Source organism: Taudactylus pleione, unplaced genomic scaffold (genome assembly GCF_031769625.1).
Source record: "Taudactylus pleione unplaced genomic scaffold, aTauple2 ptg000440l, whole genome shotgun sequence".
Lineage (NCBI taxonomy): Eukaryota > Metazoa > Chordata > Amphibia > Anura > Myobatrachidae > Taudactylus > Taudactylus pleione.
This window is the reverse complement of record NW_028284842.1, coordinates 492,692-564,780: the sequence shown is the minus strand read 5'-3', so window position 1 is coordinate 564,780 and position 72,089 is coordinate 492,692.

Below are 72,089 nucleotides of genomic sequence, written 5' to 3'. Positions count from 1 at the left end.
CACTGACATTGAGTCTATACTCCCTAATATAGTACCCTGCTCACTGATATTGTATCTATACTCCCTGACATAGTACCTTGACTCACTGATATTGTGTCTATACTCCCTGATACAGTACCTTGACTCACTGATATAGTATCTTTACTCCCTGATATAGTACCCTGACTCACTGATATTGTATCTATTCTCCCTGTTATAGTACCCTGCTCACTGATATTGTATCTATACTCCCTGTTATAGTACCCTGCTCATTGATATTGTATCTATACTCCCTGGTACAGTACCCTGACTCACTGATATTGTATCTATACTCCCTGATATAGTACCCTGACTCACTGATATTGTATCTATACTCCCTGATACAGTACCCTGACTCACTGATATTGTATCTATACTCCCTGATACAGTACCCTGCTCACTGATATTTTATCTATACTCACTGATATGGTGTCTATACTCCCTGATATAGTACCCTGACTCACTGATATTGTGTCTATACTCCCTGATATAGTACCCTGCTCACTGATATTGTATCTATACTCCCTGACATAGTACCTTGACTCACTGATATTGTGTCTATACTCCCTGATACAGTACCCTGCTCACTGATATTGTATCTATACTCCCTGATATCGTACCCTGCTCTCTGATATTGTATCTATACTCCATGATATAGTACCCTGACTCACTGATATTGTATCTATACTCCCTGATATAGTACCCTGCTCACTGGTATTGTATCTATACTCCCTGATATAGTACCCAGACTCACTGATATTGTATCTATACTCCCTGATACAGTACCCTGCTCACTGATATTGTATCTATACTCACTGATATGGTGTCTATACTCCCTGATATAGTACCCTGCTCACTGATATTGTATGTATACTCCCTGATACAGTACCCTGACTCACTAATATTGTATCTATACTCCCTGATACAGTACCCTGCTCACTGACATTGAGTCTATACTCCCTAATATAGTACCCTGCTCACTGATATTGTATCTATACTCCCTGACATAGTACCTTGACTCACTGATATTGTGTCTATACTCCCTGATACAGTACCTTGACTCACTGATATTGTGTCTATACTCCCTGACAAAGTACCCTGCTCACTGATATTGTATCTATACTCACTGATATGGTGTCTATACTCCCTGATACAGTACCCTGTCTCACTGGAATTGTATCTATACTCCCTGATACAGTACCCTGACTCACTGATATTGTATCTATACTCCCTGATACAGTAACCTGACTCAATGATATTGTATCTATACTCCCTGGTACAGTACCCTGCTCACTGATATTGTATCTGTAATCCCTGATACAGTAACCTGACTCAATGATATTGTATCTATACTCCCTGGTACAGTACCCTGACTCACTGATATTGTATCTATTTCTCCCTGATATAGTACCCTGCTCACTGATATTGTGTCTATACTCACTGATACAGTACCCTGACTCACTGATATTGTGTCTATACTCCCTGATACAGTACCTTGACTCACTGATATTGTATCTATGCTCCCTGATATTGTATCTATACTCCCTGATACTGTACCCTGACTCACTGATATTGTATCTATGCTCCCTGATATAGTACCCTGACTCACTGATATTGTATCTATACTCCTTGATACAGTACCCTGACTCACTGATATTTTATCTATACTCCTTGATACAGTACCCTGACTCACTGATATTGATTCTATACTCCCTGATACAGTACCCTGACTCACTGATATTGTATCTATGCTCCCTGATATAGTACCCTGACTCACTAATATTGTTTCTATAGTCCTTGATACAGTACCCTGACTCACTGATATTGTATCTATACTCCCTGATACAGTACCCTGACTCACTGATACTGTATCTATACTCCCTGATACAGTACCCTGACTCACTGATATTGTATCTATGCTCCCTGATATAGTACCCTGACTCACTAATATTGTTTCTATAGTCCTTGATACAGTACCCTGACTCACTGATATTGTATCTATGCTCCCTGATATAGTACCCTGACTCACTAATATTGTATCTATACTCCCTGATACAGTACACTGACTCACTGATATTATATCTATACTCCCTGATATAGTACCCTGACTCACTAATATTGTATCTATACTCCCTGACACTGTAGCCTGACTCCCTGATATTGTGTCTGTACTCCCTGATATTGTATCTATAATCCCTGATATTGTATCTATAATCCCTGATATTGTATCTATAATCCCTGATATTGTATCTATACTCCCTGATATAGTACCCTGACTCACTGATATTGTATCTATGCTCCCTGATATAGTACCCTGACTCACTAATATTGTTTCTATAGTCCTTGATACAGTACCCTGACTCACTGATATTGTATCTATACTCCCTGATACAGTACCCTGACTCACTGATATTGTATCTATGCTCCCTGATATAGTACCCTGACTCACTAATATTGTATCTATACTCCCTGATACAGTACCCTGACTCACTGATATTGTATCTATACTCCCTGATATAATACCTTGACTCACTAATATTGTATCTATACTCCCTGATACTGTAGCCTGACTCCCTGATATTGTGTCTGTACTCCCTGATATTGTATCTATAATCCCTGATATTGTATCTATAATCCCTGATACAGTAACCTGACTCACTGATATTGTATCTATACTCCCTGATACAGTACCCTGACTCGCTAATATTGTATCTATAATCCCTGATATAGTCCCCTGACTCACTGATATTGTATCTATACTCCCTGCCATAGTACCCTGACTCACTGATATTGTATCTATACTCCCTGATACAGTACCCTGACTCACTAATATTGTATCTATAATCCCTGATACAGTACCCTGACTCACTGATATTGTGTCTATACTCCCTGATACTGTAACCTGACTCACTGATATTGTTTGTATACTCCCTGATACAGTACCCTGACTCACTAATATTGTATCTATACTCCCTGATACAGTACCCTGCTCACTGACATTGAGTCTATACTCCCTAATATAGTACCCTGCTCACTGATATTGTATCTATACTCCCTGATACAGTACCTTGACTCACTGATATTGTATCTATACTCCCTGATACAGTACCCTGACTCACTGATATTGTGTCTATACTCCGTGATACTGTAACCTGACTCACTGATATTGTATCTATACTCCCTGACATAGTACCCTGACTCACTAATATTGTATCTATACTCCCTAATATAGTACCCTGCTCACTGATATTGTATCTATACTCCCTGACATAGTACCTTGACTCACTGATATTGTGTCTATACTCCCTGATACAGTACCTTGACTCACTCATATAGTATCTTTACTCCCTGATATAGTACCCTGACTCTCTGATATTGTATCTATACTCCCTGATACAGTACCCTGACTCACTGATATTGTATCTATACTCCCTGATACAGTACCCTGACTCACTAATATTGTATCTATACTCCCTGATATAGTAACCTGACTCAATGATATTGTATCTATACTCCCTGGTACAGTACCCTGCTCACTGATATTGTATCTGTAATCCCTGATACAGTACCCTGACTCACTGATATTGTATCTATTTCTCCCTGATACAATAACATGACTCACTGATATTGTATCTATAATCCCTGATACAATAACCTGACTCACTGATATTGTATCTATACTCACTGATACAGTACCCTGCTCACTGATATTGTATCTATACTCCCTGATACAGTACCCTGACTCACTGATATTGTGTCTATACTCACTGATACAGTACCCTGACTCACTGATATTGTATCTATACACCCTGATACAGTACCTTGACTCACTGTTATTGTATCTATGCTCCCTGATATTGTATCTATACTCCCAGATACTGTACACTGACTCACTGATATTGTATCTATGCTCCCTGATATAGTACCCTGACTCACTGATATTGTATCTATACTCCTTGATACAGTACCCTGACTCACTGATATTGTATCCATACTCCTTGATACAGTACCCTGACTCACTGATATTGATTCTATACTCCCTGATACAGTACCCTGACTCACTGATATTGTATCTATGCTCCCTGATATAGTACCCTGACTCACTGATATTGTTTCTATAGTCCTTGATACAGTACCCTGACTCACTGATATTGTATCTATACTCCCTGATACAGTACCCTGACTCACTGATATTGTATCTATGCTCCCTGATATAGTACCCTGACTCACTAATATTGTATCTATACTCCCTGATACAGTACCCTGACTCACTGATATTGTATCTATACTCCCTGATATAATACCTTGACTCACTAATATTGTATCTATACTCCCTGATACTGTAGCCTGACTCCCTGATATTGTGTCTGTACTCCCTGATATTGTATCTATAATCCCTGATATTGTATCTATAATCCCTGATACAGTACCCTGATTCATTTTTATTGTTTCTATACTCCCTGATATGGTTCACTGCTCACTGATATTGTATATATACTCCCTGATACAGTACCCTGCTCACTGATATTGTATCTATACTCCCTGATATAGTACCCTGACTCACTGATATTGTATCTATAATCCTTGATATAGTACCCTGACTCACTGATATTGTATCTATACTCCCTGGTACAGTACCCGGACTCACTGATATTGTATCTATACTCCCTGATATAGTACCCTGACTCACTGATATTGTATCTATACTCCCTGATACAGTACCCTGACTCGCTAATATTGTATCTATAATCCCTGATATAGTCCCCTGACTCACTGATATTGTATCTATACTCCCTGACATAGTACCCTGACTCACTGATATTGTATCTATACTCCCTGATACAGTACCCTGACTCACTAATATTGTATCTATAATCCCTGATACAGTACCCTGACTCACTGATATTGTGTCTATACTCACTGATACAGTACCCTGACTCACTGATATTGTATCTATACTCCCTGATACAGTACCCTGACTCACTAATATTGTATCTATACTCCCTGACATAGTACCCTGACTCACTAATATTGTAACTATAATCCCTGATATAGTACCCTGACTCAATGATATTGTGTCTATACTCACTGATACAGTACCCAGACTCACTGATATTGTATCTATACTCCCTGATATAGTACCCTGACTCACTGATATTGTATCTATACTCCCTGATACAGTAGCCTGGCTCACTGATATTGTATCTATGCTCCCTGATATTGTATCTATACTCCCTGATACTGTACCCTGACTCACTGATATTGTATCTATGCTCCCTGATATAGTACCCTGACTCACTGATATTGTATCTATACTCCTTGATACAGTACCCTGACTCACTGATATTGTATCTATACTCCTTGATACAGTACCCTGACTCACTGATATTGATTCTATACTCCCTGATACAGTACCCTGACTCACTGATATTGTATCTATGCTCCCTGATATAGTACCCTGACTCACTAATATTGTTTCTATAGTCCTTGATACAGTACCCTGACTCACTGATACCGTATCTATACTCGCTGATACAGTACCCTGACTCACTGATATTGTATCTATGCTCCCTGATACAGTACCCTGACTCACTGATATTGTATCTATGCTCCCTGATACAGTACCCTGACTCACTGATATTGTATCTATGCTCCCTGATATAGTACCCTGACTCACTAATATTGTTTCTATAGTCCTTGATACAGTACCCTGACTCACTGATACTGTATCTATACTCCCTGATACAGTACCCTGACTCACTGATATTGTATCTATGCTCCCTGATACAGTACCCTGACTCACTGATATTGTATCTATACTCCTTGATATAATACCTTGACTCACTGATATTGTATCTATGCTCCCTGATACTGTAGCCTGACTCCCTGATATTGTGTCTGTACTCCCTGATATTGTATCTATAATCCCTGATATTGTATCTATAATCCCTGATACAGTACCCTGATTCATTTTTATTGTATCTATACTCCCTGATATAGTACCCTGACTCAATGATTTTGTATCTATACTCCCTGATATAGTACCCTGCTCACTGATATTGTATCTATACTCCCTGACATAGTACCTTGACTCACTGATATTGTGTCTATACTCCCTGATAAAGTACCCTGCTCACTGATATTGTATCTATACTCACTGATATGGTGTCTATACTCCCTGATACAGTACCCTGTCTCACTGGAATTGTATCTATACTCCCTGATACAGTACCCTGACTCACTGATATTGTATCTGTAATCCCTGATACAGTAACCTGACTCAATGATATTGTATCTATACTCCCTGGTACAGTACCCTGACTCACTGATATTGTATCTATTTCTCCCTGATATAGTACCCTGCTCACTGATATTGTGTCTATACTCACTGATACAGTACCCTGACTCACTGATATTGTGTCTATACTCCCTGATACAGTACCTTGACTCACTGATATTGTATCTATGCTCCCTGATATTGTATCTATACTCCCTGATACTGTACCCTGACTCACTGATATTGTATCTATGCTCCCTGATATAGTACCCTGACTCACTGATATTGTATCTATACTCCTTGATACAGTACCCTGACTCACTGCTATTGTATCTATACTCCTTGATACAGTACCCTGACTCACTGATATTGATTCTATACTCCCTGATACAGTACCCTGACTCACTGATATTGTATCTATGCTCCCTGATATAGTACCCTGACTCACTAATATTGTTTCTATAGTCCTTGATACAGTACCCTGACTCACTGATATTGTATCTATACTCCCTGATACAGTACCCTGACTCACTGATACTGTATCTATACTCCCTGATACAGTACCCTGACTCACTGATATTGTATCTATGCTCCCTGATATAGTACCCTGACTCACTAATATTGTTTCTATAGTCCTTGATACAGTACCCTGACTCACTGATATTGTATCTATGCTCCCTGATATAGTACCCTGACTCACTAATATTGTATCTATACTCCCTGATACAGTACCCTGACTCACTGATATTATATCTATACTCCCTGATATAGTACCCTGACTCACTAATATTGTATCTATACTCCCTGACACTGTAGCCTGACTCCCTGATATTGTGTCTGTACTCCCTGATATTGTATCTATAATCCCTGATATTGTATCTATAATCCCTGATATTGTATCTATAATCCCTGATATTGTATCTATACTCCCTGATATAGTACCCTGACTCACTGATATTGTATCTATGCTCCCTGATATAGTACCCTGACTCACTAATATTGTTTCTATAGTCCTTGATACAGTACCCTGACTCACTGATATTGTATCTATACTCCCTGATACAGTACCCTGACTCACTGATATTGTATCTATGCTCCCTGATATAGTACCCTGACTCACTAATATTGTATCTATACTCCCTGATACAGTACCCTGACTCACTGATATTGTATCTATACTCCCTGATATAATACCTTGACTCACTAATATTGTATCTATACTCCCTGATACTGTAGCCTGACTCCCTGATATTGTGTCTGTACTCCCTGATATTGTATCTATAATCCCTGATATTGTATCTATAATTCCTGATACAGTAACCTGACTCACTGATATTGTATCTATACTCCCTGATACAGTACCCTGACTCGCTAATATTGTATCTATAATCCCTGATATAGTCCCCTGACTCACTGATATTGTATCTATACTCCCTGACATAGTACCCTGACTCACTGATATTGTATCTATACTCCCTGATACAGTACCCTGACTCACTAATATTGTATCTATAATCCCTGATACAGTACCCTGACTCACTGATATTGTGTCTATACTCCCTGATACTGTAACCTGACTCACTGATATTGTATGTATACTCCCTGATACAGTACCCTGACTCACTAATATTGTATCTATACTCCCTGATACAGTACCCTGCTCACTGACATTGAGTCTATACTCCCTAATATAGTACCCTGCTCACTGATATTGTATCTATACTCCCTGATACAGTACCTTGACTCACTGATATTGTATCTATACTCCCTGATACAGTACCCTGACTCACTGATATTGTGTCTATACTCCGTGATACTGTAACCTGACTCACTGATATTGTATCTATACTCCCTGACATAGTACCCTGACTCACTAATATTGTATCTATACTCCCTAATATAGTACCCTGCTCACTGATATTGTATCTATACTCCCTGACATAGTACCTTGACTCACTGATATTGTGTCTATACTCCCTGATACAGTACCTTGACTCACTGATATAGTATCTTTACTCCCTGATATAGTACCCTGACTCTCTGATATTGTATCTATACTCCCTGATACAGTACCCTGACTCACTGATATTGTATCTATACTCCCTGATACAGTACCCTGACTCACTAATATTGTATCTATACTCCCTGATATAGTAACCTGACTCAATGATATTGTATCTATACTCCCTGGTACAGTACCCTGCTCACTGATATTGTATCTTTAATCCCTGATACAGTACCCTGACTCACTGATATTGTATCTATTTCTCCCTGATACAATAACATGACTCACTGATATTGTATCTATAATCCCTGATACAATAACCTGACTCACTGATATTGTATCTATACTCACTGATACAGTACCCTGCTCACTGATATTGTATCTATACTCCCTGATACAGTACCCTGACTCACTGATATTGTGTCTATACTCACTGACACAGTACCCTGACTCACTGATATTGTATCTATACACCCTGGTACAGTAGCCTGACTCACTGATATTGTGTCTATACTCCCTGATACAGTACCTTGACTCACTGTTATTGTATCTATGCTCCCTGATATTGTATCTATACTCCCAGATACTGTACACTGACTCACTGATATTGTATCTATGCTCCCTGATATAGTACCCTGACTCACTGATATTGTATCTATACTCCTTGATACAGTACCCTGACTCACTGATATTGTATCCATACTCCTTGATACAGTACCCTGACTCACTGATATTGATTCTATACTCCCTGATACAGTACCCTGACTCACTGATATTGTATCTATGCTCCCTGATATAGTACCCTGACTCACTAATATTGTTTCTATAGTCCTTGATACAGTACCCTTACTCACTGATATTGTATCTATACTCCCTGATACAGTACCCTGACTCACTGATATTGTATCTATGCTCCCTGATATAGTACCCTGACTCACTAATATTGTATCTATACTCCCTGATACAGTACCCTGACTCACTGATATTGTATCTATACTCCCTGATATAATACCTTGACTCACTAATATTGTATCTATACTCCCTGATACTGTAGCCTGACTCCCTGATATTGTGTCTGTACTCCCTGATATTGTATCTATAATCCCTGATATTGTATCTATAATCCCTGATACAGTACCCTGATTCATTTTTATTGTTTCTATACTCCCTGATATGGTTCACTGCTCACTGATATTGTATATATACTCCCTGTTACAGTACCCTGCTCACTGATATTGTATCTATACTCCCTGATATAGTACCCTGACTCACTGATATTGTATCTATAATCCTTGATATAGTACCCTGACTCACTGATATTGTATCTATACTCCCTGGTACAGTACCCGGACTCACTGATATTGTATCTATACTCCCTGATATAGTACCCTGACTCACTGATATTGTATCTATACTCCCTGATACAGTACCCTGACTCGCTAATATTGTATCTATAATCCCTGATATAGTCCCCTGACTCACTGATATTGTATCTATACTCCCTGACATAGTACCCTGACTCACTGATATTGTATCTATACTCCCTGATACAGTACCCTGACTCACTAATATTGTATCTATAATCCCTGATACAGTACCCTGACTCACTGATATTGTGTCTATACTCACTGATACAGTACCCTGACTCACTGATATTGTATCTATACTCCCTGATACAGTACCCTGACTCACTAATATTGTATCTATACTCCCTGACATAGTACCCTGACTCACTAATATTGTAACTATAATCCCTGATATAGTACCCTGACTCAATGATATTGTGTCTATACTCACTGATACAGTACCCAGACTCACTGATATTGTATCTATACTCCCTGATATAGTACCCTGACTCACTGATATTGTATCTATACTCCCTGATACAGTAGCCTGGCTCACTGATATTGTATCTATGCTCCCTGATATTGTATCTATACTCCCTGATACTGTACCCTGACTCACTGATATTGTATCTATGCTCCCTGATATAGTACCCTGACTCACTGATATTGTATCTATACTCCTTGATACAGTACCCTGACTCACTGATATTGTATCTATACTCCTTGATACAGTACCCTGACTCACTGATATTGATTCTATACTCCCTGATACAGTACCCTGACTCACTGATATTGTATCTATGCTCCCTGATATAGTACCCTGACTCACTAATATTGTTTCTATAGTCCTTGATACAGTACCCTGACTCACTGATACCGTATCTATACTCGCTGATACAGTACCCTGACTCACTGATATTGTATCTATGCTCCCTGATACAGTACCCTGACTCACTGATATTGTATCTATACTCCTTGATATAATACCTTGACTCACTGATATTGTATCTATACTCCTTGATACAGTACCCTGACTCACTGATATTGTATCTATACTCCTTGATACAGTACCCTGACTCACTGATATTGATTCTATACTCCCTGATACAGTACCCTGACTCACTGATATTGTATCTATGCTCCCTGATATAGTACCCTGACTCACTAATATTGTTTCTATAGTCCTTGATACAGTACCCTGACTCACTGATACTGTATCTATACTCCCTGATACAGTCCCCTGACTCACTGATATTGTATCTATGCTCCCTGATACAGTACCCTGACTCACTGATATTGTATCTATACTCCTTGATATAATACCTTGACTCACTGATATTGTATCTATGCTCCCTGATACTGTAGCCTGACTCCCTGATATTGTGTCTGTACTCCCTGATATTGTATCTATAATCCCTGATATTGTATCTATAATCCCTGATACAGTACCCTGATTCATTTTTATTGTATCTATACTCCCTGATATAGTACCCTGACTCAATGATTTTGTATCTATACTCCCTGATACAGTACCCTGACTCACTGATTTTGTATCTATACTCCCTGATACAGTACCCTGACTCACTGATATTGTGTCTATACTCCCTGATACTGTAACCTGACTCACTGATATTGTATCTATACTCCCTGATACAGTACCCTGACTCACTGATATTGTATCTATACTCCCTGATACAGTACCCTGACTCACTAATATTGTATCTATACTCCCTGATACAGTACCCTGACTCACAGATATTGTATCTATACTCCCTGATATAGTACCCTGACTCACTGATATTGTATCTATACTCCCTGATACAGTACCCTGACTCACTGATATTGTATCTATACTCCCTGATACAGTACCCTGACTCACAGATATTGTATCTATACTCCCTGATATAGTACCCTGACTCACAGATATTGTATCTATACTCCCTGATACAGTACCCTGACTCACTGATATTGTATCTATACTCCCTGATATAGTACCCTGACTCACTGATATTGTATCTATACTCCCTGATATAGTACCCTGACTCACTAATATTGTATCTATACTCCCTGATACAGTACCCTGACTCACTGATATTGTATCTATACTCCCTGATATAGTACCCTGCTCACTGATATTGTATCTATACTCCCTGATACAGTACCCTGACTCACTGATATTGTATCTATACTCCCTGATATAGTACCCTGACTCACAGATATTGTATCTATACTCCCTGTTATAGTACCCTGACTCACTGATATTGTATCTATACTCCCTGATATAGTACCCTGACTCACAGATATTGTATCTATACTCCCTGATACAGTACCCTGACTCACTGATATTGATTCTATACTCCCTGATATAGTACCCTGACTCACAGATATTGTATCTATACTCCCTGTTATAGTACCCTGACTCACTTATATTGTTTCTATACTCCCTGATACAGTACCCTGACTCACTGATATTGTATCTATAATCCCTGATATAGTACCCTGACTCACTGATATTGTATCTATACTCCCTGATATAGTACCCTGACTCACTGATATTGTATCTATACTCCCTGATACAGTACCCTGACTCACTGATACTGTATCTATACTCCCTGATACAGTACCCTGACTCACTGATATTGTATCTATGCTCCCTGATATAGTACCTTGACTCACTAATATTGTATCTATACTCCCTGATACTGTAGCCTGACTCACTAATATTGTTTCTATAGTCCTTGATACAGTACCCTGACTCACTGATATTGTATCTATACTCCTTGATATAATACCTTGACTCACTAATATTGTATCTATACTCCCTGATATTGTATCTATAATCCCTGATACAGTACCCTGATTCATTTTTATTGTTTCTATACTCACTGATATGGTTCACTGCTCACTGATATTGTATATATACTCCCTGATATAGTCCCCTGACTCACTGATATTGTATCTATACTCCCTGATATAGTACCCTGACTCACTAATATTGTATCTATACTCCCTGATACTGTACCCTGACTCACTGATATTGTGTCTATACTCCCTGATATAGTACCCTGACTCACTGATATTGTATCTATACTCCCTGATATAGTACCCTGACTCACAGATATTGTATCTATACTCCCTGATATAGTACCCTGACTCACTAATATTGTATCTATACTCCCTGACATAGTACCCTGACTCACTAATATTGTATCTATAATCCCTGATGTAGTACCCTGACTCACTAATATTGTATCTTTACTCCCTGATATAGTACCCTGACTCACTGATATTGTATCTATACTCCCTGATATAGTACCCTGACTCACTGATATTGTATCTATACTCCCTGATACAGTACCCTGACTCAGTGATATTGTATCTATACTCCCTGATACAGTACCCTGACTCACTGATTTTGTATCTATACTCCCTGATACAGTACCCTGACTCACTGATATTGTATCTATACTCCCTGATACTGTAACCTGACTCACTGATATTGTATCTATACTCCCTGATACTGTAACCTGACTCACTGATATTGTATCTATACTCCCTGATACAGTACCCTGACTCACTGATATTATATCTATACTCCCTGATATAGTACCCTGACTCACTGATATTGTATCTATACTCCCTGATACTGTAACCTGACTCACTGATATTGTATCTATACTCCCTGATACAGTACCCTGACTCACTGATATTGTATCTATACTCCCTGATACAGTACCCTGACTCACTGATATTGTATCTATACTCCCTGATATAGTACCCTGCTCACTGATATTGTATCTATACTCCCTGATATAGTACCCTGACTCACTAATATTTTATCTATACTCCCTGATACAGTACCCTGACTCACTGATATTGTATCTATACTCCCTGATACAGTACCCTGACTCACTGATATTGTATCTATACTCCCTGATATAGTACCCTGACTCACTAATATTGTATCTATACTCCCTGATACAGTACCCTGACTCACTGATATTGTATCTATACTCCCTGATATAGTACCCTGACTCACTGATATTGTATCTATACTCCCTGATATAGTACCCTGCTCACTGATATTGTATCTATACTCCCTGATATAGTACCCAGACTCACTGATATTGTATCTATACTCCCTGATACAGTACCCTGACTCACTAATATTGTATCTATACTCCCTGATACAGTACCCTGCTCACTGACATTGAGTCTATACTCCCTAATATAGTACCCTGCTCACTGATATTGTATCTATACTCCCTGACATAGTACCTTGACTCACTGATATTGTGTCTATACTCCCTGATACAGTACCTTGACTCACTGATATAGTATCTTTACTCCCTGATATAGTACCCTGACTCACTGATATTGTATCTATTCTCCCTGTTATAGTACCCTGCTCACTGATATTGTATCTATACTCCCTGTTATAGTACCCTGCTCATTGATATTGTATCTATACTCCCTGGTACAGTACCCTGACTCACTGATATTGTATCTATACTCCCTGATATAGTACCCTGACTCACTGATATTGTATCTATACTCCCTGATACAGTACCCTGACTCACTGATATTGTATCTATACTCCCTGATACAGTACCCTGCTCACTGATATTTTATCTATACTCACTGATATGGTGTCTATACTCCCTGATATAGTACCCTGACTCACTGATATTGTGTCTATACTCCCTGATATAGTACCCTGCTCACTGATATTGTATCTATACTCCCTGACATAGTACCTTGACTCACTGATATTGTGTCTATACTCCCTGATACAGTACCCTGCTCACTGATATTGTATCTATACTCCCTGATATCGTACCCTGCTCTCTGATATTGTATCTATACTCCATGATATAGTACCCTGACTCACTGATATTGTATCTATACTCCCTGATATAGTACCCTGCTCACTGGTATTGTATCTATACTCCCTGATATAGTACCCAGACTCACTGATATTGTATCTATACTCCCTGATACAGTACCCTGCTCACTGATATTGTATCTATACTCACTGATATGGTGTCTATACTCCCTGATATAGTACCCTGCTCACTGATATTGTATGTATACTCCCTGATACAGTACCCTGACTCACTAATATTGTATCTATACTCCCTGATACAGTACCCTGCTCACTGACATTGAGTCTATACTCCCTAATATAGTACCCTGCTCACTGATATTGTATCTATACTCCCTGACATAGTACCTTGACTCACTGATATTGTGTCTATACTCCCTGATACAGTACCTTGACTCACTGATATTGTGTCTATACTCCCTGATAAAGTACCCTGCTCACTGATATTGTATCTATACTCACTGATATGGTGTCTATACTCCCTGATACAGTACCCTGTCTCACTGGAATTGTATCTATACTCCCTGATACAGTACCCTGACTCACTGATATTGTATCTATACTCCCTGATACAGTAACCTGACTCAATGATATTGTATCTATACTCCCTGGTACAGTACCCTGCTCACTGATATTGTATCTGTAATCCCTGATACAGTAACCTGACTCAATGATATTGTATCTATACTCCCTGGTACAGTACCCTGACTCACTGATATTGTATCTATTTCTCCCTGATATAGTACCCTGCTCACTGATATTGTGTCTATACTCACTGATACAGTACCCTGACTCACTGATATTGTGTCTATACTCCCTGATACAGTACCTTGACTCACTGATATTGTATCTATGCTCCCTGATATTGTATCTATACTCCCTGATACTGTACCCTGACTCACTGATATTGTATCTATGCTCCCTGATATAGTACCCTGACTCACTGATATTGTATCTATACTCCTTGATACAGTACCCTGACTCACTGATATTGTATCTATACTCCTTGATACAGTACCCTGACTCACTGATATTGATTCTATACTCCCTGATACAGTACCCTGACTCACTGATATTGTATCTATGCTCCCTGATATAGTACCCTGACTCACTAATATTGTTTCTATAGTCCTTGATACAGTACCCTGACTCACTGATATTGTATCTATACTCCCTGATACAGTACCCTGACTCACTGATACTGTATCTATACTCCCTGATACAGTACCCTGACTCACTGATATTGTATCTATGCTCCCTGATATAGTACCCTGACTCACTAATATTGTTTCTATAGTCCTTGATACAGTACCCTGACTCACTGATATTGTATCTATGCTCCCTGATATAGTACCCTGACTCACTAATATTGTATCTATACTCCCTGATACAGTACCCTGACTCACTGATATTATATCTATACTCCCTGATATAGTACCCTGACTCACTAATATTGTATCTATACTCCCTGACACTGTAGCCTGACTCCCTGATATTGTGTCTGTACTCCCTGATATTGTATCTATAATCCCTGATATTGTATCTATAATCCCTGATATTGTATCTATACTCCCTGATATAGTACCCTGACTCACTGATATTGTATCTATGCTCCCTGATATAGTACCCTGACTCACTAATATTGTTTCTATAGTCCTTGATACAGTACCCTGACTCACTGATATTGTATCTATACTCCCTGATACAGTACCCTGACTCACTGATATTGTATCTATGCTCCCTGATATAGTACCCTGACTCACTAATATTGTATCTATACTCCCTGATACAGTACCCTGACTCACTGATATTGTATCTATACTCCCTGATATAATACCTTGACTCACTAATATTGTATCTATACTCCCTGATACTGTAGCCTGACTCCCTGATATTGTGTCTGTACTCCCTGATATTGTATCTATAATCCCTGATATTGTATCTATAATCCCTGATACAGTAACCTGACTCACTGATATTGTATCTATACTCCCTGATACAGTACCCTGACTCGCTAATATTGTATCTATAATCCCTGATATAGTCCCCTGACTCACTGATATTGTATCTATACTCCCTGACATAGTACCCTGACTCACTGATATTGTATCTATACTCCCTGATACAGTACCCTGACTCACTGATATTGTATCTATAATCCCTGATACAGTACCCTGACTCACTGATATTGTATCTATACTCCCTGATACAGTACCCTGACTCACCGATATTGTATCTATAATCCCTGATACAGTACCCTGACTCACTGATATTGTGTCTATACTCCCTGATACTGTAACCTGACTCACTGATATTGTATGTATACTCCCTGATACAGTACCCTGACTCACTAATATTGTATCTATACTCCCTGATACAGTACCCTGCTCACTGACATTGAGTCTATACTCCCTAATATAGTACCCTGCTCACTGATATTGTATCTATACTCCCTGATACAGTACCTTGACTCACTGATATTGTATCTATACTCCCTGATACAGTACCCTGACTCACTGATATTGTGTCTATACTCCGTGATACTGTAACCTGACTCACTAATATTGTATCTATACTCCCTAATATAGTACCCTGCTCACTGATATTGTATCTATACTCCCTGACATAGTACCTTGACTCACTGATATTGTGTCTATACTCCCTGATACAGTACCTTGACTCACTGATATAGTATCTTTACTCCCTGATATAGTACCCTGCTCACTGATATTGTATCTATACTCCCTGATACAGTACCCTGACTCACTGATATTGTGTCTATACTCACTGATACAGTACCCTGACTCACTGATATTGTATCTATACACCCTGGTACAGTAGCCTGACTCACTGATATTGTGTCTATACTCCCTGATACAGTACCTTGACTCACTGTTATTGTATCTATGCTCCCTGATATTGTATCTATACTCCCAGATACTGTACACTGACTCACTGATATTGTATCTATGCTCCCTGATATAGTACCCTGACTCACTGATATTGTATCTATACTCCTTGATACAGTACCCTGACTCACTGATATTGTATCCATACTCCTTGATACAGTACCCTGACTCACTGATATTGATTCTATACTCCCTGATACAGTACCCTGACTCACTGATATTGTATCTATGCTCCCTGATATAGTACCCTGACTCACTAATATTGTTTCTATAGTCCTTGATACAGTACCCTGACTCACTGATATTGTATCTATACTCCCTGATACAGTACCCTGACTCACTGATATTGTAACTATGCTCCCTGATATAGTACCCTGACTCACTAATATTGTATCTATACTCCCTGATACAGTACCCTGACTCACTGATATTGTATCTATACTCCCTGATATAATACCTTGACTCACTAATATTGTATCTATACTCCCTGATACTGTAGCCTGACTCCCTGATATTGTGTCTGTACTCCCTGATATTGTATCTATAATCCCTGATATTGTATCTATAATCCCTGATACAGTACCCTGATTCATTTTTATTGTTTCTATACTCCCTGATATGGTTCACTGCTCACTGATATTGTATATATACTCCCTGATACAGTACCCTGCTCACTGATATTGTATCTATACTCCCTGATATAGTACCCTGACTCACTGATATTGTATCTATAATCCTTGATATAGTACCCTGACTCACTGATATTGTATCTATACTCCCTGGTACAGTACCCGGACTCACTGATATTGTATCTATACTCCCTGATATAGTACCCTGACTCACTGATATTGTATCTATACTCCCTGATACAGTACCCTGACTCGCTAATATTGTATCTATAATCCCTGATATAGTCCCCTGACTCACTGATATTGTATCTATACTCCCTGACATAGTACCCTGACTCACTGATATTGTATCTATACTCCCTGATACAGTACCCTGACTCACTAATATTGTATCTATAATCCCTGATACAGTACCCTGACTCACTGATATTGTGTCTATACTCACTGATACAGTACCCTGACTCACTAATATTGTATCTATACTCCCTGATACAGTACCCTGACTCACTAATATTGTATCTATACTCCCTGACATAGTACCCTGACTCACTAATATTGTAACTATAATCCCTGATATAGTACCCTGACTCAATGATATTGTGTCTATACTCACTGATACAGTACCCAGACTCACTGATATTGTATCTATACTCCCTGATATAGTACTCTGACTCACTGATATTGTATCTATACTCCCTGATACAGTAGCCTGGCTCACTGATATTGTATCTATGCTCCCTGATATTGTATCTATACTCCCTGATACTGTACCCTGACTCACTGATATTGTATCTATGCTCCCTGATATAGTACCCTGACTCACTGATATTGTATCTATACTCCTTGATACAGTACCCTGACTCACTGATATTGTATCTATACTCCTTGATACAGTACCCTGACTCACTGATATTGATTCTATACTCCCTGATACAGTACCCTGACTCACTGATATTGTATCTATGCTCCCTGATATAGTACCCTGACTCACTAATATTGTTTCTATAGTCCTTGATACAGTACCCTGACTCACTGATACCGTATCTATACTCGCTGATACAGTACCCTGACTCACTGATATTGTATCTATGCTCACAGATACAGTACCCTGACTCACTGATATTGTATCTATACTCCTTGATATAATACCTTGACTCACTGATATTGTATCTATACTCCTTGATACAGTACCCTGACTCACTGATATTGTATCTATACTCCTTGATACAGTACCCTGACTCACTGATATTGATTCTATACTCCCTGATACAGTACCCTGACTCACTGATATTGTATCTATGCTCCCTGATATAGTACCCTGACTCACTAATATTGTTTCTATAGTCCTTGATACAGTACCCTGACTCACTGATACTGTATCTATACTCCCTGATACAGTACCCTGACTCACTGATATTGTATCTATGCTCCCAGATACAGTACCCTGACTCACTGATATTGTATCTATACTCCTTGATATAATACCTTGACTCACTGATATTGTATCTATGCTCCCTGATACTGTAGCCTGACTCCCTGATATTGTGTCTGTACTCCCTGATATTGTATCTATAATCCCTGATATTGTATCTATAATCCCTGATACAGTACCCTGATTCATTTTTATTGTATCTATACTCCCTGATATAGTACCCTGACTCAATGATTTTGTATCTATACTCCCTGATACAGTACCCTGACTCACTGATTTTGTATCTATACTCCCTGATACAGTACCCTGACTCACTGATATTGTGTCTATACTCCCTGATACTGTAACCTGACTCACTGATATTGTATCTATACTCCCTGATACAGTACCCTGACTCACTGATATTGTATCTATACTCCCTGATACAGTACCCTGACTCACTAATATTGTATCTATACTCCCTGATACAGTACCCTGACTCACAGATATTGTATCTATACTCCCTGATATAGTACCCTGACTCACTGATATTGTATTTATACTCCCTGATACAGTACCCTGACTCACTGATATTGTATCTATACTCCCTGATACAGTACCCTGACTCACAGATATTGTATCTATACTCCCTGATATAGTACCCTGACTCACAGATATTGTATCTATACTCCCTGATACAGTACCCTGACTCACTGATATTGTATCTATACTCCCTGATATAGTACCCTGACTCACTGATATTGTATCTATACTCCCTGATACTGTACCCTGACTCACTGATATTGTGTCTATACTCCCTGATATAGTACCCTGACTCACTGATATTGTATCTATACTCCCTGATATAGTACCCTGACTCACTAATATTTTATCTATACTCCCTGATACAGTACCCTGACTCACTGATATTGTATCTATACTCCCTGATATAGTACCCTGACTCACTGATATTGTATCTATACTCCCTGATATAGTACCCTGACTCACTAATATTGTATCTATACTCCCTGATATAGTACCCTGACTCACAGATATTGTATCTATACTCCCTGAAACAGTACCCTGACTCACTGATATTGTATCTATAATCCCTGATATAGTACCCTGACTCACTGATATTGTATCTATACTCCCTGATATAGTACCCTGACTCACAGATATTGTATCTATACTCCCTGATACAGTACCCTGACTCACTGATATTGTATCTATACTCCCTGATACAGTACCCTGACTCACTGATATTGTATCTATACTCCCTGATATAATACCTTGACTCACTAATATTGTATCTATACTCCCTGATATTGTGTCTGTACTCCCTGATATTGTATCTATAATCCCTGATATTGTATCTATAATCCCTGATACAGTACCCTGATTCATTTTTATTGTTTCTATACTCCCTGATATTGTATCTATACTCCCTGATACAGTACCCTGACTCACTAATATTGTATCTATACTTCCTGGTTCAGTACCCTGCTCACTGATATTGTGTCTATACTCCCTGATACAGTAACCTGACTCACTGATATTGTATCTATACTCCCTGATACAGTACCCTGACTCACTGATATTGTATCTATACTCCCTGATACAGTACCCTGACTCGCTAATATTATATCTATAATCCCTGATATAGTCCCCTGACTCACTGATATTGTATCTATACTCCCTGACATAGTACCCTGACTCACTGATATTGTATCTATACTCCCTGATACAGTACCCTGACTCACTAATATTGTATCTATAATCCCTGATACAGTACCCTGACTCACTGATATTGTGTCTATACTCCCTGATATAGTACCCTGCTCACTGATATTGTGTCTATAATCCCTGATATAGTACCCTGCTCACTGATATTGTATGTATACTCCCTGATACAGTACCCTGACTCACTAATATTGTATCTATACTCCCTGATACAGTACCCTGCTCACTGACATTGAGTCTATACTCCCTAATATAGTACCCTGCTCACTGAAATTGTATCTATACTCCCTGATACAGTACCTTGACTCATTGATATTGTATCTATACTCCCTGATACAGTACCCTGACTCACTGATATTGTATCTATACTCCCTGACATAGTACCCTGACTCACTAATATTGTATCTATACTCCCTAATATAGTACCCTGCTCACTGATATTGTATCTATACTCCCTGACATAGTACCTTGACTCACTGATATTGTGTCTATACTCCCTGATACAGTACCTTGACTCACTGATATAGTAACTATACTCCCTGATATAGTACCCTGACTCTCTGATATTGTATCTATGCTCCCAGATATAGTACCCTGTCTCACTGGAATTGTATCTATACTCCTGATACAGTACCCTGACTCACTGATATTGTATCTATACTCCCTGATACAGTACCCTGACTCACTAATATTGTATCTATACTCCCTGATATAGTAACCTGACTCAATGATATTGTATCTATACTCCCTGGTACAGTACCCTGACTCACTGATATTGTATCTATTTCTCCCTGATACAATAACATGACTCACTGATATTGTATCTATAATCCCTGATACAATAACCTGACTCACTGATATTGTATATATACTCACTGATACAGTACCCTGCTCACTGATATTGTATCTATACTCCCTGATACAGTACCCTGACTCACTGATATTGTGTCTATACTCACTGATACAGTACACTGACTCACTGATATTGTGTCTATACTCACTGATACAGTACCCTGACTCACTGATATTGTATCTATACTCCCTGATATAGTACCCTGACTCACTGATATTGTATCTATACACCCTGATACAGTAGCCTGACTCACTGATATTGTGTCTATACTCCCTGATACAGTACCTTGACTCACTGATATTGTATCTATGCTCCCTGATATTGTATCTATACTCCCAGATACTGTACACTGACTCACTGATATTGTATCTATGCTCCCTGATATAGTACCCTGACTCACTGATATTGTATCTATACTCCTTGATACAGTACCCTGACTCACTGATATTGTATCCATACTTCTTGATACAGTACCCTGACTCACTGATATTGATTCTATACTCCCTGATACAGTACCCTGACTCACTGATATTGTATCTATGCTCCCTGATATAGTACCCTGACTCACTAATATTGTTTCTATAGTCCTTGATACAGTACCCTGACTCACTGATATTGTATCTATACTCCCTGATACAGTACCCTGACTCACTGATATTGTATCTATGCTCCCTGATATAGTACCCTGACTCACTAATATTGTATCTATACTCCCTGATACAGTACCCTGACTCACTGATATTGTATCTATACTCCCTGATATAATACCTTGACTCACTAATATTGTATCTATACTCCCTGATACTGTAGCCTGACTCCCTGATATTGTGTCTGTACTCCCTGATATTGTATCTATAATCCCTGATATTGTATCTATAATCCCTGATACAGTACCCTGATTCATTTTTATTGTTTCTATACTCCCTGATATGGTTCACTGCTCACTGATATTGTATATATACTCCCTGATACAGTAGCCTGACTCACTGATATTGTATCTATACTCCCTGATATAGTACCCTGACTCACTGATATTGTATCTATAATCCTTGATATAGTACCCTGACACACTGATATTGTATCTATACTCCCTGATATAGTACCCTGACTCACTGATATTGTATCTATACTCCCTGATATAGTACCCTGACTCACTGATATTGTATCTATACTCCCTGATACAGTACCCTGACTCGCTAATATTGTATCTATAATCCCTGATATAGTCCCCTGACTCACTGATATTGTATCTATACTCCCTGACATAGTACCCTGACTCACTGATATTGTATCTATACTCCCTGATACAGTACCCTGACTCACTAATATTGTATCTATAATCCCTGATACAGTACCCTGACTCACTGATATTGTGTCTATACTCCCTGATATAGTACCCTGACTCACTGATATTGTATCTATAATCCCTGATATAGTACCCTGACTCACTGATATTGTGTCTATACTCACTGATACAGTACCCTGACTCACTGATATTGTATCTATACTCCCTGATACAGTACCCTGACTCACTAATATTGTATCTATACTCCCTGACATAGTACCCTGACTCACTAATATTGTATCTATAATCCCTGATATAGTACCCTGACTCACTGATATTGTGTCTATACTCACTGATACAGTACCCTGACTCACTGATATTGTATCTATACTCCCTGATATAGTACCCTAACTCACTGATATTGTATCTATACACCCTGATACAGTAGCCTGGCTCACTGATATTGTATCTATGCTCCCTGATATTGTATCTATACTCCCTGATACTGTACCCTGACTCACTGATATTGTATCTATGCTCCCTGATATAGTACACTGACTCACTGATATTGTATCTATACTCCTTGATACAGTACCCTGACTCACTGATATTGTATCTATACTCCTTGATACAGTACCCTGACTCACTGATATTGATTCTATACTCCCTGATACAGTACCCTGACACACTGATATTGTATCTATACTCCCTGATATAGTACCCTGACTCACTAATATTGTTTCTATAGTCCTTGATACAGTACCCTGACTCACTGATATTGTATCTATACTCCCTGATACAGTACCCTGACTCACTGATACTGTATCTATACTCCCTGATACAGTACCCTGACTCACTGATATTGTATCTATACTCCTTGATATAATACCTTGACTCACTAATATTGTATCTATACTCCATGATATTGTGTCTGTACTCCCTGATATTGTATCTATAATCCCTGATATTGTATCTATAATCCCTGATACAGTACCCTGATTCATTTTTATTGTTTCTATACTCACTGATATGGTTCACTGCTCACTGATATTGTATATATACTCCCTGATACAGTACCCTGACTCACTAATATTGTATCTATACTTCCTTGTTCAGTACCCTGACTCGCTAATATTGTATCTATAATCCCTGATATAGTCCCCTGACTCACTGATATTGTATCTATACTCCCTGACATAGTACCCTGACTCACTAATATTGTATCTATACTCCCTGATACTGTACCCTGACTCACTGATATTGTTTCTATACTCCCTGATATAGTACCCTGACTCACTGATATTGTATCTATACTCCCTGATATAGTACCCTGACTCACAGATATTGTATCTATACTCCCTGATATAGTACCCTGACTCACTAATATTGTATCTATACTCCCTGACATAGTACCCTGACTCACTAATATTGTATCTATACTCCCTGACATAGTACCCTGACTCACTAATATTGTATCTATAATCCCTGATATAGTACCCTGACTCACTGATATTGTATCTATACTCCCTGATATAGTACCCTGACTCACTGATATTGTATCTATACTCCCTGATACAGTACCCTGACTCACTGATATTGTATCTATACTCCCTGATACAGTACCCTGACTCACTGATATTGTGTCTATACTCCCTGATACTGTAACCTGACTCACTGATATTGTATCTATACTCCCTGATACAGTACCCTGACTCACTGATATTGTATCTATACTCCCTGATATAGTACCCTGACTCACAGATATTGTATCTATACTCCCTGATATAGTACCCTGACTCACTAATATTGTATCTATACTCCCTGACATAGTACCCTGACTCACTAATATTGTATCTATAATCCCTGATATAGTACCCTGACTCACTGATATTGTGTCTATACTCACTGATACAGTACCCTAACTCACTGATATTGTATCTATACTCCCTGATACAGTACCCTGACTCACTAATATTGTATCTATACTCCCTGACATAGTACCCTGACTCACTAATATTGTATCTATAATCCCTGATATAGTAGCCTGACTCACTGATATTGTATCTATACTCCCTGATATAGTACCCTGACTCACTGATATTGTATCTATGCTCCCTGATATTGTATCTATACTCCCTGATACTGTACCCTGACTCACTGATATTGTATCTATGCTCCCTGATATAGTACCCTGACTCACTGATATTGTATCTATACTCCCTGATATAGTACCCTGACTCACTAATATTGTATCTATACTCCCTGACATAGTACCCTGACTCACTAATATTGTATCTATACTCCCTGACATAGTACCCTGACTCACTAATATTGTATCTATAATCCCTGATATAGTACCCTGACTCACTGATATTGTATCTATACTCCCTGATATAGTACCCTGACTCACTGATATTGTATCTATACTCCCTGATACAGTACCCTGACTCACTGATATTGTATCTATACTCCCTGATACAGTACCCTGACTCACTGATATTGTGTCTATACTCCCTGATACTGTAACCTGACTCACTGATATTGTATCTATACTCCCTGATACAGTACCCTGACTCACTGATATTGTATCTATACTCCCTGATATAGTACCCTGACTCACAGATATTGTATCTATACTCCCTGATATAGTACCCTGACTCACTAATATTGTATCTATACTCCCTGACATAGTACCCTGACTCACTAATATTGTATCTATAATCCCTGATATAGTACCCTGACTCACTGATATTGTGTCTATACTCACTGATACAGTACCCTGACTCACTGATATTGTATCTATACTCCCTGATACAGTACCCTGACTCACTAATATTGTATCTATACTCCCTGACATAGTACCCTGACTCACTAATATTGTATCTATAATCCCTGATATAGTAGCCTGACTCACTGATATTGTATCTATACTCCCTGATATAGTACCCTGACTCACTGATATTGTATCTATGCTCCCTGATATTGTATCTATACTCCCTGATACTGTACCCTGACTCACTGATATTGTATCTATGCTCCCTGATATAGTACCCTGACTCACTGATATTGTATCTATACTCCTTGATACAGTACCTTGACTCACTGATATTGATTCTATACTCCCTGATACAGTACCCTGACTCACTGATATTGTATCTATGCTCCCTGATATAGTACCCTGACTCACTAATATTGTTTCTATAGTCCTTGATACAGTACCCTGACTCACTGATATTGTATCTATACTCCCTGATACAGTACCCTGACTCACTGATACTGTATCTATACTCCCTGATACAGTACCCTGACTCACTGATATTGTATCTATGCTCCCTGATATAGTACCCTGACTCACTAATATTGTTTCTATAGTCCTTGATACAGTACCCTGACTCACTAATATTGTATCTATACTCCCTGATACAGTACCCTGACTCACTAATATTGTATCTATACTCCCTGATATAGTAACCTGACTCAATGATATTGTATCTATACTCCCTGGTACAGTACCCTGCTCACTGATATTGTATCTATTTCTCCCTGATACAATAACATGACTCACTGATATTGTATCTATACTCCCTGATACAGTACCCTGACTCACTGATATTGTGTCTATACTCACTGATACAGTATCCTGCTCACTGATATTGTTTCTATACTCCCTGATACAGTACCCTGACTCATTGATATTGTGTCTATACTCCCTGATACAGTACCCTCTCACTGATATTGTGTATATACTCCCTGATACAGTACCCTGCTCACTGATATTGTGTCTATACTCCCTGATACAGTACCCTGACTCACTAATATTGTATCTATACTCCCTGATATAGTACCCTGACTCACTAATATTGTGTCTATACTCCCTGATATAGTACCCTGACTCACTGATATTGTATCTATTCTCCCTGATATAGGCCCTCATTCAGAGCCGTACGCTCTGAGCAGAGCGCACGCTCTGCATGAGGGCCGGGCTCCATTTTCATGGAGCGTCCTCCTGGACGCTCGTATAGCTGTGGGTCACCACCCACAGGCTATACGAGCGTGCATTTTGATGGCCGCGATGGTCGTGACCATCGCGACCATCGAAATTGCGAGCCGGAGCCTGCGGTTGAGGTTTTCAACCGCAAGCTCTTGAGTGATTTTGGCTCTATCAGAGCCAAAATCACTCCCACTGACATCACTAGTGATGTCAGTGGGCCGGCTTCTGACGGGAGGCGTTCCCGTGGGAACGCCCCCGTCAGGGAGGCACGCCCTCGGCACGCCCACCAAAGGGGGCGTGCTGTCAATCAACATTGACAGCATGCCCCCTTTGATCGGACACAACGAGCGAAGGAAAGTCCTTCGCTCGTCGTGTCTGGCGCATGCGCACGACGGAGCTCCCTCCATCGTGCGCATGCTCAGTGCAGACCATCGACCCACTTGCGAGCGGACAGCCGCTCGCGAGTGGGTCTGAATCAGGCCCATAGTACCCTGACTCACTGATATTGTATCTATACTCCCTGTTATAGTACCCTGCTCACTGATATTGTATCTATGCTCCCTGATATAGTACCCTGACTCACTGATATTGTATCTATACTCCCTGTTATAGTACCCCGACTCACTGATATTGTATCTATACTCCCTGTTATAGTACCCTGACTCACTGATATTGTATCTATACTCCCTGTTATAGTACCCTGCTCACTGATATTGTATCTATACTCCCTGTCATAGTACTCTGCTCACTGATATTGTATCTATACTCCCTGATATAGTACCCTGACTCACTAATATTGTATCTATACTCCCTGATATAGTACCCTGACTCACTGATATTGTATCTATACTCCCTGATATAGTACCCTGACTCACTGATATTGTATCTATACTCCCTGATATAGTACCTTGACTCACTGATATTGTGTCTATACTCCCTGATACTGTACCCTGACTCACTGATATTGTATCTATACTCCCTGATATAGTACCCTGACTCACTAGTATTGTATCTATAATCCCTGATATAGTACCCTGACTCACTGAAATTGTATCTATACTCCCTGACATAGTACCCTGACTCACTGATATTGTATCTATACTCCCTGATATAGTACCCTGACTCACTGATATTGTATCTATACTCCCTGATACAGTACCCTGACTCACTGATATTGTATCTATACTCCCTGATACAGTACCCTGACTCACTGATATTGTATCTATACTCCCTGATATAGTACCCTGACTCACTGATATTGTATCTATACTCCCTGATACAGTACCCTGACTCACTAATATTGTATCTATACTCCCTGATACAGTACCCTGACTCACTGATATTGTATCTATACTCCCTGATATAGTACCCTGACTCACTGATATTGTATCTATACTCCCTGATATAGTACCCTGACTCACTGATATTGTATCTATACTCCCTGATACAGTACCCTGACTCACTGATATTGTATCAATACTCCCTGATATAGTACCCTGACTCACTAATATTGTATCTATAATCCCTGATATAGTACCCTGACTCACTAGTATTGTATCTATAAACCCTGATACAGTACCCTGACTCACTGATATTGTATCTATACTCCCTGATACAGTACCCTGACTCACTAATATTGTATCTATACTCCCTGATACAGTACCCTGACTCACTGATATTGTATCTATACTCCCTGATATAGTACCCTGACTCACTAATATTGTATCTATACTCCCTGATACAGTACCCTGACTCACTAATATTGTATCTATAATCCCTGATATAGTACCCTGACTCACTAGTATTGTATCTATAAACCCTGATACAGTACCCTGACTCACTAATATTGTATCTATAATCCCTGATATAGTACCCTGACTCACTAATATTGTATCTATACTCCCTGATACAGTACCCTGACTCACTGATATTGTATCAATACTCCCTGATATAGTACCCTGACTCACTAATATTGTATCTATAATCCCTGATATAGTACCCTGACTCACTGATATTGTATCTATACTCCCTGATATAGTACCCTGACTCACTAATATTGTATCTATAATCCCTGATATAGTACCCTGACTCCCTGATATTGTATCTATACTCCCTGATATTGTATCTATACTCCCTGATATTGTATCTATACTCCCTGATATAGTACCCTGACTCACTAATATTGTATCTATACTCCCTGGTACAGTACCCTGACTCGCTAATATTGTATCTATAATACCTGATATACTACCCTGACTCACTAATATTGTATCTATACTCCCTGGTACAGTACCCTGCTCACTGACATTGTATCTATACTCCCTGATACAGTACCCTGACTCGCTAATATTGTATCTATAATCCCTGATATACTACCCTGACTCACTGATATTGTATCTATACTCCCTGATATAGTACCCTGACTCACTGATATTGTATCTATACTCCCTGATACAGTACCCTGACTCACTGATATTGTATCTATGCTCCCTGATATAGTACCCTGACTCACTGATATTGTATCTATACTCCCTGATACAGTACCCTGACTCACTGATATTGTATCTATACTCCCTGATATAGTACCCTGACTCACTGATATTGTATCTATACTCCCTGTTATAGTACCCTGCTCACTGATATTGTATCTATACTCCCTGATACAGTACCCTGACTCACTGATATTGTATCTATACTCCCTGATTCAGTACCCTGACTCCCTGATATTGTATCTATAATCCCTGATATTGTATCTATAATCCCTGATACAGTACCCTGATTCATTTTTATTGTTTCTATACTCCCTGGTACAGTACCCTGCTCACTGACATTGTATCTATACTCCCTGATTCAGTACCCTGACTCCCTGATATTGTATCTATAATCCCTGATATTGTATCTATAATCCCTGATACAGTACCCTGATTCATTTTTATTTTTTCTATACTCCCTGGTACAGTACCCTGCTCACTGACATTGTATCTATACTCCCTGATACAGTACCCTGACTCGCTAATATTGTATCTATAATCCCTGATATTGTATCTATAATCCCTGATACAGTACCCTGATTCATTTTTATTGTTTCTATACTCCCTGGTACAGTACCCTGCTCACTGACATTGTATCTATACTCCCTGATACAGTACCCTGACTCACTGATATTGTATCTATACTCCCTGATATAGTACCCTGACTTACTGATATTGTATCTATACTCCCTGATACAGTACCCTGACTCACTGATATTGTTTCTATACTCCCTGATACAGTACCCTGACTCACTGATATTGTATCTATGCTCCCTGATATAGTACCCTGACTCACTGATATTGTATCTATACTCCCTGATACAGTACCCTGACTCACTGATATTGTATCTATACTCCCTGATTCAGTACCCTGTCTCACTGATATTGTATCTATACTCCCTGATATAGTACCCTGCTCACTGATATTGTATCTATACTCCCAGGTACAGTACCCTGACTCACTGATATTGTATCTATACTCCCTGATATAGTACCCTTACTCACTGATATTGTATCTATACTCCCGGATACAGTACCCTGACTCGCTAATATTGTATCTATACTCCCTGATACAGTACCATGACTCACTAATAATGTATCTATATTCCCTGATACAGTACCCTGACTCGCTAATATTGTATCTATACTCCCTGATATTGTAACTATACTCCCTGATACAGTACCCTGTCTCACTGATATTGTGTCTATACTCCCTGATATAGTACCCTGACTCACTAATATTGTATCTATACTCCCTGATATTGTATCTATACTCCCTGATACAGTACCCTGACTCACTAAAATTGTATCTATACTCCCTGATATAGTACCCTGACTCACGGATATTGTATCTATACTCCCTGATACAGTATCCTGCTCACTGATATTGTTTCTATACTCCCTGATACAGTACCCTGACTCATTGATATTGTGTCTATACTCCCTGATACAGTACCCCGCTCACTGATATTGTGTCTATACTCCCTGATACAGTACCCTGACTCACTAATATTGTATCTATACTCTCTGATATAGTACCCTGACTCACTAATATTGTGTCTATACTCCCTGATATAGTACCCTGACTCACTGATATTGTATCTATTCTCCCTGATATAGGCCCTCATTCAGAGCCGTACGCTCTGAGCAGAGCGCACGCTCTGCATGAGGGCCGGGCTCCATTTTCATGGAGCGTCCTCCTGGACGCTCGTATAGCTGTGGGTCACCACCCACAGACTATACGAGCGTGCATTTTGATGGCCGCGATGGTCGTGACCATCGCGACCATCGAAATTGCGAGCCGGAGCCTGCGGTTGAGGTTTTCAACCGCAAGCTCTTGAGTGATTTTGGCTCTATCAGAGCCAAAATCACTCCCTCTGACATCACTAGTGATGTCAGTGGGCCGGCTTCTGACGGGAGGCGTTCCCATGGGAACGCCCCCGTCAGGGAGGCACGCCCCCGGCACGCCCACCAAAGGGGGCGTGCTGTCAATCAACATTGACAGCATGCCCCCTTTGATCGGACACAACGAGCGAAGGAAAGTCCTTCGCTCGTCGTGTCTGGCGCATGCGCACGACGGAGCTCCCTCCGTCGTGCGCATGCTCAGTGTAGACCATCGACCCACTTGCGAGCGGACAGCCGCTCGCGAGTGGGTCTGAATCAGGCCCATAGTACCCTGACTCACTGATATTGTATCTATACTCCCTGTTATAGTACCCTGCTCACTGATATTGTATCTATGCTCCCTGATATAGTACCCTGACTCACTGATATTGTATCTATACTCCCTGTTATAGTACCCTGACTCACTGATATTGTATCTATACTCCCTGTTATAGTACCCTGCTCACTGATATTGTATCTATACTCCCTGTCATAGTACCCTGCTCACTGATATTGTATCTATACTCCCTGATATAGTACCCTGACTCACTAATATTGTATCTATGCTCCCTGATACAGTACCCTGACTCACTGATAATGTATCTATACTCCCTGATATAGTACCTTGACTCACTGATATTGTGTCTATACTCCCTGATACTGTACCCTGACTCACTGATATTGTTTCTATACTCCCTGATACAGTACCCTGCTCACTGATATTGTATCTATACTCCCTGTTATAGTACCCTGACTCACTGATATTGTATCTATACTCCCTGATATAGTACCCTGACTCACTGATATTGTATCTATACTCCCTGATATAGTACCCTGCTCACTGATATTGTATCTATACTCCCTGATATAGTACCCTGACTCACTGATATTGTATCTATGCTCCCTGATATAGTACCCTAACTCACTGATATTGTATCTATACTCCCTGATATAGTACCCTGACTCACTGATATTGTATCTATACTCCCTGATATAGTACCCTGACTCACTGATATTGTATCTATACTCCCTGATACAGTACCCTGACTCACTGATATTGTATCTATGCTCCCTGATATAGTACCCTAACTCACTGATATTGTATCTATACTCCCTGATACAGTACCCTGACTCACTGATATTGTATCTATGCTCCCTGATATAGTACCCTGACTCACTGATATTGTATCTATACTCCCTGATACAGTACCCTGACTCACTGATATTGTATCTATGCTCCCTGATATAGTACCCTGACTCACTGATATTGTATCTATACTCCCTGATACAGTACCCTGACTCACTGATATTGTATCTATACTCCCTGATTCAGTACCCTGACTAACTGATATTGTATCTATACTCCCTGATATAGTACCCTGACTCACTGATATTGTATCTATACTCCCTGATATTGTATCTATACTCCCTGATATAGTACCCTGACTCACTGATATTGTATCTATACTCCCAGGTACAGTACCCTGACTCACTGATATTGTATCTATACTCACTGATATAGTACCCTTACTCACTGATATTGTATCTATACTCCCTGATATAGTACCCTGCTCACTGATATTGTATCTATACTCCCAGGTACAGTACCCTGACTCACTGATATTGTATCTATACTCACTGATATAGTACCCTGACTCACTGATATTGTATCTATACTCCCTGATACAGTACCCTGACTCACTGATATTGTATCTATGCTCCCTGATATAGTACCCTAACTCACTGATATTGTATCTATACTCCCTGATACAGTACCCTGACTCGCTAATATTGTATCTATACTCCCTGATACAGTACCATGACTCACTAATAATGTATCTATATTCCCTGATACAGTACCCTGACTCGCTAATATTGTATCTATACTCCCTGATATTGTAACTATACTCCCTGATACAGTACCCTGTCTCACTGATATTGTATCTATGCTCCCTGATATAGTACCCTAACTCACTGATATTGTATCTATACTCCCTGATACAGTACCCTGACTCGCTAATATTGTATCTATACTCCCTGATACAGTACCATGACTCACTAATAATGTATCTATATTCCCTGATACAGTACCCTGACTCGCTAATATTGTATCTATACTCCCTGATATTGTATCTATACTCCCTGATACAGTACCCTGACTCACTGATATTGTGTCTATACTCCCTGATACAGTACCCTGACTCACTAAAATTGTATCTATACTCCCTGATATAGTACCCTGACTCACGGATATTGTATCTATACTCCCTGATACAGTATCCTGCTCACTGATATTGTTTCTATACTCCCTGATACAGTACCCTGACTCATTGATATTGTGTCTATACTCCCTGATACGGTACCCTGACTCACTGATATTGTGTATATACTCCCTGATACAGTACCCTGCTCACTGATATTGTGTCTATACTCCCTGATACAGTACCCTGACTCACTAATATTGTATCTATACTCCCTGATATAGTACCCTGACTCACTAATATTGTGTCTATACTCCCTGATATAGTACCCTGACTCACTGATATTGTATCTATTCTCCCTGATATAGGCCCTCATTCAGAGCCGTACGCTCTGAGCAGAGCGCACGCTCTGCATGAGGGCCGGGCTCCATTTTCATGGAGCGTCCTCCTGGACGCTCGTATAGCTGTGGGTCACCACCCACAGGCTATACGAGCGTGCATTTTGATGGCCGCGATGGTCGTGACCATCGCGACCATCGAAATTGCGAGCCGGAGCCTGCGGTTGAGGTTTTCAACCGCAAGCTCTTGAGTGATTTTGGCTCTATCAGAGCCCAAATCACTCCCACTGACATCACTAGTGATGTCAGTGTGCCGGCTTCTGACGGGAGGCGTTCCCGTGGGAACGCCCCCGTCAGGGAGGCACGCCCCCGGCACGCCCACCAAAGGGGGCGTGCTGTCAATCAACATTGACAGCATGCCCCCTTTGATCGGACACAACGAGCGAAGGAAATTCCTTCGCTCGTCGTGTCTGGCGCATGTGCACGACGGAGCTCCCTCCGTCGTGCGCATGCTCAGTGCAGACCATCGACCCACTTGCGAGCGGACAGCCGCTCGCGAGTGGGTCTGAATCAGGCCCATAGTACCCTGACTCACTGATATTGTATCTATACTCCCTGTTATAGTACCCTGCTCACTGATATTGTATCTATACTCCCTGTCATAGTCCCCTGCTCACTGATATTGTATCTATACTCCCTGATATAGTACACTGACTCACTGATATAGTATCTATACTCCCTGATATTGTATCTATACTCCCTGTTATAGTACCCTGCTCACTGATATTGTATCTATACTCCCTGTTATAGTACCCTGACTCACTGATATTGTATCTATACTCCCTGTTATATTACCCTGACTCACTGATATTGTATCTATACTCCCTGTTATAGTACCCTGCTCACTGATATTGTATCTATACTCCCTGTTATAGTACCCTGACTCACTGATATTGTATCTATACTCCCTGTTATAGTACCCTGCTCACTGATATTGTATCTATACTCCCTGTCATAGTCCCCTGCTCACTGATATTGTATCTATACTCCCTGTTATAGTACCCTGACTCACTGATATTGTATCTATACTCCCTGTTATAGTACCCTGCTCACTGATATTGTATCTATACTCCCTGTCATAGTCCCCTGCTCACTGATATTGTATCTATACTCCCTGATATTGTATCTATACTCCCTGATATTGTATCTATACTCCCTGATATACTACCCTGACTCTCTGATATTGTATCTATACTCCCTGATATACTACCTTGACTCACTTATATTGTATCTATACTCACTGATATAGTACCCTGACTCACTAGTATTGTATCTATACTCCCTGACACAGTACCCTGACTCACTAATATTGTATCTATACTCCCTGATATTGTATCTATAATCCCTGATATTGTATCTATACTCACTGATATAGTACCCTGCTCACTGACATTGTATCTATACTCCCTGATACAGTACACTGACTCGCTAATATTGTATCTATAATCCCTGATATACTACCCTGACTCACTGATATTGTATCTATACTCCCTGATATAGTACCCTGACTCACTGATATTGTATCTATGCTCCCTGATATAGTACCCTGACTCACTGATATTGTATCTATACTCCCTGATACAGTACCCTGACTCACTGATATTGTATCTATACTCCCTGATACAGTACCCTGACTCACTGATATTGTATCTATGCTCCCTGATATAGTACCCTGACTCACTGATATTGTATCTATACTCCCTGATACAGTACCCTGACTCACTGATATTGTATCTATGCTCCCTGATATAGTACCCTGACTCACTGATATTGTATCTATACTCCCTGATACAGTGCCCTGACTCACTGATATTGTATCTATACTCCCTGTTATAGTACCCTGCTCACTGATATTGTATCTATGCTCCCTGTTATAGTACCCTGCTCACTGATATTGTATCTATACTCCCTGATATTGTATCTATACTCCCTGATATTGTATCTATACTCCCTGATATACTACCCTGACTCTCTGATATTGTATCTATACTCCCTGATACAGTACCCTGACTCACTGATATTGTATCTATACTCCCTGATATTGTATCTATACTCCCTGATACAGTACCCTGTCTCACTGATATTGTGTCTATACTCCCTGATATAGTACCCTGACTCACTAATATTGTATCTATACTCCCTGATATTGTATCTATACTCCCCGATACAGTACCCTGACTCACTGATATTGTGTCTATACTCCCTGATATAGTACCCTGACTCACTAATATTGTATCTATACTCCCTGATACAGTACCCTGACTCACTGATATTGTATCTATACTCCCTGATATTGTATCTATACTCCCTGATACAGTACCCTGTCTCACTGATATTGTGTCTATACTCCCTGATATAGTACCCTGACTCACTAATATTGTATCTATACTCCCTGATATTGTATCTATACTCCCCGATACAGTACCCTGACTCACTGATATTGTGTCTATACTCCCTGATATAGTACCCTGACTCACTAATATTGTATCTATACTCCCTGATACAGTACCCTGACTCACTGATATTGTATCTATACTCCCTGATTCAGTACCCTGACTCCCTGATATTGTATCTATAATCCCTGATATTGTATCTATACTCCCTGATATGGTTCCCTGCTCACTGATATTGTATCTATACTCCCTGATACAGTACCCTGACTCACTAATATTGTATCTATACTCCCTGGTACAGTACCCTGCTCACTGACATTGTATCTATACTCCCTGATACAGTACCCTGACTCGCTAATATTGTATCTATAATCCCTGATATACTACCCTGACTCACTGATATTGTATCTATACTCCCTGATATAGTACCCTGACTCACTGATATTGTATCTATACTCCCTGATACAGTACCCTGACTCACTGATATTGTATCTATGCTCCCTGATATAGTACCCTAACTCACTGATATTGTATCTATACTCCCTGATACAGTACCCTGACTCACTGATATTGTATCTATGCTCCCTGATATAGTACCCTGACTCACTGATATTGTATCTATACTCCCTGATACAGTACCCTGACTCACTGATATTGTATCTATACTCCCTGATTCAGTACCCTGACTCACTGATATTGTATCTATACTCCCTGATATAGTACCCTGCTCACTGATATTGTATCTATACTCCCAGGTACAGTACCCTGACTCACTGATATTGTATCTATACTCCCTGATATAGTACCCTTACTCACTGATATTGTGTCTATACTCCCGGATACAGTACCCTGACTCGCTAATATTGTATCTATACTCCCTGATACAGTACCATGACTCACTAATAATGTATCTATATTCCCTGATACAGTACCCTGACTCGCTAATATTGTATCTATACTCCCTGATATTGTAACTATACTCCCTGATACAGTACCCTGTCTCACTGATATTGTGTCTATACTCCCTGATATAGTACCCTGACTCACTAATATTGTATCTATACTCCCTGATATTGTATCTATACTCCCTAATACAGTACCCTGACTCACTGATATTGTGTCTATACTCCCTGATACAGTACCCTGACTCACTAAAATTGTATCTATACTCCCTGATATAGTACCCTGACTCACGGATATTGTATCTATACTCCCTGATACAGTATCCTGCTCACTGATATTGTTTCTATACTCCCTGATACAGTACCCTGACTCATTGATATTGTGTCTATACTCCCTGATACAGTACCCTGACTCACTGATATTGTGTATATACTCCCTGATACAGTACCCTGCTCACTGATATTGTGTCTATACTCCCTGATACAGTACCCTGACTCACTAATATTGTATCTATACTCCCTGATATAGTACCCTGACTCACTAATATTGTGTCTATACTCCCTGATATAGTACCCTGACTCACTGATATTGTATCTATTCTCCCTGATATAGGCCCTCATTCAGAGCCGTACGCTCTGAGCAGAGCGCACGCTCTGCATGAGGGCCGGCTCCATTTTCATGGAGCGTCCTCCTGGACGCTCGTATAGCTGTGGGTCACCACCCACAGGCTATACGAGCGTGCATTTTGATGGCCGCGATGGTCGTGACCATCGCGACCATCGAAATTGCGATCCGGAGCCTGCGGTTGAGGTTTTCAACCGCAAGCTCTTGAGTGATTATGGCTCTATCAGAGCCAAAATCACTCCCACTGACATCACTAGTGATGTCAGTGGGCCGGCTTCTGACGGGAGGCGTTCCCGTGGGAACGCCCCTGTCAGGGAGGCACGCCCCCAGCACGCCCACCAAAGGGGGCGTGCTGTCAATCAACATTGACAGCATGCCCCCTTTGATCGGACACAACGAGCGAAGGAAATTCCTTCACTCGTCGTGTCTGGCGCATGCGCACGACGGAGCTCCCTCCGTCGTGCGCATGCTCAGTGCAGACCATCGACCCACTTGCGAGCGGACAGCCGCTCGCGAGTGGGTCTGAATCAGGCCCATAGTACCCTGACTCACTGATATTGTATCTATACTCCCTGTTATAGTACCCTGACTCACTGATATTGTATCTATACTCCCGGTTATAGTACCCTGCTCACTGATATTGTATCTATACTCCCTGTCATAGTACCCTGCTCACTGATATTGTATCTATACTCCCTGATATAGTACCCTGACTCACTGATATTGTATCTATACTCCCTGATACAGTACCCTGACTCTCTGATATTGTATCTATACTCCCTGATATACTACCCTGACTCACTGATATTGTATCTATACTCCCTGATACAGTACCCTGACTCTCTGATATTGTATCTATACTCCCTGATATACTACCCTGACTCTCTGATATTGTATCTATACTCCCTGATATACTACCCTGACTCACTAGTATTGTATCTATACTCCCTGACACAGTACCCTGACTCACTAATATTGTATCTATACTCCCTGATATTGTATCTATAATCCCTGATATTGTATCTATACTCACTGATATAGTACCCTGCTCACTGACATTGTATCTATACTCCCTGATACAGTACCCTGACTCGCTAATATTGTATCTATAATCCCTGATATACTACCCTGACTCACTGATATTGTATATATACTCCCTGATATAGTACCCTGACTCACTGATATTGTATCTATACTCCCTGATACAGTACCCTGACTCACTGATATTGTATCTATGCTCCCTGATATAGTACCCTGACTCACTGATATTGTATCTATACTCCCTGATACAGTACCCTGACTCACTGATATTGTATCTATGCTCCCTGATATAGTACCCTGACTCACTGATATTGTATCTATACTCCCTGATATAGTACCCTGACTCACTGATATTGTATCAGTACTCCCTGTTATAGTACCCTGACTCACTGATATTGTATCTATACTCCCTGTTATAGTACCCTGCTCACTGATATTGTATCTATACTCCCTGTCATAGTACCCTGCTCACTGATATTGTATCTATACTCCCTGATATAGTACCCTGACTCACTGATATTGTATCTATACTCCCTGGTACAGTACCCTGACTCACTGATATTGTATCTATACTCCCTGATACAGTACCCTGACTCACTGATATTGTATCTATACTCCCTGATAAAGTACCCTGCTCACTGATATTGTATCTATACTCCCTGATACAGTACCCTGACTCACTGATATTGTATCTATACTCCCTGATATAGTACCTTGACTCACTGATATTGTGTCTATACTCCCTGATACTGTACCCTGACTCACTGATATTGTATCTATACTCCCTGATACAGTACCCTGACTCACTGATTTTGTATCTATATTCCCTGATACAGTACCCTGACTCACTGATATTGTATCTATACTCCCTGATACAGTACCCTGACTCACTGATATTGTATCTATACTCCCTGATACAGTACCCTGACTCACTGATATTGTATCAATACTCCCTGATACAGTTCCCTGCTCACTGATATTGTATCTATACTCCCTGATACAGTACCCTGACTCGCTAATATTATATCTATACTCCCTGATACAGTACCATGACTCGCTAATATTGTATCTATACTCCCTGATATTGTATCTATACTCCCTGATATAGTACCCTGACTCACTAATATTGTATCTATACTCCCTGATATTGTATCTATACTCCCCGATACAGTACCCTGACTCACTGATATTGTGTCTATACTCCCTGATATAGTACCCTGACTCACTAATATTGTATCTATACTCCCTGATACAGTACCCTGACTCACTGATATTGTATCTATACTCCCTGATTCAGTACCCTGACTCCCTGATATTGTATCTATAATCCCTGATATTGTATCTATACTCCCTGATATGGTTCCCTGCTCACTGATATTGTATCTATACCCCCTGATACAGTACCCTGACTCACTAATATTGTATCTATACTCCCTGGTACAGTACCCTGCTCACTGACATTGTATCTATACTCCCTGATACAGTACCCTGACTCGCTAATATTGTATCTATAATCCCTGATATACTACCCTGACTCACTGATATTGTATCTATACTCCCTGATTTAGTACCCTGACTCACTGATATTGTATCTATACTCCCTGATACAGTACCCTGACTCACTGATATTGTATCTATGCTCCCTGATATAGTACCCTAACTCACTGATATTGTATCTATACTCCCTGATACAGTACCCTGACTCACTGATATTGTATCTATGCTCCCTGATATAGTACCCTGACTCACTGATATTGTATCTATACTCCCTGATACAGTACCCTGACTCACTGATATTGTGTCTATACTCCCTGATTCAGTACCCTGACTCACTGATATTGTGTCTATACTCCCTGATATAGTACCCTGCTCACTGATATTGTATCTATACTCCCAGGTACAGTACCCTGACTCACTGATATTGTATCTATACTCCCTGATATAGTACCCTTACTCACTGATATTGTGTCTATACTCCCGGATACAGTACCCTGACTCGCTAATATTGTATCTATACTCCCTGATACAGTACCATGACTCACTAATAATGTATCTATACTCCCTGATACAGTACCCTGACTCGCTAATATTGTATCTATACTCCCTGATATTGTAACTATACTCCCTGATACAGTACCCTGTCTCACTGATATTGTGTCTATACTCCCTGATATAGTACCCTGACTCACTAATATTGTATCTATACTCCCTGATATTGTATCTATACTCCCTAATACAGTACCCTGACTCACTGATATTGTGTCTATACTCCCTGATACAGTACCCTGACTCACTAAAATTGTATCTATACTCCCTGATATAGTACCCTGACTCACGGATATTGTATCTATACTCCCTGATACAGTATCCTGCTCACTGATATTGTTTCTATACTCCCTGATACAGTACCCTGACTCATTGATATTGTGTCTATACTCCCTGATACGGTACCCTGACTCACTGATATTGTGTATATACTCCCTGATACAGTACCCTGCTCACTGATATTGTGTCTATACTCCCTGATACAGTACCCTGACTCACTAATATTGTATCTATACTCCCTGATATAGTACCCTGACTCACTAATATTGTGTCTATACTCCCTGATATAGTACCCTGACTCACTGATATTGTATCTATTCTCCCTGATATAGGCCCTCATTCAGAGCCGTACGCTCTGAGCAGAGCGCACGCTCTGCATGAGGGCCGGGCTCCATTTTCATGGAGCGTCCTCCTGGACGCTCGTATAGCTGTGGGTCACCACCCACAGGCTATACGAGCGTGCATTTTGATGGCCGCGATGGTCGTGACCATCGCGACCATCGAAATTGCGAGCCGGAGCCTGCGGTTGAGGTTTTCAACCGCAAGCTCTTGAGTGATTTTGGCTCTATCAGAGCCAAAATCACTCCCACTGACATCACTAGTGATGTCAGTGGGCCGGCTTCTGACGGGAGGCGTTCCCGTGGGAACGCCCCCGTCAGGGAGGCACGCCCCCGGCACGCCCACCAAAGGGGGCGTGCTGTCAATCAACATTGACAGCATGCCCCCTTTGATCGGACACAACGAGCGAAGGAAATTCCTTCACTCGTCGTGTCTGGCGCATGCGCACGACGGAGCTCCCTCCGTCGTGCGCATGCTCAGTGCAGACCATCGACCCACTTGCGAGCGGACAGCCGCTCGCGAGTGGGTCTGAATCAGGCCCATAGTACCCTGACTCACTGATATTGTATCTATACTCCCTGTTATAGTACCCTGCTCACTGATATTGTATCTATACTCCCTGTCATAGTACCCTGCTCACTGATATTGTATCTATACTCCCTGATATAGTACCCTGACTCACTGATATTGTATCTATACTCCCTGATACAGTACCCTGACTCTCTGATATTGTATCTATACTCCCTGATATACTACCCTGACTCACTGATATTGTATCTATACTCCCTGATACAGTACCCTGACTCTCTGATATTGTATCTATACTCCCTGATATACTACCCTGACTCTCTGATATTGTATCTATACTCCCTGATATACTACCCTGACTCACTAGTATTGTATCTATACTCCCTGGCACAGTACCCTGACTCACTAATATTGTATCTATACTCCCTGATATTGTATCTATAATCCCTGATATTGTATCTATACTCCCTGATACAGTACCCTGACTCGCTAATATTGTATCTATAATCCCTGATATACTACCCTGACTCACTGATATTGTATATATACTCCCTGATATAGTACCCTGACTCACTGATATTGTATCTATACTCCCTGATACAGTACCCTGACTCACTGATATTGTATCTATGCTCCCTGATATAGTACCCTGACTCACTGATATTGTATCTATGCTCCCTGATATAGTACCCTGACTCACTGATATTGTATCTATACTCCCTGATATAGTACCCTGACTCACTGATATTGTATCAGTACTCCCTGTTATAGTACCCTGACTCACTGATATTGTATCTATACTCCCTGTTATAGTACCCTGCTCACTGATATTGTATCTATACTCCCTGTCATAGTACCCTGCTCACTGATATTGTATCTATACTCCCTGATATAGTACCCTGACTCACTGATATTGTATCTATACTCCCTGGTACAGTACCCTGACTCACTGATATTGTATCTATACTCCCTGATAAAGTACCCTGCTCACTGATATTGTATCTATACTCCCTGATACAGTACCCTGACTCACTGATATTGTATCTATACTCCCTGATATAGTACCTTGACTCACTGATATTGTGTCTATACTCCCTGATACTGTACCCTGACTCACTGATATTGTATCTATACTCCCTGATACAGTACACTGACTCACTGATTTTGTATCTATATTCCCTGATACAGTACCCTGACTCACTGATATTGTATCTATACTCCCTGATACAGTACCCTGACTCACTGATATTGTATCTATACTCCCTGATACAGTACCCTGACTCACTGATATTGTATCTATACTCCCTGATACATTTCCCTGCTCACTGATATTGTATCTATACTCCCTGATACAGTACCCTGACTCGCTAATATTATATCTATACTCCCTGATACAGTACCATGACTCGCTAATATTGTATCTATACTCCCTGATATTGTATCTATACTCCCTGATACAGTACCCTGTCTCACTGATATTGTGTCTATACTCCCTGATATAGTACCCTGACTCACTAATATTGTATCTATACTCCCTGATATTGTATCTATACTCCCCGATACAGTACCCTGACTCACTGATATTGTGTCTATACTCCCTGATATAGTACCCTGACTCACTAATATTGTATCTATACTCCCCGATATAGTACCCTGACTCACTGATATTGTATCTATACTCCCTGACACAGTACCCTGCTCACTGATATTGTATCTATACTCCCTGACATAGTACCCTGCTCACTGATATTGTGTCTATACTCCCTGACATAGTACCCTGACTCACTGATATTGTATCTATACTCCCTGATACAGTACCCTGACTCATTGATATTGTGTCTATACTCCCTGATACAGTACCCTGACTCACTGATATTGTGTCTATACTCCCTGATACAGTACCCTGCTCACTGATATTGTATCTATACTCCCTGATATAGTACCCTGCTCACTGATATTGTATCTATACTCCCTGATATAGTACCCTGACTCACTGATATTGTATATATACTCCCTGTTATAGTACCCTGACTCACTGATATTGTATCTATACTCCCTGTTATAGTACCCTGACTCACTAATATTGTATCTATACTCCCTGTTATAATACCCTGCTCACTGATATTGTATCTATACTCCCTGATATAGTACCCTGACTCACTGATATTGTATCTATTCTCCCTGTTATAGTACCCTGCTCAATGATATTGTATCTATACTCCCTAATATAGTACCCTACTCACTGATATTGTATCTATACTCCCTGACATAGTACCTTGACTCACTGATATTGTGTCTATACTCCCTGATACAGTACCTTGACTCATTGATATAGTATCTTTACTCCCTGATATAGTATCCTGACTCACTGATATTGTATCTATACTCCCTGATATAGTACCCTGTCTCACTGGAATTGTATCTATACTCCCTGTTACAGTAACCTGACTCAATGATATTGTATCTATACTCCCTGGTACAGTACCCTGACTCACTGATATTGTATCTGTAATCCCTGATACAGTAACCTGACTCAATGATATTGTATCTATACTCCCTGATACAGTAACCTGACTCACTGATATTGTATCTATACTCCCTGATACTGTACCCTGACTCACTGATATTGTGTCTATACTCACTGATACAGTACCCTGACTCACTGATATTGTGTCTATACTCACTGATACAGTACCCTGACTCACTGATATTGTATCTATACACCCTGATACAGTAGCCTGACTCACTGATATTGTGTCTATACTCCCTGATACAGTACCCTGACTCACTGATATTGTATCTATACTCCCTGATATAGTACCCTGCTCACTGATATTGTATCTATACTCCTTGATACAGAACCCTGACTCACTGATATTGTATCTATGCTCCCTGATATAGTACCCTGACTCACTGATATTGTATCTATACTCCCTGATACAGTACCCTGACTCACTGATATTGTACCTATACTCCCTGATACAGTACCCTGACTCACTGATATTGCATCTATACTCCCTGATACAGTACCCTGACTCACTAATATTGTATCTATACTCCCTGATACTGTAGCCTGACTCACTGATATAGTATCTATACTCCCTGATATTGTATCTATAATCCCTGATATTGTATCTATAATCCCTGATATTGTATCTATGCTCCCTGATATAGTACCTTGACTCACTGATATTGTATCTATGCTCCCTGATATAGTACCCTGCTCACTGATATTGTATCTATACTCCTTGATACAGAACCCTGACTCACTGATATTGTATCTATGCTCCCTGATATAGTACCCTGACTCACTGATATTGTATCTATACTCCCTGATACAGTACCCTGACTCACTGATATTGTACCTATACTCCCTGATACAGTACCCTGACTCACTGATATTGCATCTATACTCCCTGATACAGTACCCTGACTCACTAATATTGTATCTATACTCCCTGATACTGTAGCCTGACTCACTGATATAGTATCTATACTCCCTGATATTGTATCTATAATCCCTGATATTGTATCTAAAATCCCTGATACAGTACCCTGACTGACTAATATTGTATCTATACTCCCTGGTACAGTACCCTGCTCACTGATATTGTATCTATACTCCCTGATATAGTACCCTGACTCACTAATATTGTATCTATACTCCCTGATATAGTACCCTGACTCACTGATATTGTATCTATACTCCCTGATACTGTACCCTGACTCACTGATATTGTGTCTATACTCACTGATATTGTATCTATACTCCCTGATACAGTACCCAGACTCACTAATATTGTATCTATACTCCCTGATACAGTACCCTGACTCACTAATATTGTATCTATACTCCCTGATACTGTACCCTGACTCACTAATATTGTATCTATACTCCCTGATACAGTAACCTGACTCACTAATATTGTATCTATACTCCCTGATACAGTAACCTGACTCACTGATATTGTATCTATACTCCCTGATACTGTACCCTGACTCACTGATATTGTGTCTATACTCCCTGATACAGTACCCTGACTCACTGATATTTTATCTATACTCCCTGATACAGTAACCTGACTCACTGATATTGTATCTATACTCCCTGATACTGTACCCTGACTCACTGATATTGTGTCTATACTCACTGATACAGTACCCTGACTCACTGATATTGTGTCTATACTCACTGATACAGTACCCTGACTCACTGATATTGTATCTATACACCCTGATACAGTAGCCTGACTCACTGATATTGTGTCTATACTCCCTGATACAGTACCCTGACTCACTGATATTGTATCTATACTCCCTGATATAGTACCCTGCTCACTGATATTGTATCTATACTCCTTGATACAGAACCCTGACTCACTGATATTGTATCTATGCTCCCTGATATAGTACCCTGACTCACTGATATTGTATCTATACTCCCTGATACAGTACCCTGACTCACTGATATTGTACCTATACTCCCTGATACAGTACCCTGACTCACTGATATTGCATCTATACTCCCTGATACAGTACCCTGACTCACTAATATTGTATCTATACTCCCTGATACTGTAGCCTGACTCACTGATATAGTATCTATACTCCCTGATATTGTATCTATAATCCCTGATATTGTATCTATAATCCCTGATATTGTATCTATGCTCCCTGATATAGTACCTTGACTCACTGATATTGTATCTATGCTCCCTGATATAGTACCCTGCTCACTGATATTGTATCTATACTCCTTGATACAGAACCCTGACTCACTGATATTGTATCTATGCTCCCTGATATAGTACCCTGACTCACTGATATTGTATCTATACTCCCTGATACAGTACCCTGACTCACTGATATTGTACCTATACTCCCTGATACAGTACCCTGACTCACTGATATTGCATCTATACTCCCTGATACAGTACCCTGACTCACTAATATTGTATCTATACTCCCTGATACTGTAGCCTGACTCACTGATATAGTATCTATACTCCCTGATATTGTATCTATAATCCCTGATATTGTATCTAAAATCCCTGATACAGTACCCTGACTGACTAATATTGTATCTATACTCCCTGGTACAGTACCCTGCTCACTGATATTGTATCTATACTCCCTGATATAGTACCCTGACTCACTAATATTGTATCTATACTCCCTGATATAGTACCCTGACTCACTGATATTGTATCTATACTCCCTGATACTGTACCCTGACTCACTGATATTGTGTCTATACTCACTGATATTGTATCTATACTCCCTGATACAGTACCCAGACTCACTAATATTGTATCTATACTCCCTGATACAGTACCCTGACTCACTAATATTGTATCTATACTCCCTGATACTGTACCCTGACTCACTAATATTGTATCTATACTCCCTGATACAGTAACCTGACTCACTAATATTGTATCTATACTCCCTGATACAGTAACCTGACTCACTGATATTGTATCTATACTCCCTGATACTGTACCCTGACTCACTGATATTGTGTCTATACTCCCTGATACAGTACCCTGACTCACTGATATTTTATCTATACTCCCTGATACAGTACCCTGACTCACTAATATTGTATCTATACTCCCTGATATAGTACCCTGACTCACTGATATTGTATCTATACTCCCTGATACAGTACCCTGACTCACTGATATTGTATCTATGCTCCCTGATATAGTACCCTGACTCACTGATATTGTGTCTATACTCCCTGATACTGTACCCTGACTCACTGATATTGTATCTATGCTCCCTGATATAGTAACTCTACTCCCTGATACAGTACCCTGCTCATTGATATTGTATCTATACTCCCTGTTATAGTACCCTGCTCACTGATATTGTATCTATACTCCCTGGTACAGTACCCTGAGTCACTGATATTGTATCTATACTCCCTGATATAGTACCCTTACTCACTGATATTGTATCTATACTCCCTGATACAGTACCCTGACTCGCTAATATTGTATCTATACTCCCTGATATTGTAACTATACTCCCTGATACAGTACCCTGTCTCACTGATATTGTATCTATACTCCCTGATATAGTACACTGACTCGCTAATATTGTATCTATACTCCCTGATATTGTAACTATACTCCCTGATATAGTACCCTGACTCACTAATATTGTATCTATACTCCCTGATATTGTACCTATACTCCCTGATACAGTACCCTGACTCACTGATATTGTATCTATACTCCCTGATACAGTACCCTGACTCACTAAAATTGTATCTATACTCCCTGATATAGTACCCTGACTCACGGATATTGTATCTATACTCCCTGATACAGTACCCTGCTCACTGATATTGTATCTATACTCCCTGATATAGTACCCTGACTCACTGATATTGTATCTATAATCCCTGATACAGTACCCTGCTCACTGATATTGTATCTATACTCCCTGACATAGTACCCTGACTCACTGATATTGTATCTATACTCCCTGATACAGTACCCGGACTCGTTGATATTGTATCTATACTCCCTGATATAGAACCCTGACTCACTGATATTGTATCTATACTCCCTGATACAGTACCCTGCTCACTGATATTGTGTCTATACTGCCTGACATAGTACCCTGACTCACTGATATTGTATCTATACTCCCTGATACAGTACCCTGACTCACTGATATTGTGTCTATACTCCCTGATACAGTACCCTGCTCACTGATATTGTGTCTATACTCCCTGATACAGTACCCTGACTCACTAATATTGTATCTATACTCCCTGATATAGTACCCTGCTCACTGATATTGTATCTATTCTCCCTGATATAGTACCCTGACTCACTGATATTGTATCTATACTCCCTGTTATAGTACCCTGCTCACTGATATTGTATCTATGCTCCCTGATATAGTACCCTGACTCACTGATATCGTATCTATACTCCCTGTTATAGTACCCTGACTCACTGATATTGTATCTATACTCCCTGTTATAGTACCCTGCTCACTGATATTGTATCTATACTCCCTGTTATAGTACCCTGCTCACTGATATTGTATCTATACTCCCTGATATAGTACCCTGACTCACTGATATTGTATCTATGCTCCCTGTTATAGTACCCTGCTCACTGATATTGTATCTATGCTCCCTGATATAGTACCCTGACTCACTGATATCGTATCTATACTCCCTGTTATAGTACCCTGACTCACTGATATTGTGTCTATAATCCCTGATATAGTACCCTACTCACTGATATTGTATCTATACTCCCTGTTATAGTACCCTGCTCACTGATATTGTATCTATACTCCCTGATACAGTACCCTGACTCACTGATATTGTATCTATACTCCCTGTTATAGTACCCTGACTCACTGATATTATATCTATACTCCCTGATACAGTACCATGACTCGCTAATATTGTATCTATACTCCCTGATATTGTATCTATACTCCCTGATACAGTACCCTGTCTCACTGATATTGTGTCTATACTCCCTGATATAGTACCCTGACTCACTGATATTGTATCTATACTCCCTGATACAGTACCCTGACTCACTGATATTGTATCTATACTCCCTGATATAGTACCCTGACTCACTGATATTGTATCTATACTCCCTGATACAGTACCCTGACTCACTGATATTGTATCTATACTCCCTGATATAGTACCCTGACTCACTGATATTGTATCTATACTCCCTGATATAGTACCCTGCTCACTGATATTGTATCTATACTCCCTGATATAGTACCCTGACTCACTGATATTGTATCTATGCTCCCTGATATAGTACCTTGACTCACTGATATTGTATCTATACTCCCTGTTATAGTACCCTGACTCACTGATATTATATCTATACTCCCTGATACAGTACCATGACTCGCTAATATTGTATCTATACTCCCTGATATTGTATCTATACTCCCTGATACAGTACCCTGTCTCACTGATATTGTGTCTATACTCCCTGATATAGTACCCTGACTCACTGATATTGTATCTATACTCCCTGATACAGTACCCTGACTCACTGATATTGTATCTATACTCCCTGATATAGTACCCTGACTCACTGATATTGTATCTATACTCCCTGATACAGTACCCTGACTCACTGATATTGTATCTATACTCCCTGATATAGTACCCTGACTCACTGATATTGTATCTATACTCCCTGATATAGTACCCTGCTCACTGATATTGTATCTATACTCCCTGATACAGTACCCTGCTCACTGATATTGTATCTATACTCCCTGATACAGTACCCTGCTCACTGATATTGTATCTATACTCACTGATATGGTGTCTATACTCCCTGATATAGTACCCTGACTCACTGATATTGTGTCTATACTCCCTGATATAGTACCCTGCTCACTGATATTGTATGTATACTCCCTGATACAGTACCCTGACTCACTAATATTGTATCTATACTCCCTGATACTGTACCCTGCTCAGTGACATTGTGTCTATACTCCCTAATATAGTACCCTGCTCACTGATATTGTATCTATACTCCCTGATACAGTACCTTGACTCCCTGATATAGTACCCTGACACACTGATATTGTATCTATACTCCCTGATACAGTACCCTGACTCACTGATATTGTATCTATGCTCACTGATATTGTATCTATACTCCATGATATAGTACCCTGACTCACTGATATTGTATAGATACTCCCTGATACAGTACCCTGACTCACTGATATTGTATCTATGCTCCCTGATATAGTACCCTGACTCGCTAATATTGTATCTATAATCCCTGATATACTACCCTGACTCACTGATATTGTATCTATACTCCCTGATATAGTACCCTGACTCACTGATATTGTATCTATACTCCCTGATACAGTACCCTGACTCACTGATATTGTATCTATGCTCCCTGATATAGTACCCTGACTCACTGATATTGTATCTATACTCCCTGATACAGTACCCTGACTCACTGATATTGTATCTATGCTCCCTGATATAGTACCCTGACTCACTGATATTGTATCTATACTCCCTGATACAGTACCCTGACTCACTGATATTGTATCTATGCTCCCTGTTATAGTACCCTGACTCACTGATATTGTATCTATGCTCCCTGATATAGTACCCTGACTCACTGATATTGTATCTATACTCCCTGATACAGTACCCTGACTCACTGATATTGTATCTATACTCCCTGATACAGTACCCTGACTCACTGATATTGTATCTATACTCCCTGATATAGTACCCTGACTCACTAATATTGTATCTGTACTCCCTGATATTGTAACTATACTCCCTGATACAGTACCCTGTCTCACTGATATTGTATCTATACTCCCTGATACAGTACCCTGCTCACTGATATTGTATCTATGCTCCCTGATATAGTACCCTGACTCGCTAATATTGTATCTATAATCCCTGATATACTACCCTGACTCACTGATATTGTATCTATACTCCCTGATATAGTACCCTGACTCACTGATATTGTATCTATACTCCCTGATACAGTACCCTGACTCACTGATATTGTATCTATGCTCCCTGTTATAGTACCCTGACTCACTGATATTGTATCTATACTCCCTGGTACAGTACCCTGACTCACTGATATTGTATATATACTCCCTGATATAGTACCCTGACTCACTGATATTGTATCTATACCCCCTGATATAGTACCCTGACTCACTGATATTGTATCTATACCCCCTGATATAGTACCCTGCTCACTGATATTGTATCTATACTCCCTGATATAGTACCCTGCTCACTGATATTGTATCTATACTCCCTGATACAGTACCCTGACTCACTGATATAGTATCTATACTCCCTGATATAGTACCCTGCTCACTGATATTGTATCTATACTCCCTGACATAGTACCCTGCTCACTGATATTGTGTCTATACTCCCTGACATAGTACCCTGACTCACTGATATTGTATCTATACTCCCTGATACAGTACCCTGACTCACTGATATTGTATCTATACTCCCTGATACAGTACCCTGACTCTCTGATATTGTGTCTATACTCCCAGATACAGTACCCTGCTCACTGATATTGTGTCTATACTCCCTGTTATAGTACCCTGACTCACTGATATTGTATCTATACTCCCTGTTATAGTACCCTGCTCATTGATATTGTATCTATACTCCCTGTTATAGTACCCTGACTCACTGATATTGTATCTATACTCCCTGGTACAGTACCCTGACTCACTGATATTGTATATATACTCCCTGATATAGTACCCTGACTCACTGATATTGTATCTATACCCCCTGATATAGTACCCTGCTCACTGATATTGTATCTATACTCCCTGATATAGTACCCTGCTCACTGATATTGTATCTATACTCCCTGATACAGTACCCTGCTCACTGTTATTGTATCTATACTCCCTGATACAGTACCCTGCTCACTGATATTGTATCTATACTCACTGATATGGTGTCTATACTCCCTGATAAAGTACCCTGCTCACTGATATTGTATCTATACTCCCTGATATAGTACCCTGACTCAATGATATTGTATCTATACTCCCTGATATAGTACCCTGCTCACTGATATTGTATCTATACTCCCTGATACACTACCCTGACTCACTGATATTGTGTCTATACTCCCTGATATAGTACCCTGCTCACTGATATTGTATCTATACTCCCTGAAATAGTACCTTGACTCACTGATATTGTGTCTATACTCCCTGATACACTAACCTGACTCACTGATATTGTGTCTATACTCCCTGATATAGTACCTTGACTCACTGATATAGTATCTGTACTCCCTGATATAGTACCCTGACACACTGATATTGTATCTATACTCCCTGATACAGTAACCTGACTCACTGATATTGTATCTATGCTCACTGATATTGTATCTATGCTCACTGATATTGTATCTATAATCCCTGATACAGTACCCTGACTCACTGATATTGTATCGATACTCCCTGATACAGTACCCTGACTCACTGATATTGTATCTATACTCCCTGATACAGTAACCCTGACTCACTGATATTGTATCTATGCTCCCTGATATAGTACCCTGCTCACTGATATTGTATCTATACTCCCTGATATAGTACCCTGACTCACTGATATTGTATCTATACTCCCTGATATAGTAACCTGACTCACTGATATTGTATCTATACTCCCTGATATAGTACCCTGACTCACTGATATTGTATCTATACTCCCTGATATAGTACCTTGACTCACTAATATTGTATCTATACTCCCTGATACTGTACCCTGACTCGCTAATATTGTATCTATACTCCCTGATACAGTACCCTGACTCACTGATATTGTATCTATACTCCCTGATATAGTACCCTGACTCACTGATATAGCATCTATACTCCCTGATATTGTATCTATACTCCATGATATTGTATCTATAATCCCTGATATAGTACCTTGACTCACTGATATAGTATCTATACTCCCTGATATAGTACCCTGTCTCACTGGTATTGTATCTATACTCCCTGATACAGTACCCTGACTCACTGATATTGTATCTATACTCCCTGATACAGTACCCTGCTCACTGAAAATGTATCTATACTCCCTGATACAGTACCCTGCTCATTGATATTGTATCTATAATCCCTGATACAATAACCTGACTCACTGATATTGTATCTATACTCCCTGATACAGTACCCTGCTCACTGATATTGTATCTATGCTCCCTGATATTATATCTATACTCCCTGATACTGTACCCTGACTCACTGATATTGTATCTATACTCCCTGATATAGTACCTTGACTCACTGATATAGTATCTATACTCCCTGATATTGTATCTATACTCCCTGATATTGTATCTATACTCCCTGATACAGTACCCTGACTCCCTGATATTGTATCTATACTCCCTGATATTGTATCTATACTCCCTGATATAGTACCCTGACTCCCTGATATTGTGTCTATACTCCCTGATATTGTATCTATAATCCCTGATATTGTATCTATAATCCCTGATAAGGTTCCCTGACTCACTGATATTGTATCTATACTCCCTGATACAGTACCCTGCTCACTAATATTGTATCTATACTCCCTGGTACAGTATCCTGCTCACTGACATTGTGTCTATACTCCCTGAAATAGTACCCTGCTCACTGATATTGTATCTATACTCCCTGATATAGTACCCTGACTCGCTAATATTGTATCTATAATCCCTGATATACTACCCTGACTCACTGATATTGTGTCTATACTCCCTGATACAGTAACCTGACTCACAGATATTGTATCTATACTCCCTAATATAGTACCCTGACTCACTGATATTGTGTCTATTCTCCCTGAAACAGTACCCTGACTCACTGATATTGTATCTATATTCCCTGATACAGTACCCTGACTCACTGATATTGTGTCTATACTCCCTGATACAGTACCCTGACTCACTGATATTGTGTCTATACTCCCTGAAATAGTACCTTGACACACTGATATTGTGTCTATACTCCCTGATATAGTACCTTGACTCACTGATATAGTATCTATACTCCCTGATATAGTACCCTGACTCACTGATATTGTATCTATGCTCACTGATATTGTATCTATACTCCCTGATACAGTACCCTGACTCACTGATATTGTATCTATGCTCACTGATATTGTATCTATGCTCCCTGATATAGTACCCTGACTCACTGATATTGTATCGATACTCCCTGATACAGTACCCTGACTCACTGATATTGTATCTATACTCCCTGATACAGTAACCCTGACTCACTGATATTGTATCTATGCTCCCTGATATAGTACCCTGACTCACTGATATTGTATCTATACTCCCTGATATAGTAACCTGACTCACTGATATTGTATCTATACTCCCTGATATAGTACCCTGACTCACTGATATTGAATCTATACTCCCTGATATAGTACCTTGACTCACTAATATTGTATCTATACTCCCTGATACTGTACCCTGACTCGCTAATATTGTATCTATACTCCCTGATATAGTACCCTGACTCACTGATATTGTATCTATACTCCCTGATATAGTACCCTGACTAACTGATATAGTATCTATACTCCCTGATATTGTATCTATACTCCATGATATTGTATCTATAATCCCTGATATAGTACCTTGACTCACTGATATTGTATCTATACTCCCTGATATAGTACCCTGACTCACTGATATTGTATCTATGCTCCTTGATATAGTACCCTGCTCATTGATATTGTATCTATAATCCCTGATACAATAACCTGACTCACTGATATTGTATCTATACTCCCTGATACAGTACCTTGACTCACTGATATAGTATCTATACTCCCTGATATTGTATCTATACTCCCTGATACAGTATCCTGACTCCCTGATATTGTATCTATACTCCCTGATATTGTATCTATACTCCCTGATATAGTACCCTGACTCACTGATATTGTATCTATACTCCCTGATACAGTACCCTGACTCCCTGATATTGTATCTATACTCCCTGATACAGTACCCTGACTCACTGATATTGTATCTATACTCCCTGATATAGTACCCTGACTCACTGATATTGTATCTATACTCCCTGATACAGTAACCTGTTCACTGATATTGTAGCTATACTCCCTGATACAGTACCCTGACTCACTGATATTGTATCTATACTCCCTGTTATAGTACCCTGCTCACTGATATTGTATCTATACTCCCTGATACAGTACCCTGACTCACTGATATTGTATCTATACTCCCTGATACAGTACCCTGTTCACTGATATTGTAGCTATACTCCCTGATACAGTACCCTGACTCACTGATATTGTATCTATACTCCCTGATATAGTACCCTGACTCACTGATATTGTATCTATACTCCCTGATACAGTACCCTGACTCACTGATATTGTATCTATACTCCCTGATACAGTACCCTGCTCACCGATATTGTATCTATACTCCCTGATACAGTACCCTGACTCACTGATATTGTATCTATACTCCCTGATACAGTACCCTGCTCACTAATATTGTATCTATACTCCCTGATATAGTACCCTGACTCAATGATATTGTATCTATACTCCCTGATACAGTACCCTGACTCACCGATATTGTATCTATACTCCCTGATACAGTACCCTGACTCACTGATATTGTATCTATACTCCCTGATATAGTACCCTGACTCAATGATATTGTATCTATACTCCCTGATATAGTACCATGACTCACTGATATTGTGTCTATACTCCCTGATATAGTACCCTGACTCACTGATATTGTATCTATACACCCTGATACAGTACCCTGCTCACTGATATTGTATCTATACTCCCTGATATACTACCCTGACTCACTAATATTGTATCTATACTCCCTGATATAGTACCCTGACTCACTGATATTGTATCTATACTCCCTGATACAGTACCCTGACTCACTGATATTGTGTCTATACTCCCTGATATAGTACCCTGACTCACTGATATTGTATCTATACTCCCTGATATAGTACCCTGACTCACTGATATTGTGTCTATACTCACTGATACAGTACCCTGCTCACTGATATTGTATCTATACTCACTGATACAGTACCCTGCTTACTTATATTGTATCTATACTCCCTGATACAGTACCCTGCTTACTTATATTGTATCTATACTCCCTGATACAGTACCCTGACTCACTGATATTGTATCTATACACCCTGATATAGTACCCTGCTCACTGATATTGTATCTATACTCCCTGATACAGTACCCTGACTCACTGATATTGTATCTATACTCCCTGATATAGTACCCTGACTCACTGATATTGTATCTATACTCCCTGATACAGTACCCTGCTTACTTATATTGTATCTATACTCCCTGATATAGTACCCTGACTCACTGATATTGTATCTATACTCCCTGATACTGTACCCTGACTCACTAATATTGTATCTATACTCCCTGATATAGTACCCTGACTCACTGATATTGTATCTATACTCCCTGATATACTACCCTGACTCACTAATATTGTATCTATACTCCCTGATATACTACCCTGACTCACTAATATGGTATCTATACTCCCTGATACAGTACCCTGACTCACTGATATTGTATCTATACTCCCTGATACAGTACCCTGACTCACTGATATTGTATCTATACTCCCTGATATAGTACCCTGACTCACTGATATTGTATCTATACTCCCTGATACAGTACCCTGACTCACTGATATTGTATCTATACTCCCTGATATAGTACCCTGACTCACTTATATTGTATCTATACTCCCTGATACAGTACCCTGCTCACTAATATTGTATCTATACTCACTGATACAGTACCCTGACTCACTTAAATTGTATCTATACTCCCTGATACTGTACCCTGCTCACTTAAATTGTATCTATACTCCCTGATACAGTACCCTGAATCACTGATATTGTATCTATGCTCCCTGATATAGTACCCTGACTCACTGATATTGTATCTATACTCCCTGATATAGTACCCTGACTCACTGATATTGTATCTATACTCCCTGATATAGTACCCTGACTCACTGATATTGTATCTATACTCCCTGATATAGTACCCTGCTCACTGATATTGTATCTATACTCCCTGACATAGTACCCTGACTCACTGATATTGTATCTATACTCCCTGTTATAGTACCCTGACTCACTAATATTGTATCTATACTCCCTGATATAGTACCCTGACTCACTGATATTGTATCTATACTCCCTGATATAGTACCCTGACTCACTAATATTGTATCTATACTCCCTGATATAGTACACTGACTCACTAATATTGTATCTATACTCCCTGATATAGTACCCTGACTCACTAATATTGTATCTATACTCCCTGATACAGTACCCTGACTCACTGATATTGTATCTATACTCCCTGATATAGTTCCCTGACTCACTGATATTGTATCTATACTCCCTGATACAGTACCCTGACTCACTGATATTGTATCTATACTCCCTGATATAGTACCCTGACTCACTAATATTGTATCTATACTACCTGATACAGTACCCTGACTCACTAATATTGTATCTATACTCCCTGATACTGTACCCTGACTCACTGATATTGTATCTATACTCCCTGATACAGTACCATGACTCACTAATATTGTATCTATACTCCCTGATATTGTATCTATACTCCATGATATTGTATCTATACTCCCTGATACAATAACCTGACTCACTGATATTGTATCTATACTCCCTGATACAATAACCTGACTCACTGATATTGTATCTATACTCCCTGATATTGTATCTATACTCCCTGATATTGTATCTATACTCCCTGATATTGTATCTATACTCCCTGATACAGTATCCTGACTCCCTGATATTGTATCTATACTCCCTGATATAGTACCTTGACTCACTGATATAGTATCTATACTCCCTGATATTGTATCTATACTCCCTGATATTGTATCTATACTCCCTGATACAGTAGCCTGACTCACTGATATTGTATCTATACTCCCTGATATAGTACCTTGACTCACTGATATAGTATCTATACTCCCTGATATTGTATCTATACTCCCTGATATTGTATCTATACTCCCTGATATAGTACCCTGACTCACTGATATTGTATCTATACTCCCTGATACAGTACCCTGACTCCCTGATATTGTATCTATACTCCCTGATACAGTACCCTGACTCACTGATATTGTATCTATACTCCCTGATATAGTACCCTGACTCACTGATATTGTATCTATACTCCCTGATACAGTAACCTGTTCACTGATATTGTAGCTATACTCCCTGATACAGTACCCTGACTCACTGATATTGTATCTATACTCCCTGTTATAGTACCCTGCTCACTGATATTGTATCTATACTCCCTGATACAGTACCCTGACTCACTGATATTGTATCTATACTCCCTGATACAGTAACCTGTTCACTGATATTGTAGCTATACTCCCTGATACAGTACCCTGACTCACTGATATTGTATCTATACTCCCTGTTATAGTACCCTGTTCACTGATATTGTAGCTATACTCCCTGATACAGTACCCTGACTCACTGATATTGTATCTATACTCCCTGATATAGTACCCTGACTCACTGATATTGTATCTATACTCCCTGATACAGTACCCTGCTCACTAATATTGTATCTATACTCCCTGATACAGTACCCTGCTCACTGATATTGTATCTATACTCCCTGATACAGTACCCTGCTCACTGATATTGTATCTATACTCCCTGATACAGTACCCTGACTCACTGATATTGTATCTATACTCCCTGATACAGTACCCTGCTCACCGATATTGTATCTATACTCCCTGATACAGTACCCTGACTCACTGATATTGTATCTATACTCCTTGATACAGTACCCTGCTCACCGATATTGTATCTATACTCCCTGATTCAGTACCCTGACTCACTGATATTGTATCTATACTCCCTGATACAGTACCCTGCTCACCGATATTGTATCTATACTCCCTGATACAGTACCCTGACTCACCGATATTGTATCTATACTCCCTGATACAGTACCCTGACTCACTGATATTGTATCTATACTCCCTGATACAGTACCCTGCTCACCGATATTGTATCTATACTCCCTGATACAGTACCCTGACTCACTGATATTGTATCTATACTCCCTGATATAGTACCCTGACTCAATGATATTGTATCTATACTCCCTGATATAGTACCATGACTCACTGATATTGTGTCTATACTCCCTGATATAGTACCCTGACTCACTGATATTGTATCTATACACCCTGATACAGTACCCTGCTCACTGATATTGTATCTATACTCCCTGATATACTACCCTGACTCACTAATATTGTATCTATACTCCCTGATATAGTACCCTGACTCACTGATATTGTATCTATACTCCCTGATACAGTACCCTGACTCACTGATATTGTGTCTATACTCCCTGATATAGTACCCTGATTCACTGATATTGTATCTATACTCCCTGATACAGTACCCTGACTCACTGATATTGTATCTATACTCCCTGATATAGTACCCTGACTCACTGATATTGTATCTATACTCCCTGATACTGTAACCTGACTCACTAATATTGTATCTATACTCCCTGATATAGTACCCTGACTCACTGATATTGTATCTATACTCCCTGATATACTACCCTGACTCACTAATATTGTATCTATACTCCCTGATATACTACCCTGACTCACTAATATTGTATCTATACTCCCTGATACAGTACCCTGACTCACTGATATTGTATCTATACTCCCTGATACAGTACCCTGACTCACTGATATTGTATCTATACTCCCTGATATAGTACCCTGACTCACTGATATTGTATCTATACTCCCTGATACAGTACCCTGACTCACTGATATTGTATCTATACTCCCTGATATAGTACCCTGACTCACTTAAATTGTATCTATACTCCCTGATACTGTACCCTGCTCACTTAAATTGTATCTATACTCCCTGATACAGTACCCTGAATCACTGATATTGTATCTATGCTCCCTGATATAGTACCCTGACTCACTAATATTGTATCTATACTCCCTGATATAGTACCCTGACTCACTGATATTGTATCTATACTCCCTGATATAGTACCCTGACTCACTGATATTGTATCTATACTCCCTGATATAGTACCCTCACTCACTGATATTGTATCTATACTCCCTGATATAGTACCCTGCTCACTGATATTGTATCTATACTCCCTGATATAGTACCCTGACTCACTGATATTGTATCTATACTCCCTGATATAGTACCCTGACTCACTGATATTGTATCTATACTCCCTGATACAGTACCCTGACTCACTGATATTGTATCTATACTCCCTGATATAGTACCCTGACTCACTGATATTGTGTCTATACTCCCTTATATAGTTCCCTGACTCGCTAATATTGTATCTATACTCCCTGATATAGTACCCTGCTCACTGATATTGTATCTATACTCCCTGATACAGTACACTGACTCACTAATATTGTATCTATACTCCCTGATACAGTACCCTGACTCACTGATATTGTATCTATAATCCCTGATATAGTACCCTGACTCACTGATATTGTATCTATACTCCCTGATTTTGTATCTATACTCCCTGATATAGTACCCTGACTCACTGATATTGTATCTATACTCCCTGATACAGTACCCTGACTCACTGATATTGTATCTATACTCCCTGATATAGTACCCTGACTCGCTAATATTGTATCTATACTCCCTGATACAGTACCCTGACTCACTGATATTGTATCTATACTCCCTGATATAGTACCCTGACTCACTGATATTGTATCTATACTCCCTCGTACAGTACCCTGACTCACTGATATTGTATCTATAATCCCTGATATAGTACCCTAACTCACTGATATTGTATCTATACTCCCTGATTTTGTATCTATACTCCCTGATATAGTACCCTGACTCACTGATATTGTATCTATACTCCCTGATACAGTACCCTGACTCACTGATATTGTATCTATACTCCCTGATATAGTACCCTGACTCGCTAATATTGTATCTATACTCCCTGATATAGTACCCTGACTCACTGATATTGTATCTATAATCCCTGATACAGTACCCTGATTCACTGATATTGTATCTATACTCCCTGATATAGTACCCTGACTCGCTAATATTGTATCTATACTCCCTGATACAGTACCCGGACTCACTAATATTGTATCTATACACCATGATATAGTACCCTGACTCACTGATATTGTATCTATATTCCCTGATACAGTACCCTGACTCACTGATATTGTGTCTATAATCCCTGATATAGTACCCTGACTCACTGATATTGTATCTATACTCCCTGATACAGTACCCTGACTCACTGATATTGTATCTATACTCCCTGATATAGTACCCTGACTCGCTAATATTGTAGCTATAATCCCTGATATAGTACCCTGACTCACTGATATTGTATCTTTACTCCCTGATATAGTACCCTGACTCGCAAATATTGTATCTATACTCCCTGATACAGTACCCTGACTCACTGATATTGTATCTATACACCATGATATAGTACCCTGACTCACTGATATTGTATCTATAATCCCTGATACAGTACCCTGATTCACTGATATTGTATCTATACTCCCTGATATAGTACCCTGACTCACTGATATTGTATCTATACTCCCTGATATAGTACACTGACTCACTGATATTGTATCTATACTCCCTGATACAGTAACCTGACTCACTGATATTGTGTCTATAATCCCTGATATAGTACCCTGACTCACTGATATTGTGTCTATAATCCCTGATATAGTACCCTGACTCACTGATATTGTATCTATACTCCCTGATACAGTACCCTGACTCACTAATATTGTATCTAGACTCCCTGATACAGTACCCTGACTCGCTAATATTGTATCTATACTCCCTGATACAGTACCCTGACTCACTGATATTGTATCTATGCTCCCTGATATAGTACCCTGACTCACTGATATTGTATCTATGCTCCCTGATATAGTACCCTGACTCACTGATATTGTATCTATACTCCCTGATATAGTACCCTGACTCACTGATATTGTATCTATACTCCCTGATACAGTAACCTGACTCACTGATATTGTATCTATGCTCCCTGATATAGTACCCTGACTCACTGATATTGTATCTATGCTCCCTGATATAGTACCCTGACTCACTGATATTGTATCTATGCTCCCTGATATAGTACCCTGCTCACTGATATTGTATCTATGCTCCCTGATATAGTACCCTGACTCACTAATATTGTATCTATACTCCCTGATACTGTAGCCTGACTCACTAATATTGTATCTATACTCCCTGATATTGTATCTATACTCCATGATATTGTATCTATACTCCTGATACTGTACCCTGACTCCCTGATATTGTATCTATACTCCCTGATATTGTATCTATACTCCATGATATTGTATCTATACTCCCTGATACAGTACCCTGACTCCCTGATATTGTATCTATACTCCCTGATATTGTATCTATACTCCATGATATTGTATCTATACTCCCTGATATAGTACCCTGACTCACTAATATTGTATCTATACTCCCTGATATTGTATCTATACTCCATGATATTGTATCTATACTCCCTGATACATTACCCTGACTCCCTGATATTGTATCTATACTCCCTGATATTGTATCTATACTCCATGATATTGTATCTATACTCCCTGATACAGTACCCTGACTCCCTGATATTGTATCTATGCTCCCTGATACAGTACCCTGACTCCCTGATATTGTGTCTATACTCCCTGATATAGTACACTGACTCGCTGATATTGTATCTATAATCCCTGATATTGTATCTATAATCGCTGATATTGTGTCTATACTCCCTGATACAGTACCCTGCTCACTGATATTGTATGTATACTCCCTGATATAGTACCCTGACTCACTGATATTGTATCTGTACTCCCTGATACAGTACCCTGCTCACTGACATTGTGTCTATACTCCCAAATATAGTACCCTGCTCACTGATATTGTATCTATACTCCCTGATATAGTACCCTGACTCACTGATATTGTTTCTATACTGCCTGATATAGTACCCTGACTCACTGATGTTGTATCTATACACCCTGATACAGTAGCCTGACTCACTGATATTGTGTCTATACTCCCTGATATTATATCTATACTCCCTGATACAGTACCTTGACTCACTGATATTGTATCTATGCTCCCTGATATAGTACCCTGACTCACTGATATTGTATCTATACTCCCTGATACAGTACCCTGACTCACTGATATTGTATCTATGCTCCCTGATACAGTACCCTGCTCACTGATATTGTGTCTATACTCCCTGATACTGTAGCCTGACTCCCTGATATTGTGTCTATACTCCCTGATATTGTATCTATAATCCCTGATATTGTATCTATAATCCCTGATACAGTACCCTGATTCATTTTTATTGTTTCTATACTCCCTGATATAGTACCCTGACTCCCTGATATTGTGTCTATACTCCCTGATATTGTATCTATAATCCCTGATATTGTATCTATACTCCCTGATATAGTACTCTGACTCACTAATATTGTATCTATACTCCCTGATATAGTACCCTGACTCGCTAATATTGTATCTATGCTCCCTGATACTGTAGCCTGACTCACTAATATTGTATCTATACTCACTGATATTGTATCTATTCTCCCTGATACTGTAGCCTGACTCACTAATATTGTATCTATACTCCCTGATACTGTATCTATACTCCATGATATTGTATCTATACTCCCTGATACAGTACCCTGACTCGCTGATATTGTATCTATAATCCCTGATATTGTATCTATAATCCCTGATACAGTACCCTGCTCACTGAAATTGTATGTATACTCCCTGATATAGTACCTTGACTCACTGATATTGTGTCTATACTCCCTGATACAGTAGCCTGACTCACTGATATTGTATCTATGATCCCTGATACAGTAACCTGACTCACTGATATTGTATCTATACTCCCTGATACAGTACCCTGCTCACTGATATTGTTTCTATACTCCCTGATACAGTACCCTGACTCACTGATATTGTGTCTATAATCCCTGATACAATAACCTGACTCACTGATATTGTATCTATACTCCCTGATACAGTACCCTGCTCACTGATATTGTTTCTATACTCCCTGATACAGTACCCTGACTCACTGATATTGTGTCTATGCTCACTGATACAGTACCCTGACTCCCTGATATTGTATCTATACTCCCTGGTACAGTACCCTGACTCAATAATATTGTATCTATAATCCCTGATACAATAACCTGACTCACTGATATTGTATCTATACTCCCTGATACAGTACCCTGCTCACTGATATTGTATCTATACTCCCTGATACAGTACCCTGACTCACTGATATTGTATCTATACTCACTGATACAGTACCCTGACTCACTGATATTGTGTCTATACTCACTGATACAGTACCCTGACTCACTGATATTGTGTCTATACTCACTGATACAGTACCCTGACTCACTGATATTGTATCTATACTCCCTGATATAGTACCCTGACTCACTGATATTGTATCTATACACCTTGATACAGTAGACTGACTCACTGATATTGTGTCTATACTCCCTGATATAGTACCCTGACTCACTGATATTGTATCTATGCTCCCTGATATAGTACCCTGACTCACTGATATTGTATCTATGCTCCCTGATATTATATCTATACTCCCAGATACTGTACCCTGACTCACTGATATTGTGTCTATACTCACTGATACAGTACCCTGACTCACTGATATTGTATCTATGCTCCCTGATATAGTACCCTGACTCACTGATATTGTATCTATACTCCCTGATACAGTACACTGACTCACTGATATTGTATCTATGCACCCTGATATAGTACCCTGACTCGCTAATATTGTATCTATACTCCCTGATATAGTACCCTGACTCGCTAATATTGTATCTATGCTCCCTGATACTGTAGCCTGACTCACTAATATTGTATCTATACTCACTGATATTGTATCTATTCTCCCTGATACTGTAGCCTGACTCACTAATATTGTATCTATACTCCCTGATACTGTATCTATACTCCATGATATTGTATCTATACTCCCTGATACAGTACCCTGACTCGCTGATATTGTATCTATAATCCCTGATATTGTATCTATAATCCCTGATACAGTACCCTGCTCACTGAAATTGTATGTATACTCCCTGATATAGTACCTTGACTCACTGATATTGTGTCTATACTCCCTGATACAGTAGCCTGACTCACTGATATTGTATCTATGATCCCTGATACAGTAACCTGACTCACTGATATTGTATCTATACTCCCTGATACAGTACCCTGCTCACTGATATTGTTTCTATACTCCCTGATACAGTACCCTGACTCACTGATATTGTGTCTATAATCCCTGATACAATAACCTGACTCACTGATATTGTATCTATACTCCCTGATACAGTACCCTGCTCACTGATATTGTTTCTATACTCCCTGATACAGTACCCTGACTCACTGATATTGTGTCTATGCTCACTGATACAGTACCCTGACTCCCTGATATTGTATCTATACTCCCTGGTACAGTACCCTGACTCAATAATATTGTATCTATAATCCCTGATACAATAACCTGACTCACTGATATTGTATCTATACTCCCTGATACAGTACCCTGCTCACTGATATTGTATCTATACTCCCTGATACAGTACCCTGACTCACTGATATTGTATCTATACTCACTGATACAGTACCCTGACTCACTGATATTGTGTCTATACTCACTGATACAGTACCCTGACTCACTGATATTGTGTCTATACTCACTGATACAGTACCCTGACTCACTGATATTGTATCTATACTCCCTGATATAGTACCCTGACTCACTGATATTGTATCTATACACCTTGATACAGTAGACTGACTCACTGATATTGTGTCTATACTCCCTGATATAGTACCCTGACTCACTGATATTGTATCTATGCTCCCTGATATAGTACCCTGACTCACTGATATTGTATCTATGCTCCCTGATATTATATCTATACTCCCTGATACTGTACCCTGACTCACTGATATTGTGTCTATACTCACTGATACAGTACCCTGACTCACTGATATTGTATCTATGCTCCCTGATATAGTACCCTGACTCACTGATATTGTATCTATACTCCCTGATACAGTACACTGACTCACTGATATTGTATCTATGCTCCCTGATATAGTACCCTGACTCACTAATATTGTATCTATACTCCCTGATATAGTACCTTGACTCACTAATATTGTATCTATACTCTCTGATACTGTAGCCTGACTCACTAATATTGTATCTATACTCCCTGATACAGTACCCTGACTCACTGATATTGTGTCTATACTCACTGATACAGTACCCTGACTCCCTGATATTGTATCTATACTCCCTGGTACAGTACCCTGCTCACTGATATTGTATCTATACTCCCTGATACAGTACCCTGACTCACTAATATTGTATCTATAATCCCTGATACAATAACCTGACTCACTGATATTGTATCTATACTCCCTGATATAGTACCCTGACTCACTGATATTGTATCTATACTCCCTGATATTATATCTATACTCCCTGATACTGTACCCTGACTCACTGATATTGTATCTATACTCCCTGATACAGTACCCTGACTCACTGATATTGTATCTATACTCCCTGATACAGTACCCTGACTCACTGATATTGTATCTATACTCCCTGATATAGTACCCTGACTCACTGATATTGTATCTATACTCACTGATACAGTACCCTGACTCACTGATATTATATCTATACTCCCTGATACAGTACCATGACTCGCTAATATTGTATCTATACTCCCTGATATTGTATCTATACTCCCTGATACAGTACCCTGACTCACTGATATTGTGTCTATACTCCCTGATATAGTACCCTGACTCACTAATATTGTATCTATACTCCCCGATATAGTACCCTGACTCACTGATATTGTATCTATACTCCCTGATACAGTACCCTGCTCACTGATATTGTATCTATACTCCCTGACATAGTACCCTGCTCACTGATATTGTGTCTATACTCCCTGACATAGTACCCTGACTCACTGATATTGTATCTATACTCCCTGATACAGTACCCAGACTCATTGATATTGTGTCTATACTCCCTGATACAGTACCCTGACTCACTGATATTGTGTCTATACTCCCTGATACAGTACCCTGCTCACTGATATTGTATCTATACTCCCTGATATAGTACCCTGCTCACTGATATTGTATCTATACTCCCTGATATAGTACCCTGACTCACTGATATTGTATATATACTCCCTGTTATAGTACCCTGACTCACTGATATTGTATCTATACTCCCTGTTATAGTACCCTGACTCACTAATATTGTATCTATACTCCCTGTTATAGTACCCTGCTCACTGATATTGTATCTATACTCCCTGATATAGTACCCTGACTCACTGATATTGTATCTATTCTCCCTGTTATAGTACCCTGCTCAATGATATTGTATCTATACTCCCTGGTACAGTACCCTGCTCACTGATATTGTATCTATACTCCCTGATATAGTACCCTGACTCACTGATATTGTGTCTATACTCCCTGATATAGTACCCTGACTCACTAATATTGTATCTATACTCCCTGATACAGTACCCTGCTCACTGACATTGTGTCTATACTCCCTAATATAGTACCCTACTGACTGATATTGTATCTATACTCCCTGACATAGTACCTTGACTCACTGATATTGTGTCTATACTCCCTGATACAGTACCTTAACTCACTGATATAGTATCTTTACTCCCTGATATAGTACCCTGACTCACTGATATTGTATCTATGCTCCCTGATATAGTACCCTGTCTCACTGGAATTGTATCTATTCTCCCTGTTACAGTAACCTGACTCACTGATATTGTATCTATACTCCCTGGTACAGTACCCTGCTCAATGATATTGTATCTATACTCCCTGATACAGTAACCTGACTCACTGATATTGTACCTATACTCCCTGATACTGTACCCTGACTCACTGATATTGTGTCTATACTCACTGATACAGTACCCTGACTCACTGATATTGTGTCTATACTCACTGATACAGTACCCTGACTCACTGATATTGTATCTATACACCCTGATACAGTACCTTGACTCACTGATAATGTATCTATGCTCCCTGATATTGTATCAATACTCCCTGATACTGTACCCTGACTCACTGATATTGTATCTATGCTCCCTGATATAGTACCCTGACTCACTGATATTGTATCTATACTCCTTGATACAGTACCCTGACTCACTGATATTGTATCTATGCTCCCTGATATAGTACCCTGACTCACTGATATTGTATCTATACTCCCTGATACAGTACCCTGACTCACTGATATTGTATCTATACTCCCTGATACAGTACCCTGACTCACTGATATTGCATCTATACTCCCTGATACAGTAGCCTGACTCACTGATATTGTATCTATACTCCCTGATATAGTACCCTGACTCATTATTATTGTATCTATACTCCCTGATACAGTACCCTGACTCACTAATATTGTATCTATACTCCCTGATACAGTAGCCTGACTCACTGATATTGTATCTATACTCCCTGATACAGTACCCTGACTCACTAATATTGTATCTATACTCCCTGATACAGTACCCTGACTCACTAATATTGTATCTATATTCCCTGATATAGTATCTATACTCCCTGATATTGTATCTATAATCCCTGATATTGTATCTATAATCCCTGATACAGTACCCTGATTCATTTTTATTGTTTCTATACTCCCTGATACAGTACCCTGACTCACTAATATTGTATCTATACTCCCTAGTACAGTACCCTGCTCACTGATATTGTATCTATACTCCCTGATATAGTACCCTGACTCACTAATATTGTATCTATACTCCCTGATATAGTACCCTGACTCGCTAATATTGTATCTATAATCCCTGATACAGTAACCTGACTCACTGATATTGTATCTATACTCCCTGATACTGTACCCTGACTCACTGATATTGTGTCTATACTCACTGATATTGTATCTATATTCCCTGATACAGTACCCTGACTCACTAATATTGTATCTATACTCCCTGATACAGTACCCTGACTCACTAATATTGTATCTATACTCCCTGATACTGTACCCTGACTCACTAATATTGTATCTATACTCCCTGATACAGTAACCTGACTCACTAATATTGTATCTATACTCCCTGATACAGTAACCTGACTCACTGATATTGTATCTATACTCCCTGATACTGTACCCTGACTCACTGATATTGTGTCTATACTCCCTGATACAGTACCCTGACTCACTGATATTGTATCTATACTCCCTGATACAGTACCCTGACTCACTAATATTGTATCTATACTCCCTGATATAGTACCCTGACTCACTGATATTGTATCTATACTCCCTGATACAGTACCCTGACTCACTGATATTGTATCTATGCTCCCTGACATAGTACCCTGACTCACTGATATTGTGTCTATACTCCCTGATACTGTACCCTGACTCACTGATATTGTATCTATACTCCCTGATACAGTACCCTGCTCACTGATATTGTATCTATACTCCCTGTTATAGTACCCTGCTCACTGATATTGTATCTATACTCCCTGGTACAGTACCCTGACTCACTGATATTGTATCTATACTCCCTGATATAGTACCCTTACTCACTGATATTGTATCTATACTCCCTGATACAGTACCCTGACTCGCTAATATTGTATCTATACTCCCTGATATTGTAACTATACTCCCTGATACAGTACCCTGACTCACTGATATTGTGTCTATACTCCCTGATACAGTACCCTGACTCGCTAATATTGTATCTATACTCCCTGATATTGTAACTATACTCCCTGATACAGTACCCTGTCTCACTGATATTGTGTCTATACTCCCTGATATAGTACCCTGACTCACTAATATTGTATCTATACTCCCTGATATTGTATCTATACTCCCTGATACAGTACCCTGACTCACTGATATTGTATCTATACTCCCTGATACAGTACCCTGACTCACTAAAATTGTATCTATACTCCCTGATATAGTACCCTGACTCACGGATATTGTATCTATACTCCCTGATACAGTACCCTGCTCACTGATATTGTATCTATACTCCCTGATATAGTACCCTGACTCACTGATATTGTATCTATACTCCCTGATACAGTACCCTGCTCACTGATATTGTATCTATACTCCCTGACATAGTACCCTGACTCACTGATATTGTATCTATACTCCCTGATACAGTACCCTGACTCACTGATATTGTATCTATACTCCCTGATACAGTACCCTGCTCACTGATATTGTGTCTATACTCCCTGACATAGTACCCCGACTCACTGATATTGTATCTATACTCCCTGATACAGTACCCTGACTCACTGATATTGTATCTATACTCCCTGATACAGTACCCTGCTCACTGATATTGTGTCTATACTCCCTGATACAGTACCCTGACTCACTAATATTGTATCTATACTCCCTGATATAGTACCCTGCTCACTGAAATTGTATCTATTCTCCCTGATATAGTACCCTGACTCACTGATATTGTATCTATACTCCCTGTTATAGTACCCTGCTCACTGATATTGTATCTATGCTCCCTGATATAGTACCCTGACTCACTGATATTGTTTCTATACTCCCTGTTATAGTACCCTGACTCACTGATATTGTATCTATACTCCCTGTTATAGTA